At 29.8% G+C, this 72,089-nt stretch overlaps 1 protein-coding gene across 1 annotated transcript; it reads right to left on the reverse strand.

Moving 5' to 3' along the window:
* Positions 1 to 10,306: 10,306 nt before the first annotated feature.
* On the reverse strand, positions 10,307 to 56,736 carry MS3_00010433 (uncharacterized protein; the record flags this gene model as incomplete). The annotated part of the gene is made up of 15 exons (XM_035731763.2): positions 10,307 to 11,178; positions 13,420 to 13,789; positions 14,322 to 14,436; positions 15,657 to 15,843; positions 17,580 to 18,083; positions 20,202 to 20,426; positions 21,714 to 21,936; positions 22,443 to 22,499; positions 25,361 to 25,447; positions 26,777 to 27,040; positions 31,666 to 31,859; positions 33,344 to 33,722; positions 36,780 to 36,836; positions 38,134 to 38,226; positions 56,470 to 56,736. 15 exons carry the CDS (start codon positions 56,734 to 56,736, stop codon positions 11,087 to 11,089), a joined length of 3,114 nt encoding a protein of 1,037 aa, XP_035589729.1. The 3' UTR covers positions 10,307 to 11,086.
* Positions 56,737 to 72,089: the final 15,353 nt, after the last annotated feature.

Consider the following 72,089-nt stretch of genomic DNA (forward strand, 5'->3'; position numbering starts at 1 on the left):
ACAGGGTCATAACGAGAAGGTTAAATCGCTTAGATTATTTACTATTTGTAAAACGGAGTTAGATTAAATTTAATGCATTTTTCTTATTTATATTCTTGATGAAACAATCATATATAGGATGCTGATATACATTCGATTGCATAGAATAATGTTTAGTTTCTATGGCAATACTCAAATTGGTGTTAATACGTTTATATATACATTTGTTTAGATCAGTATTACCAATCAAATAGTGTTTATTTATGTATCATTATTATTTATCAAGTATAGACACTTTTCGGTGTATAACAATAAACATTGTAGTTTCTAACCCAACAAGTTTTATTTTCTATTTTCGCACATTTTTCACATTTCATCAATAACTATAAAAAAGTGTTATAAAAGAAAATAATTCTTATTCTCTAGTAAAACAGTCAGTTTTTATAACTAATATACTTGCCTATAAACTATTTCTTTGATCATTTAAAAATGACATTGACAACAAGTGAATTTATAGACAAAGATAAACTAAAACAATATAAGTTACCTACCATAATAGAAAATTACCGACATTTCAGTAACTTGTTATTCCTTTGTTTTGAAATCTACACAATAGTGTCTTTTCACTTAAATGAGATGTTTATTATATTCTCATTTACATACTATCATGGATTGTCATTTTCAACTGTTTCATTCTCTTCTTGCTTTCTTTCTTTCTTTGAGTTGTTTACGTTTACTAGTTCTTGTTTTATTCACTTGATACATAAATTGACTATAGGACATGTTCAATATGAAATGTATTCTAGTCTGTTTGTCTTTTGTTTTTCTTTAACGTCTTTGAAAACAATAGAATATATTGTATACAATTCATTAAAACAAACTAATTCTAATTATATACTTGGTAGTAGATATACTAACTATTTTTAATGAAAACAATCAATATAAAATCCACTATTCGTTAGATGATCAAAACTGGAAAAGAGATGAATGGAAATAATGAAAAAAGAACAGAAAAAAATTTATAACCATAGTAACAACAAGTGATAGAATAAAACTACATATTTGTATTTATTGCAGTAAATGAATAGAATAATTCAAGTGAGCATTGTTTTTATTAACCATTCTATTCAATTTTGTATCAGTTTTTGTCAGAATAACAAAACGAAAAAAAGAGAGATTAGAACATAATGAAGAGGTTGTAACACCAAATTTTATTTAATTTCAAGTTTTAGAGAAATTCATAACTATCTGCCTGTTAATCTTAAAGTATAACGCAGAATTTGACACAAATGTACATCGGCTCAAGTTAACATATCAAAATAATATGATAAAACAAAAGACAGGTATCAAAATAAATCCCAGGATAATGAAGGTAGTTACGGTGACAGTAGTAGTAGAAAAGATTGCGCATAGAAAGAAATTGTATGAGTTTCTAAAGCGAGAAGAGTGGATGCGGTTTTGTTGCTGTACACAATTCTGAGCTATGTATATAATAAATGTTTAAAATGATCAAGAGAAATCCATCCAGGACGTTCACAATTCATGATATAACTTGGTCAAATTTTCAGTGACTTTATAGAGTAGTGTTCTAATCTACTCTTACACCAGACAACATCTTTTATTCCTAATGGCCAAGTTTTGCATGCAAAGTAGGAAAGAGTTGTTTGCTGACCCGTAAACTCGACCTAAAATCCTGAATCTGTGCTGATATTAAATCACAAACCAACCTATCTGGTATGGTGAAACTTCCGAAGTGCTATATAACAATAATCAGTATAGTTTTTAGTTGATGTTAAATGAATAATACTTTGGAAATCTGTTTATTGAATTCCATGGATTAACAGTTTCTCATATTAAAACTAAAATTCCCCTTATGGATATATATTTCCTTATGCATTACATAAACTCATTTATTTAATTAGCAATAAGCTTTGAAGGATGTAAAAACCTCTACATATCTGGGCAGCATCATCGATGAACATAGTGGAACTGATGCAGATGTGATAGCGTGGATCGGCAAAAGAAGAACAGAATATTTATAGTTGAAGGACGTCTGGAAGTTAAAATAACTGTCACCCAACACTAAGGTCAGAATTTTCAATACAAATATCAAGACAGTTCTACTGTATGGGGCGGAAAACTGGAGAACTACGAAAGCCATCATCCAGAAGATATGCGTGTTTGTTAACAGTTGTCTACGCAAAAACACTATCAGCATCAACCTGTTGTGGGAGAGAACAAACCAGATCCTAGTGGAGGAAGAAATCAGGAAGAAACTCTAGAAGTGGATAGGACACACATCGAGGAAAGCACCCAACTGCATCACAAGTCAAACCCCCACATGGAATCCTTAAGGCCAAAAGAGGAGAGGAAGACCAAAGTACATATTACGTCGGGAAATGGAGACAGACATGAGAAGAATGAACAACGATTGGATAGAACTTGAAAGGAAGTTACAGGACAGAGTGAGTAGAAGTATGCTAGTTGGCGGCCTATGCTACATTGAGGATAATAGGCGTAAGTAAGCAAATAAGTAAGTATATCTATTTATCATTATTTAACTATCAACTTTCTAATAAATAGAAAGATGATAGACTTGTGATGTTTATTAAATTACAATAAGATTGATAGACTGTGTAATGTTTAGCTATTTATTATTTAACTAATGTGAAAAGCGGATATCATACAAGTAGGAACTTATTTAATTAAATATATAGAGGATATTAAAATAACCAGTCTAGTAGAAATTCACTTCTTATTCAATATATAGCAATAATGAATGATCAATTCAGTTCTTATCATTATCGTTTTATTGTACACAGTAGAGTGAATTCGATTATCTGTTTTGTCTTTGTTAATTGGTTGAATTATTCTTCATGAAATACCAGGTAGTTTTTAATTTCCTGAACACAATTATGAGTTATGTGATGTTTCTTTGTGTGTACTAATTGAACAAAATGTTTATAGCACTAATATCAAGAGAATTATGATAAATCAATCATATTTTGTTCCGTATGACACAATTAGTCAATAATTGTGTTGAACTTACTACGAGATAAATTTCATTTTCGAAATTAAGTTCTTCAGTGAAATATGTAAATCTATCGAAAAGTTTACGGAACGTTTTCCGAATTGAACTAACTGAAACGTGTATTTGATAAAGTACTTGGTGTCAAAGTGTTGTACCATTCAAACGAAAACCAGTTATTTGTCGACTGACGAATTTCAACAGAACGAATACAGTTGAATTTCAGAGTGGATGTAATCTAGACCACCATTGAAAATCTGGAAGCAGTGGATGAAGGGTTGTGTATGATTACAGATTAATTTAAGTTATACATTGATACCGTCAGATACCTGTTCAGTGGTCTAGAGATTAATAGTTCGCGCGCAATACCTAAGATCCATGGTTGAATTCCCACGTTCGATTTCCGCGGAGACACTGCTATACTGGGGCGAAACGGCCGTGTATTGCTTCTGCGTTTTCAGTGGTGATGTGTGGGTTAGATGGACTCGCGAATTGAACAGAAATGAATACCGATCTCACTCTTGATTAGAATGGTTGAACGAAGCAAAGTAATGTGACGGATATATTTTTACGTAATTGAGGATTAAGTTGTTAAATATATCGCAACTGTATTATTAGTGAGTGTGTTTGGCTGATTACCTAAATTAAAATGTTACGGTAATGCTGAATAACGAATGACAACTTAACAATCACATAATATAAATATATATACAATGTTAGGCACTACATGTAGATGCAAAGAAACCTAATCATTTTTAATACATAGGAGATGGAATGTGGTTAGGAGCGGAATTCAGAATGCACATTTTGATTCATTTAATACTCGTCAGCCAGATTTGTTGGATCCCAGAATCGGCGGCCTATGCTCCACTGGGATTAACTTGCGTAAGTAAATAGTTAAGTATATTTTATTTGTATGAACTTTCCTCGTTACATATTTTTTTTATCATTTTCAAAGATACGGTAGATCGGATTAGGTACAAATGAAGCAATTGATGATTTTACAAATTGTACAAATAAAACATGATTTGGTGTCATCTAATGCAGAATTATACTTACTGTTAATTTAAGACAAATTTTTTCCATAAAAAATTACTTTTAAATGTAATGCAGTTTTAGATAACAAAAGATTAGTGTCCTGTTAACTTTTTTTATCAATTATACTTCAGTGAATACAAACTAAGTCAAGTATGTAAAAGAAAATTACGACTTATATAGTCTGGATGTGATATTTCAATATATCATCTACGTGTTATTAAATACTCAACAAAGCATATTATTATCAAAATGAAAACTTGAAAATAGAGGAAGTTCCAAATATTTCAGCAGATTAGTCGACAAATCGTGATATATGACACATCAGTCAAGCGTTTGGTAACATTTTTCAAAAAAACATTTTCGCTTCAAAAATATATATCTGAAGTAGATAATATTGTGAAAGCAATCGTTATGTATCATATGGAAAAATGTAGTTTGTTTTCCATTTGTATTTAAGCCAAGCCATTCCAGCATATATGTATGAAAGACTACTATATGAATGAAGAAAATTCTTTCCATTAAATTTTCTTTAGATTCTACAATCTGAAAAACCACCAGGTTTAGGGCAAAGTGCATCGTTTAAAGCTATAGAATGTGGACGGCAAAAGGGGTGGCTATTCGGATTACGAAAGCGGGGTTATATGTACAGAAGAAATATCTTTAACCACTTCTCCTACCTTGACCTACCTCAGGGCCGATTAATCAATAATAATCTTAGCTAATGAATGAACTAATTTGATTAATGTACCTACAACGTTTATTAGTCAAATATAATTGTCTGTAGTATTTATTTACATATTTTTGTATTATTACTGTGATTATTACCAGTAAAGATGGATGGTGGCTAGCAGTGGAATCCAGGACGCGCGTTTCGTCCAATTATCGTTATTATTATTGGTTTAGCATTATTATTGTCTCGAGTACATGATTCATTACATTAGCATTCATCCCACATTACCATTTCTTAATAATTTCAAATAAAACTTTTTACATAATATAGTCTTCCACTAGACATTTGATCGAATTTGTGATTGCACTATTATTTCTCTCACCTTATCTGACCCATATTTATTCCGATCATGAACAATCTTATAATTTCGCTTAACGTATAAGACGATGTAAGTTAACATTTCATATGAGCTATCTCAACATTAACAATTTTATTTTACAATTGTACATTTACATGTTATTACTGTAAACGATGTACTTTGCCCTAAATCTGACCACTTTTCAGATTATTAATTTGGATATGCAATTTTGTAGAACCTGAAGAAGACTTATTGAAAAGAATATTCTTCATTCATATAGAATTATTTCAATATGATGGGGAGCTTTTATCGTTCAACTTCATAAATAACGATAATTTGATTAGAACAAAATAATTTTATTCTTCTACATTATTTATCGAGTACTTATTAAGATAAACTATTCAGCAGTTAACTGGTTAATTCAATTAACTAAAAGTGGATTGTTACAAACTACATATTAGACAGTTTTATAGGGATAACAAAAGTAGAAAAATTTATGAAAAATATTGGAAGTAAACTATCTTGATATCAATAATCTGGCGAGCGAGATCGTGGATGCTAACTACTGAGATATCCCACAATAGGACAAAACGGCCGTCCAGTGCTTCCGAGTTTCCAATGGTGATCAAACATCAATTGGTTCATGATCTCAATAAAAAAATTTAATAATCTCCACAACCCCATACTGAACATCATTTCATTTGTGGTTATTGGCATTTTAATATCTATCTATAGAACATCTTATGAATGCTTCAAAGTTTCAGCATTTAAAAAAGCGATTTTATATTTTATTATTATATTATATTTTTTGTAATATTTGTTTACTATGAAAGTGAACACTTTCTATTTTAATAGTGGAACATATTGCTGATAGAAAATTCAACAATTAGCATGCTAAGAAACTGAGGAAGCACTATAACAAAGATGGAATCTTAATTTTTGATTGCTTATTGGTAATTGGTGTTTGATACAAGAAGTATATTATATACGCTCTGAGATTTATTCTAACAAATAGACTAAGTTTAGACATTTTGGTTATTACTTCTTCATGTTTCATGAGATCACGAAGTTCAACTTTCGGAAAATGTTGATAACGATTGCTTTTAAATATTGAACATTTAAACCGATAGATCCTGGGGGTCAAATCTCGTGAGGCGGGATCGTGGATGCTCACTGCTGAGGAGTCTCATGCTAGGATGAAACAGTTGTTCAGTGCTTCCAGGTTTTCAACGGTGATCTAGCTTAGATCGACTCACTAATCCAACTATTAAAAAATTACTATAGTCTTCACGAATCCCCATTCTGATTATATATATATATATATATTCACCTCCACAAAAAAAACAGATTTGAACTACTTAAATCAGGGCAATCAATACCCATCAAAATTAGTTTACACATTTCTATATTAAAATGGAATTCTCTCATAAAACCGTTTAATAGAATTTTAAAAAGTCATTACCGATTCCCAGAATTGAATTGACATGTAACATTTAAATTAACAATTATCTTTTCTAATAATAGAAAATCTTAGCGAATAATATTATTTATAGAATAGAAATCGTGAGAAAAATGGCATTGAATCATGCTGAAATATATTTACCCTTGGACAATAATAGTCCATGATCTATTGGATACGACTGTAATTGTTATTTAATGGCAAATACTTTTAAGGAACAATGAATGATTCAATAATTCGTTATTTCATTGTGAGAAAAGTAAATATCATATTTCAGTAATTAAATTCATGAGTCGATGTAGGCTAAACCACTACTGAAAATTTGGAAGTACTGAACGGCCGTTTCATCCTGGATGGGTCAACTGACGTTAGACATTAACACCGTTGAATCCTGAACTAGTGATCTAAAGATTAGGCGTTCGCATGCGAATTTAATCATCCGACAACTAATTTCACCGTTTAAAATTTTAGAAAATTTCATCAATGTTTCGATTTTAGATGCCATTTGTTCTAAATTGACAAAATTCATTCACTTTTTAGTTGTTTAATCAAGTAAAACACAACTGCTTTTCATTTAATTAACTCTCACTATATCTTTTTTTAACCAGACTAGTTTTTTTATGTCTATGTCATGTTTTATACTTAGGTCAGTTTAAGAAATAAATTATCCATTGTGATGAGATACATTTGACAGTCATTTTAATTAGTTCCCATTGATTTATGATATAGAAATAATGTAAATGTATTCAATAAATGTTGTTCATATAGAAGTCTTTTAGAAGTGGTTTTTTTTAATAATTGATTTTCAAGTACCTAAAAATCTATAATGAACTAATTCTTTGTCTCATTTTTCACTGTGACAACAATATAGTTTAGAATTACTTCATAGTCCTATCCAATATCATTGTTTGAAAATCATTTGGGTTGGAATTTCAATAGTATATTACCTAAATGTAATAATTGAACAATGATATGAGTTCACCATGACCACGATATTGAAGGAGTTTCTGTTGAAGTTCTTGAATAAATGATCCTTATATAATGAAAAGCTAAGTATATTAATTAGTATTGCAAATCGATGTTCTGTTGAATGTTATGCTAATAATCTTCATAACAACTTTATGTTGCTACTAATCAAACAAACAAATTATATATAAATTCCACAACATGAAACAACTCTAAACATAATGGAATACTAAAAAGTGTGTACAATATATGCCGCGCATCAAATTTCTATACATGTATTTAAGCAGTACAAATTACTGAGATTGTCATTTCAACGAAATGCTTTGTGATCGCTTGAAATCCCGGATGTAATATTATTGTTATTCCTTTTGTATACCATTGAGCTACAAAATGTTAATCAGAATCTATTCATAGATAAAAAAAACACATGAATGTAACAATAATATAACTGACTTATATTCATGACAAGTTATACACAAAAATGAAGTTTACCAAACAAAATACATTCTTTTACTGAACAAACAGTCCATCATTAATCTTAATCACTTTTTTGGTTAATCTATTTTCCTACCTACTTTCATTTTGTTTGTTTTGGTTTTAGTATTTACAGATTCCATCCGATTCAATGAAGTAGTTTTTTTTGTCACTGAGTCATTCTATACAGAGACTTTTGTTTGTATTTTGTCGAAAATGAATTAATAGAAGTACAGTTTAATCCGATTTATCTAAAAAAAAGTTTTCAATGACAAATGAAGGAAGAATCTAATTATTCTAGATTAAAATCGAATTTAACATAAAAGATGATAAAGAAAGTGTTACTAGTTTGTTTGTTTGTTTGTTTCTTTTTGATTTAATTTTCAATAATTATCTTTTGTATAGTTAAATGTTTTCTAATACAAATGATTCTTCTGTCATATAATTAAGCAATATTTATGCTAATTCCAATGGCCAATATATCAACCTATTTATATTTAGAATTAATTCCTGTTTTTGGGAGTCACTTAAACTTATTGATAAACAGTACACAAATACAAATTATTTTATGCATTATTCATTCAAGTAAATAATTTGTTTGAAGTTAGACCTTAACACCATTGGATGCCGGCTCAGTGGTCCAGTAGGTTAAGCGTTCGCGCGCGAGACTGAAGGCTCTGGGTTTGAATCCCGCGAGTGGGATTGTGGATGTGCACTGCTAAGAAGTCCCACAATAGGACGAAACGGCCGTCCAGTGCTTCCAGGTTTTCAGTGGTGATCTAACATCAATCGGTTCATGGTCACAATCTAAATAATTCGATATGTTGAATAAGTGATAAAAATGATCGTTAAACTTAATGGGTTGATACTACTTTACGTAGTAGTCATGTTATCTTTATGATGTCTAGACAAGTTTTCTGGGTGAAACGTTGGGATTATTTGAATTTGAATTGCCGAAGTTATTTTAAATATAATTTTCACACATACTGTCTTCTTTAAACTTAGCGCTTAGTTTTTGTCAAATTATTCGTTCTAATATTGGCAAATACTAGTATAAAATCTGGATTGTTAAAAACGTTTTCAAAAGTGAATATTAACAAGATCTAAAAAAAATTGATGTGACTGTGGCTACTTCGTGGAGTCAAACGCTGATCACTTATTTATACAATTTGAGACGATAACACTGAGATTTTTGGTTCACGATCAACCACCTGTAAGACTGAGGTATTTATACTGAGTAATTACTGAGTAGTAGTCAGTGTTATATCTGTCTATTTCTTAGTGCTGGTCGAAATCAAATCGTAATGCGAACATTTATCAAATGTACTGGACTTCATCTAGATGACTTTGATGTGAGTAGGAACCGATGCGTACACTTTAGAATATGGTTAATATAAAAGATCACCGTAGTTTGACCATCAAAGACAAAATTCTCTCAATTATACGGAAATTTATAGAAGGTTTTCATTTTATAAAATCCAAACATATTCGTTGAATAAATACCCTTCTTGAAGTTCTTTAACGAAATGTGTGAAAATATTAAATTATAAATCAAACGATTCCTAGTTTTCGTGGTAACACCTTAATAATGTGCACGAACTTAATGTACATTTGTTAGTTTGGAAGGTTTTATGACATTACTCGATTTTTAGGAGTCAAACAGAGAGGCTTCAGGCCTTTAGTAAACATTTTGCCTGTAAACTAGTGAGTTGGCATCCAATTACTTAGATTTACAAGCATTCAGTTTGTGTTACTGCGCCTCTATCATGCACCAACATTATTTATGTTTGTCTCATTCCCGGTAGGGCTAGACTGCTTTGGTCATACAGGAACTTCCCTTCCAAGGTTAAACGGATTCTATTTCGTAACAGCTGTTAAGTGATTTTCAATTTTCAGTTTTTGTCTTTCTGAAGTCATTCTGCTATGTAAAGCATACAAAGTATGATTATTTACCTCCTTAGTTTATGTAATCATCATTGTCAGTTTCAAAGTTGATTTCATTTACATAAATTCGATATATATCTTCAGATAGCTATAACGCTGAGGTAATGAATGTACCTTGATTCAAGTAGAGTATTATCAGTCAGAAGTAAAGGAAACTACATCTAAAAAGTGGTAGATTACAAAGTTCTCCATCATATCATTCCTTTACTTGAGTGAATAAAACTTAAGCAGATTTGTTTCAATATACCTATTTTATACTAAAACTTTCCAAGTAATCATATTAGGCAATAAGTTGTTTTTATTACAATCATCAGAGAATAAGTTTAAATGACATGATGTTCAATATCAACAATAAAATTTGTATATAATGTAATAATTATTTATTTATTGCCTTTTATGCCTTTCAGTATAGATCTCAACTGAATGTTTACTGAAGATCTTTATACAAATAGATTTATACGAAAGGCAACATTTAACATCTGATAGATGTTAAATATTTGAAAACAGAAAGAACCAACCAAAAAAGAAAGATTAGGAATAGTAATATTCCGAAAGAACTGTCAACTATACAGAATAAATGCAATATCACAGATATGTTTGTAAGATAATGTAGATTAAGTGAATTAAAAGAAAATGAATCAATAAATTAAGATTTTTATATACAACTTAAAGTGAATAGTTTTATGAATTCATGGTTTGAATAGCATAATTTACATTCCATTAGAAAAGAGAAGAACAAAAGAATAAGAATTATCACATAGAATATTTATAGTATAGTTTGTATTCATGGTTAAACTTCAATAAATGAATGGTATACATACTTCATTCATTACGTAACAACTAGAAACTGAATAAACTCCACACTATTTGATTGACTTTAAAATGTAAGAGTGTTACTAAGGACGACCTATCAATTTTTGTCACATTTCTTGTATTCTCCTTACTCCAACTTTTAACATATATATATGGCTTGGCAATTCGGATATCAAACACAAAAGACATAAATAAAAAGTCATATTCCATTAACAAAAAGGAATACAGGTGAGTGATATCAAGAAATGCTGTAAGATAAGTGCCAAAAAAGCCTCAAAGAACATGTATATAGAAAATAAGTGAGATTTAGTTTGCAATTTACACAGTTGTATCTCTAAATTATTGTTTTATAATTGATCATACATTTAAAATTTGGTAATTTAATATAATTCTTAATAAAGCCAGATAGACTGCATAGTGGATTAACTCTTTGACTGTTTGGCGTACATCTACAAAATAAAAAAATGATAAACGTAATACATTGTCAGAAAATAAGGATCGTATCAGTGGGGAAGAATAAAGAATAACAATGATTCTTATACAACACATAACAAATGTTTTCATAGTTTCAAGAGCAATATACATTGAAAATAATCCCCTCAAATGTGAAATTAATAAATAAAATGTAATAGTTTAATTATTTAGTCAATTAAAGCTAGACGACCATGAAAAACTTAGAAGCACTGAACGGCCATTTTGGCCTAGTATGGGACTACTCAGCATTAAGCATCTACAATCTCGCTCGCAGCGTTCGAACCCAAAACCTATCGGTCTCTTGCGCAAATGCCTAATCTCTAAACTACTGAGCCAGAATCCAATGGTGTTAATGTCTATTTTCAACCAATCCACGAGCGGGATTGTAAATGCGCACTGACGAGAAGTCCCATACTGGGACAAAACGGCAGTGCAGTGCTTCCAGGTTTTCCATAATGGTCTAGCTTCAATTAATTCATGAATTCAAGCTTGAAAATTTGATTGACATTTAGTCAGTCTTAGATTTAATGAGTAATGACAGTTTGGATCATTATAATTTTTAACTTCAGATTAGTGACTGCGTTTAAAACTTTTTATTAATAATCTATACAATAATCCGCAAGCCGTCTAGTTTGCAAACAATTTTTTTGTTCCTCATTATTATATAAATGCACATTTAAGTCATTTTCATGTTATCTGACATTTTTTGAAGTTTTTTTATCGTCACCTATTTTGCTTCGTTTTTTACATTAGGTCTAATCTTTATCTCACTTGGTAACCTTTTTTTCACAACCTTCAATCTAGGTGATCAAAAAGTTGATTCCGAAACACAGTTATCAAATAAGTACGATGATGACAACATCATTGTTCTTTTGCACTGAAAAACTCAACGAAATAGATATTTCAGGAAAATCATGAAAAACAAATAACAACAAATGAGTCAACAACAACATAATATGCATATGTGCAAAGAGTAGATGCATTATCATATTTTTCGTGGACATATTTTATTCAGAAACATTTGGTAATGTTAAGCGGCAGGTCGATCAACCATCATATCTCAAATAGCATTACATACTAACTTCATTCTTAATACTCACATTATTAATTCCGGAAATCATCTTTCTTCGTTTGACCTTTATTGACTCAATACAATTTATGCTGAGAGGAGATCAAATATCATACTCTAGTCATGTCACCATTTACTGTATTCTCAAAATGATTATAAAAAGTAAAGTGAGGCTAAACGTGTTAACTCGAATCCAACGCAGATAATCAAAAATGGGATACTGGAAAATGCATTAAATTAATGTATTTTTACTGGTTAATGTAGTCAAAACAAGAACACCGATATTATATAATAGTACTGTATTTCTTTCTACTTCTAATAAAACTAACATATTAAAAAAGGACTTTTTCTAAGGATAATATGTGCAGGTAAATATAAACTAAATGTGATCTCTTGGTTTATAAAGACTGAAATCATAAAAAGTTTGAGAGAAAAACTTCAATAACAACAAATTCATCAGTATAAGGTTGTGGAGATTATTGAGTTTCTGATTGAGATCATGAACTGAATGATGTTAGATCACCACTGAAAACCCGGAAACACCGTTTTGTCCTATTGTGTGACTCCTCAGCAGTGCGTTCGCGTGCCAGATCGAAGGCATTGGCTTCGAATCTCGTAAGCGGGATCGTGGATGCACATTGCTAAGGAGATCGACAATAGTGCTTCCAAGTTTTTAATGGTGGCCTAACATCAATCGGTTCATGATCTCAATCAAAATAACAAATTTGTTTCAACAAACCACAGCTTTTTAGTACACAAAATACAAAAAAGCTTATTCCAATAATACTTAATATCCCCTTTTTCTAGTTTCATCTACTCAATTTATGTTAAATGACATACGGATGTATAATATCATGTCAGTGTTGAATAAGCGAATGCAAAGAAATTTAACAAACAGGTAATATGATTAATATGAATTGCATAGGATAATTCATTTCATACTAACTTCATCTAAAAGGCTGAATACAAATATCTGCTAAATACACAAACGAATTAGAAATTAAGGATAACATAACAAAACACAATTACAAATAAAAACTACATACAACACATTTGATCAGCTTCACTATATACTTTGAATAAAAATGTATGAATGTATAATTAGGTATTAGATATAATAATAAAATATAAATGTATTTTGCCTTACTTGATGAACCATTTTCTAATGAACTTCTGAATTCTTTTGAAGAATCAATTAATTTCCTATTTTCTTTGAATATATTTGAATCTTCAGGAGTTTCAAAAACCAGATAAACTTCTTTACTAGATCCTAAATATTGTGTTGATGGTTTCGATTGATGTAAATCTTTTGAATTCATTGATTGAAAAGAGAGAAGACTTTGCTTTATATCTATTTTCTGCATATGATCCACATTATTATTATTATTATTATTAATTTTAGACTTTATATATATTTTATCATTATTTGGCATATAATGCTCTCCAGTCATTGCTTGTAAACTAACCACATATAATGTATTTGGTAGAAGATTATCCAAAACTATAGATGTTTCACTCTGTTCAGAAGAAATAATTAAATTGAAATTATTCAATAACATTATACATTGGTTTATGAATATAAACAACTCTATGTTATGAATTATTTATTCATTTCTTCTCTTTGTTTTTGTTGTTACTGTTGAGAATTCTCCTATTTAAACATTAGATTTAATGAAATTTCACACCTACATGTCACTTATCACATACACTAGATCTGAAAAGAGAAATTAACTCGCTAGTTAACTTCAATTTCATAAATAATTCAATGATATTTTTCATAGATTTGATTCCCTTGATAATTTTTCAACAGAATATGAACAATATAAATTATAAAATGAAATGAAATGTATATTTCCATAACAATATCCTTGTAAACTATTCAAATAATTGTATTGGTTAAACTCCATTGAACTAATGTCCAAACATTTTGTTAATTTTAACATGTTAAATATGATATCTAGTAAATAGTAACCAGTGATAATGATCGAAATGTTATAATTAAACATCTTAATCATTCCTATTTGTTATAAAGAACAAAATCATACTTACGTTTCGTAATACTTTTGTTTCAGCTCTTGTATGATCAATTCGAGGTCGAAGATTTGGCCATGATTTCCATACAACTGATTTCATTGCAGTATCTCGGCTTGGTCCCCAGATAATTCTGAAAAATGAAAGTAGATCAATTAGAAATAAATCAGTTTTGTATTTATAATCTTTATGTTTAGTTAAATGTCGCTTATAATTGACTACACTATTAACGAGATAATGTAATCTGTTTTTTTTTTAAAAACTCGTTAGTTAAAGCTGACAATGCAAAAATAGTTGTCATACTTGAAACGGCCGATTTCACATTTATACATCATTTAATCAAATGTCTGTCATTAACAATCATTTATCTAATACATTATCAATTCATTTCAAGCCTAAAATAATGGATGTATAATCATGTCTCTATTTGATAATTGAGCAAACTGTCAAAAAAATGTTATCGTGAATTTATGTTTATTTTTTTGTCAGAACGTCTACAATGAAAAGTAACATATCATACAGCCTATCTTTATTGTGATAAGTCAGAAAACTGAATTAGTGTCTTAATATTATACTTATAGGTTGTAAGGGTTATGGCGCTTCCAGGTAACTATGATTAAATGAGATAACAAAAAATATTTATAACCAGGTGGTTTGTGAAAATCAGGTCCAGTTTTAAAATTCGTATCAAGGAATAACTTCAGATATAGAACTATTGTATACTAGATACCACTCCTTCAGTGCATGACCACACAGTACTACACACCTAATTCCCCACACGCTTCAGCTGGAGGATATATTCTATAAAATCAAAAGTGAGGCTAAATTATGTAGAAATTCTTAGATATATTTAAACACTTTAAGAGTATAACTGATCTGTCTCTTATTGGTATATATGCATCCTATGCGTAAGATTCAAACGAACAATACAAAATGACTTAAAACTTCACCCTATTTCACAAGCTAGCGACTATCAGTACTAAGTGGATAATGGGATGACGTTTGAAGCGAACGGTATTGAGTTGGAGTCACGAAGTGAACATCAACTGTTGGATGTATGCATATCCAGCTGATGAGTCCCGAATGAAACGAAACGCGCATTCTGGATTCCACTGTTCGCCTATAATGCTTTTGACTTAAATCAATATTGAGGCAGTCCAAACAGTAAGCACATATGCTAATAGAAGACTGATCAATGGCAATCCTGAACATCAATGGGAAGATTCAAACAAACAATACAAAATGAATTCTATGAGTATGTTGAAATTTGTTTTAGGTTAAGAATAATTTATGTGTTACGTAAATCAATGAAACCTAGGCGTTTTAGCTAAAAAAATGTCTCAAAAATCTCACCTGTGGTGCACTGGGAAAATAATTTTACTAGTCTTGTCACTGTAGATTTCTTGAGTAGTTAATTGTTGATAACTCCCAGATCTTGATACAAGAGCACCTGACTTCCAAGATATATTATAACTGATCGTTGGCGTTACCGATATTTGCTTATATGATAAATTTTTTGGTTCTGTTATAATATCTAAAACTGAGTTATAGAAATAGTAATTATGAGCAATCAAGCTAAATATTATCATATTTCTGGAACATTTACAAATGAACCACGATAAAAATATTAGGAGTGATGAGATATAGTATTTCTTACCCATTTGAGATTTTGTCATCTTCTGAAAGTCTAGATCTCAACAGTCAACATCTGAATGTTAGAAAAGTCTGTATCTTTCACTAAAGTTTTCATGCTAATTGATACTTATTTTGTTTTCCATACGTAACGTCCAGAAAAATAAATACTACTATGAAAAAAAAACTTTATTTGTCTAACTTCATTAACTTACACTCAGACAAAGACATATATTACCACAAATACTTTTTCTGAAGTTTATAAGATTTACATCACATGTGAATCATGCTGATGTACTTTTGAATCATAAACAGTAAATAGTTGTTTGTAGACTGCACACCTTTCATTAAACAAACTGATTTTATTTTATGGGTATAGTAAGATTTTAGGTGGAACATATCACATTCTATAGAAGAGTTTAGATAACTTGACCTATGACAAAATAAAAACGTCTTATTTTGTCCAGTGAACATATCACTTATTCACTGCCTTTTTATCTAACGTTCTCTACAAAATTTTATCATAATATAACTGTTTGCGCTAAGGAAAACAAGTTCAGCTGAACAAATGTTTAACCGGATCTTGCCTCAAGAATGTAACAATGTGAATTATATTTTTTTACAGTATCCCAATTAGTAGAAAAGTTGAAATTCAGATGAATAAAGCACTACTTAAGGTGTAATTAGCATTCTTTGAATTGATTCACTTCATCAGATTAATTATCTGTTACATACAAATAAGTCTAATTATGCTGATGTCACTATATCCAGGTTAAAGTTAATTCTCTTTAAAATATACATGTTTGTATTCAAGTTTATAGCGAATAAATGTGATGTTTTTATAGTAATCAAATAATATAGATTGGTTATGTGTTAAGAGCATGATCTTCAATAGATTAAATGTAACATTTTGGGATGTAATTTCCAAGTTAATCGTTTCATTTAGTACAGTGAATACATTTCACCTTCACTAGATACATAAGTTTTAATCATAATATTACTACTGCTTAGGTATTTAAGGTGTAAATCAATTTGTAGCGCATCATTCTCCTGAATTTCGCATGCTTTCTTTCTCGCTTCTAATTGCTTCGTTTTTGGCTTTTTCATCCATATTTTATTGTGTTATGAAAGTACTTTTTAGTTCATTTACTTTAAAACTTATTATAGATCTTGTAATTTAACATAATATCCTCTTTAGAGATTATTTAAGGCTGAATGCTAGAAAGAGTCAGTTGCTCTTACGCTAACTATTAAATGGTGTTCAAGACCATATTATAAGGGCTTCATACTGTATCATTCGTAAAGTAATGACTTTCCAACCAGTTATTCCAGTATAAATCCAAAATGATAACTGAATCTCTGTAGATGCGTACGCTGGCTAATTTTATCTAGACTGTACAATTAAAACAAGCAACGGAGCCTCAATGAAGAGATACTCTTTTTATGAATTACCAAGTGAATATTTTTCGCTCATTTAAGAAAATATAAGTCTTGCTAAAAGTTTGCTAAATATACAAGGCGTAAATGACCAACTTTAGGCAGACTACAGTAATTTACGCATTCAGCTGCTTTTGATATGTTCTGGACTCATTATAAGCTGAAAAGGTAGAAATGAATATAAAAGGTAACTCACTATCAACTAACCTTGTGTAGTACCTAAACACTTTGGTTTTTTAATCCATGAAGCTAATTTGACTGTGGAACATGCTGGTGTACACAACCATGCAGAAAGTTCAACATTATACCCAGATGTATAGACAGGGTGAATTTTTTTGTCCGATCGTTTAGATGATTCTTGTTTTTCAGACAATAATTCAATTAGATAACGACAATTAAAGTTAAGATTCGTTAATTGTAATGTTGCATGTCTTAAAATGGGCTTTTTGAATCTTTTACCGTCAACATGATTGTTGACTCCATGTTTTACTGGATTCAATAAAATATATTTTTCATTTGAATTCAGTGATTCTTTACGCCGTCCAGCATTTTCTATTTGAGAATATGAAGGTTTAGTAAATTGATCAATATTATTGGCTATTAAAGCTTCTGATTGAAAGGAATTTGTTTCATCTATATTATTACCAGTGACAATGACAGTTTCAATGCAAACTTGTGGCGTCCACCGAACAATTAATGGACGTGAACTCACTAAAATAAATAAGTTAACTTGAATTAAAACAGTAGTATGTGGTAATATTTAAAATGTCAGAACCATTTTCTTCTCTTAGATTCGGAAAACAACAATAGTGTACATTAGTATATCATGAATGGATAATTGAGAGTGGATGAAGAACATTGATTTTATGCTTTTCTGAATGAATAATAAATATCAACTTATTTTCAGAAAGGGGTTTTTTATGGATATTATAGTAATGTAATAGTTGGGTTCATGAGTCAACTGAAGCTAGACCACCATGGAAAACTTGGAAGCATTGAACGACCGTTACTTCCTAGTACGGGACTCCTGAGCAGTGCTCATTAATGGTCCTCCCGGCGGGATTCGAAACCAGTCTCGCGCGCGAGTTCTTAACCTTAAGACCACTGAGCCGGAATCCAATGGTGTTAATGTCTAACTTCAACAAATCCACGAAATTGCACCACCGTCTACTACTGTTTTCAATGAGTTATCATCTCAAAACAAACATGGTTGAAATCCACTGGTCACTGTTTCTCACTAGAATTATTTTCTCATATAGGCAAAAATGAACTTATAATACGTTTCTTTAAGCTAATACATCTATTAACATAGACATAAATCCACAGAAAACATATTTACACACTGAACCAGATCCTATTAGTACAGCAATATCATTAATAAACTAGTTTGAATATATCGACTAAATGATCTTGTTTGTTCTTTTCTTTATTTGATATTTTGAAAGCCTGAAGAATTTTATTTGTTTTCCAAAAAAACACTTATTTCGATATTACAAATATAACATTTATCATGATGAACTCTCCCCTTCTTAAGGATGATCTATAAGACATAGTAGTATAAGTTTATATTTCCAAAAATGTTAGTAAAGACTTTTAAATTATGGTAAAGACTCAATAATTTTAATGATTTTAACATAGTAAACTATCATTCATTTTTATTTTATCAAAGATAATTATGAACTGAGATTGATATCATGAATGAATCAATGTTGGATCATCATTGAAATCCTGGAATTTCTAATGAAAAGCCGTAACCAATGGAGTTCGTTCATGTCTATTATGAGTCAGTTACTCTCTGAAGAAAATGGTGGATGGTCGCGCAATATAAACGATATGTTGAGGTTAGACATTAACACTGTCGGATGTCGGCTCAGTGTGCAAAGCCAAAAGTTCTAGGTTCGAATCCTTTTTGCGCACTGCTGAGGAGTCTCATAATGGGACGAAGCGACCGTCCAGTGCTTCCAGGTTTTCAATGGTGATCTGACATTGATCCTTTTATGATAATAATCTAAGCTCATCAATCTCCACAATACTTTAATGATAATTATGAACCCATTTGGGTAACACAAACGTACAAAAGCGATGATAAATGGATATAAATGACTTACATTGAAATATAATTTAATTATTTTTTACACTATATCTTATCTGTACCAAAATCTTTAAGCAAAGTAAATAATAATTATTAACCATCAGAAGAAGGGAAATACACATATGGCATGATTAGGTAATCGGTGATAATAGAATAATTAATATTTCATATAACCATTAAATAAGCGTACTATATAGAAACATTGGTATAACCTTTAATGCAATCGTTTTAAAAATAAGCCTTAAATGTAGTTAATTGCTTAATTAATTAAACATGATTTTTGATTGATTATTTACATACAGTATCATAACTAAATGAAATATAACAGATAGATATTTCCAATGGAAATTAATAGAATGTATTAATACTGTCAAAGATTTATGTAAACATGAAGATAAATTGGATTGTCATATTAAAAGGATAGTTAGAATGTCCCAGTTCTAGTAGTTGAATTCATGAGTCGATCGAAGGTAGACCACCATTGAGAATTTGGAAGCATTGGACGGCCATGTCATCCTAATGTGAGACTCCTCAATAATTAATATCCATAATCCCACGCGTAGAACTCTAACCCAGTACCTTCGATCGTGAATGCTCACTAGTGATGAGTCCTATACTTGAAGGAAACGGCCGTACAGTGCATCTAGGTTTTTTTATAGTAATCTAACTATTAAAACATTATTACAATCTTTACAAATTTCCATTCTGATAATAATTATCTTAATAATTTTACTTACTTGTTTGTTGATTTAACTCTGTTTTAGATGTTTGTTTTAAATCATATTCATATATTTTGAGTTCAGTTATTAAACCATGTCCATCAAAGACAGCTACATCAGTTTCCACTGATAATTCTGCAGTTTTAATATTTATATGATTAATTGATGAATCAGATGGTAATGAACTTTTAAATACTAAACTTTTACTAGTTCCATTACAAACAAAAGAAACATCCGATTTACCTATACAATGATCAATAATAAAAGGTAATAATATTAAATAGAGTCCAAATATTTAAATTATGGTTTATTACATAAATCTATTGTTCGTTAAGTATACTATCTTTTTTATACAGTAAGCTATTCATTCAGACATGGTAACATTTAGAGTGTATGACTGTTATTAGGTGCAAAATTATAAACTTGAATCATATAAATTTAACTGAAGACAATAAAAGAAACAGTAGATTGATCTTCAAATTTTACATCTTTGTCTTCAATTAAATATATTACTGAAGTCAGTATATTAGATCTTAATAATTTTAGTAGTACAGTGTAAAAGGTCATTTTTCCAACTATTCATGGACTTAAATTTATTCCAGATTATCATTGAATATCTATGTGTTGTAGTCTTTTCATAAAATCACTTCATAGAAGTAATTTAATTAACAAGAAGCTAGTGGTTATATTTAAGATGGGATTATATTATGGACATGGTCACAAACTAAAGAAACCAATCTAATGGGTAACACAGTATTACTTCAACCTATATACTATTTACAAACAATTTAAGAAATACTCTACTTTTAGTAAGGACAGTGAACTACAAAGTACTCTTTTAAATGGAAAAACGAAAGAAAGAGTAACCGAATGGATATTTATAGGAATAATGAAATATTTAATAACAGTCAATTAATTAGAACCTTAGATAAGATGTAAAATGCAGTGGAAAGCTTGGAATTTCATTTACTTTTCCCGACTCCAACATGTACAAACGGGTATAACTAATTCAGCATTGTTGTCTGAATCCTAAACATGTAGTCCGTAAGTGTTTACTCAAAGTTTTTCAATTTTACGCATAACTCATATATTATAATACGTGACACGTTTGAACAAAAAAATGTACAAAACCCGTACATCATGAAATAAATCACTCATTTAAGAATGGCTAACAGGTTAATTGTATTTTTGTGTAGACGCTTTTAATGCAATCTTCAGTCAACATACTAAACAAAATGGTCTAAATAATGCAGCGGAATCCATGAATCTAGTAGCCCGCCACATATAGAATTCGGTTAATTATAAACATCACCTGAAAATAATATTTCAAACTTGTTGTCACAAAATATTGGTAAAACGTCTTGAAGAATGCTTCAAATCAACATTTCATCCTACAGTTTGTCAAGTTAATGAAAAAACAAAACATCTACTAGTGAATTTCTAATACTTTATAGGGTCAGACAACGATACATATATTATAAGACTAAAATTTTGATATGAATACCAATTTTCTGCGTTGCGAAGACCTACCTGAGTTGTGGGTAAGGTGGTCTTCAGAGTATGACTCATCATAATGGTTCAAATACTTCTTGTTTTTTAGATGTTGAACAGTGTTTGCATCAATTTTCTTTAAGTTGGCAATTAGGGAATCTTCTCTATGATCTTGGATTGAATCTACGTTTGGAGTATGAATAAACAAAGTATTTGGTTGTGATCTAAGTTGAGTTGAACCCCATTCACTCATTGCAATTACCTGAAAAATAATTTGAATTACACAAAATAAAAATCAATACATATTGGTTCCATATTAGAAATCCGTATGACTTGAAAAAAGGAAATCAAGCTATCTAATTAACACTAGATTTATGATCGTTAAACATTCAACATTCATGTAAACACCTTTTTTTCATATTTTTTTATAATCAGCTGATTGTGTATCCCATCATTAGTTATTAAATTTTGGAGACTAATTTCATATCCATTATACGGTTATGTTCAAAAAAGATCGTACATGATTACTTTAAAAACAGAGAATGTTTCATATATAAAGTGGAGTATAATTTCATAGAAGAATATATCAAGAGTATACTTTCTTCATAATTAGCTAATATTGATACAATATACCTCAAAATTTGTTTTATTTTAACTTCTTCAAAGATGTATTTTAAAATACCATGTTATAAAAACGTATACAATCTCTTCAATTTTAACTGTTCAAATGGTAGTTATAGCTAAATGTATGCTCTGAAAAGTTCTTACCTCAATTCGATACAGTACTCCAGGATAAAGATTTGTCAGCTGATAATTTGTTTGAGACTAAAGAAGAAGAATTTTTATTAAAAAAACTCAGCGATTATTCAAGAGAGTAATGAAGTCTATTTCAATATGATTAACAAAATATAAAGTGGGTAAATAGAGCATTATCTTTTCCACAGGATTCTATATTTCTCATGTATTGTATTTATTAAAGTTCAAGATTTTAGATATGATAATAAGATGAATGATTCTTAGGTGGTGGTTGGAGGTAGTCGACAGTAAACCCTGGACTCGAGTTTCGTGCTACTTTGCATTCGTCAGCAAGGTGTACCTGTAATCTTTAGGGAACTGGTGCTCCCTGGCGGATTCGATCCTGTGTCACTCAGCTTCACAGTCAGAGACGTTACCACTGAGCTATCCGGGCCGCGACTGACCTCCTGTAGGACTGAGATGTAATCACAATTGATTAATCACTGGGTGGTGACCAATGTCATGCGTGTCAAGTCCTTATTTAGTGCAGATCGAATGCTATCGACCATGTTGAAATGTGGCCAACAGTCTAGGTGTCTCGACATTGCGGGCACTATATATTGAGATTGGTGAGTGGTTGGAGGTAGTCGACAGGAAACCCTGGACCCTGATTCTATGAAATTAGTTACAAACATAATTTCACTTGCAAATTTATTATTTATTTTATCACATAAATCACATTAGTCAAATAGGTGGAAACAATCTCATCAGTTGGATAGATTATTCATATGTTTATTTATCAATAAAATATTTATTCATTTAGAAATACTGTGTGCCATTGATTTTATAGTGGTGTGTGCTACTGATTTCTATAGATATAAGTAGTATGTATCATCAATCAAAAGTCGAGTACTTGGAAGCAGAAGGTTAAGAAGACCGAAGAAAAGAGAATGAGAATAGTGAATGATTATTGTGGAAATGAAGGAACAATGAAGTCTGGGACAATTAATGAATATTTTGCAAATGAAGTATTAGAGTATGGTTTTTCTATTTAATCAGGTAACTCTGTAATTCTGTACCAAATATATGATCAACTGTGTTCTACGTCACTACAGTGTGTTTCCTATGATTCCGGTAAAGTCACCTAAATGTTTAATATTTGACTTCTATGGATCAATTTTTGCTTATAAAATGATTGTGGATAAACTTATCTAAAATGTGGTTTTGATTACTGATTCATCACGGCATTCATGATTCCTAGTGCACGCCTATTTAGGAATGTCAAACAGCTGTACATAATACTTATCGCCTGTTACTTTTTCCAAGTAATAACTATTATTCAAGTGATACACAGATTAGTATTTTCTTATTTCGATAACCTTAAAGTAACCGCATTATTCAAAATAACTATAAAATGTGATATGTAGTAAACAAATTTGGGGTGAAAGTAAACTTTACAACAGTCAATTCATTTACTTGTCTTTCATCTCTATAGTTTTTGAGAAAAATGATTCTGGTGTATTTTATCGGACATGCAGTAACTTTTTTTCTTATGTAGATGTAATTTCAAGAAAATCAATGTTCCCGTTGTCGTGCAATGAATATATCAGTTACTCTGATGTTAATTGAATCACTCGGAGAATTAAAAGGCTAAAAAGCCTGTATAAGTTCAACAGATTTGTTGTTAATCATTTAGCAATACTGTGACAGAAAAAATTGAAAATCGGAGCCATATATCTATTCTACCATCAACGAAAAACTACATTTATAAATGTCTATACAACCCCTTAATATAAAACTTTAAATAACGATTAGTTATTTCTGCAAGTCATTATATATGGTCTAACAAGAAAACTAGTTCTCATGTATCATACTACACCAAAACTATGTAGATCTAACTAGCACACATCAAATTTTGTATACACAGCTTGATATGATTCTAATTTCAATAAAGTAGATATTAAATTAATAGTTTGGGGCTTATTTACCGATCACAGATCGATTTTAATTAGGTTGTTTTAACTACGATTATTTACTTGGTTTAACCGATATCTTAGAATTTATGGTAATATACTAAGTGTAAGGACAATTTGTTTATGAACATATAAAGGGGGTTTCAATTTTCGTATAGCCAAAGCTTCAATAAACCTTAGTATACGTTCTTGAAGGCTTTTGTATAACACTACAAATGCTGATTTGATATCAACCTTATGACCTGTCTCAATCAAATGTTTCGCAATGGAGGATGATGTCTGTCTATCCTGTGAACTTATTTGGCCATTGGAATTCATTTGTTTCTGCAACCATTTTGGTATGTGTTCACCCACCCTTAATTGCAAATCACGATTGCTTCTTCCTATGTACGTGTTTCCACACATACACGTAAACAGGTACATATATATATTAATATATTACATCACTATTTTTGTTGATTCTTAATGAATTACATTAACCAACCAAAGTTTATACAATAATGTTAACCTTATTGGTGAATACTATATTATCCTAATAAATTTTCTACATTATAGCAATTAATTTGTTGTGTTTTTCCTATAATCTGTTTGATTCTTGTTTATCAAATGAATATTTTAACACATTTAACCAAAAATCTTGTCAATAGTGAACTGTCATGAAATAATCTAATACAATGGTGTGTATATGTGTGTCCGTTAAAAGTTTCATTTTACATTTATCTACACTAAATACGTAATTTGTAGTTGGGATATATCTATATGAAATAAAACAACACGTTAGTCTGGTGAGCAAAAAAAAATGGATAAAAGTATCCAAGTGGTCATCATACTGAATTATTAGTATTAAGTAACTAATTTTAGTTTAAAAAAATTTTTTTTGTTTTACTCTGTCTAATAATTTTGATATGAACTTCACTCTCACCTATCAACATCAATAATTTATATGAATCAATAATGAAATTCGTAATGTTAACTTACCGATGGAACAGTATGTACAAATTGAGTAGGATATTCAGTGAATTTATGATTATTATCTATATTTGCAGAATCAGGACCCCAAGAGATCTATTGAATAATGATAAATAATATATATAAATAAATTATATTGAAATCTATTTCTATATGACGTAAAATTTCATATCAGAAATACTTTAAAGTTAAATAATCTTGTATATTCAAAATAAAACAACAATAACTTCATGAATGATGGAGGGCTAGGCTGAAGAGTTGTTAATTGTACAGGTGTAGATGGAGTGTCAAAACCAAGAGAACCTCATTGATTTACTGCTGCCACTTGAAATTGATACCACCAAAATATTTCATTGAGATAAATGAATAGTTTGTTGTATGATCAAATATAAAATAACAATAAATGGATAATCCATAGAACTACATTACTTGTATCCATTTGTCATGAATTAAACGTAGGATTGATGTAATGTTTGGAAGGAATTTTAAGAAAAACATTATCTCTTATGATTGACAAAACAGTAATATTCTTAAATCATAACAATTTGCAAGCAAATTTATTCATGTTAGAAAAAACAAGTTATCATGAACATTTCTATGAAAGAATCTTCTTGAATAATCGGTTTACTCAAAGTTTACATTATGTGGACTGTTGTAAAATGTAAATATTGATTTTTGGAAGATTTAGAAATAGAATATAAGAGTCATATTTAAAGTATGATAACGGTAAAGAATAAGCTTAAATATGATAAAACTATAGTTTTATTTTGCTAAGGAAAAATTGAAAGCTAATGGATATTGTGAACTCTCTTATGAATTACTATTACCTTTTTTTAAACAATAATGTGCTTGATACAAACTTTAGATAATAACGGAACGATTATATTATTTGAAGCTTTCTCATTTTCAAAAATTTCAAATGCAGTTTCTGGAACAGATTGTGGAAAATTAAGTTTCTTTTATTAATCTTAATGTCTAAAAATGAAAATCATGAAACCCTATGAAATTACTCAGGTAAATTTTGGTGAATATATGACTCAGTATTTTATAATGTTTAGGGATTAGTTAATTCAAACAACATTAATAATGGTTATTAAGAGCATAAACCTAAGAGCTCTAGACAGTTTTTACGTCCTAATGTTGAGCTCCTGAACAGCTTTCCAGCACTTCTAGGTCTTGAATAGTTATTTGACTTAGGCTAGTTTATACTCTCAATTATATCCAATAACCTCTCCAAACCACCAAACTGACAATATTGGTAATGTTAATCGCTCAAAATATTAGCCTCAGTAAACTCTGTTACCATATATTTTAATCATAAAACTAATCTGTCAACAATTGTTGATTAATTATTTCTGTTATTTGTTGTTTAGTAACATAACTTTAAAACTTAATTGTGTTGAATGATTCAGTAAAAGCACTTACCCTATACTCAGTAACTGGTAATACGGTAGTTGCTGGACTGTTCCACTGAATCTGAACTCTTATTTTTCCATTAGCTTGTAGTGTTAACAATTCGTCGGCCAAGTCTCTTGGAGGTGATGGAGGGCTAGGTTGAAGAGTTGTTAATTGTACAGGTGGAGATGGAGTGTCAAAACCAAGAGAACCCCACTGATTTACTGCTGCCACTTGAAACTGGTACCACCAACCAACAGCAGGATCACTTAGTTGGGCACCTTTTAATGTAGACTAACACAAAGAAATGTTTACATTATAATGATACTAAACTTATTATCAAAATCCTACGCATTCAAGCATTATTCAAAGATTCATGAAATATAAGGAAATATTTGCCATAAACGGTGATACTACTTTTCATTTATGTTGGCTTACCAAACTCTTTATCGCACCACAATTTTCATCAGGTTTTCATTAAATTGGATTCATTTATTAAGGAATACTTCCAGTGTATCAATAACGAACAAACCAAGTAAAAATTTCAAAGCTCATAATATTTAGAATGGAGTTTATTCCTCTAATTGCATTTTTCATGAATTTAATTACTTTTGTAGGTAAGCAACCGTTTATTAAATAATCTAATAGCTTAAATAATTGGCTAACTAATTATTTCTAGGATGAAAAAAATAGGTAAATTTAGAGACTGCTTTGTTCAAATCACAATCTTTTACACATAGAAAAAAGGCTTATTTCCTCAACAACAACAAAAAAACGTAGACTAATGAATACTTGAAAATTTTAGTGTTGATAATTCTGAAGCGCTATTCTTTATTAGTAGCCTTGAAAAAAAATGCAAAAAAATATCTATAGCAATTATCAGGATTAAATTACATTATATACAAAAATAGATAGTGGTTAGCAATGGAATCCAAGATGCGCGTTTCATCCTATTTGGTGATTTGTCATCTGGATGTACTTGCATATCAGAGTTGATGTTCACTCTGAAACTCGAAATCAGTAATATTCACTTCAAATGTCTTCACGTTATTCACTTAGCTGTTTGTGAACTAAGACAATATCGAGGTAAGACGCATAGGATGTACATATGATAATAAGAGACAGATCAATTGCAGTCCTAAACATCCATGGGAAGATTCAAGTAAACAATACCAAGGGAATTAAATCACATTGTTAAAAATTATGTCTTTCATAAATACTGGTAAGTTGTCTGACGAATTTTAATTTCATGACCATCATGATGGTTTAACTTAATCAGTCCCTAAATATGGACTACTTTTTATGGTTCATTAAAATAAACTAAAGTTAGTAGCGAAGAACTATTAGAAATATAAAATATTATGAAAGTATCATGATACCATATTACATTATAGTCCTTTAGTGTGATCGTATATTTAATAACAAACACGTTTTTCTCCAGGAGTTTATGAATATATAATAAAATTTAAACGTTGGTCATTAATTAAAAGATCACAAGCAGTTTCCCAGACGGTATCATAATACATCTGACAATCGTGTTTCAAGGTAATTGGTATTCTTCAAGATTGCTATGTGAGCATATGTGAGAATTAATTAGTCAATCATGACGTTGATTCTTAGCAAGGATGTTAAAACAAAACTTTTATTAAACTTCTTAACTATGGTATTCTTTATAGCCCGAAAACCAACCTACTTAGTATATATATATATAATATCACATGTTTACACTCGTAACTCATGTAGGGAATATATTTATTGAATCAAATCTTTCAACAGTAATAAATTCTTGGCTTATCTTACAAGATCCTGGTTAAGATGAAAAAAAGGCAGTGTTCATATAGATCACATTGGGAAGAACTGTAACATATATTTTCTCCTCTATACAATTAATTACCAATCCACTGATTTACTTTGAAATAAACTAATACATTTATTTCAAGATATCACAATCATTTGACATATATCAAACGAAAATGGGGTAGGTGTGGAGGGGGGGGAGGGAATAATTTCATAAGAAAACATGTTCGAAGATAAAAATAAAAAACTATTGTTTTTTGCATCATAAGTCATTATGGATGTTTATTTCTACTAATTTTTTTTCGAAAAAAAACAGTTTTACATCAAAACAAGTTTGACAGTTGAATAAAACAAACAAACAAACAAAAGTTAAGATCATGAAATAGATAACTTTTAAGAAAAGGTGAAAAAGATCAAGGTAGATTAGATACAAATGACATTTCAAACAATCTGACACTGATGATAAATTTTTATTGTATACGGGAAAACAATTTTAATGCAAAGAAAAAAAAGGAAAGAAGAGAAAAAAAAGATAATATTGTACATCTCAAGTACATTGACAATGATTGCTGCTTTAAATATAATGAAACGTAATGAATCGAAAAGTTGCTTTTCTTCGCTGTTTTCATATAAAATTATCAATTGTGATTTATTACCTATAAATTGATCTTATTATTTATTCTAATTAAATATTTTTGTATCTTGGCAAAATATATAAATGATAGGAGATGATACTGTTTATTATTGCTAATATTTTTTTGTTTGCAAATCTATTGATAAAAAATCTACGTAAAATTTATCCTAATTCTTGTGAGTTGGGAGACTGTTTATGAATATAGTGATCTTGATTAGTGCTGTTCGAGATAGGAGGGTGGTTTTTACTTCCCGGTTGCCTACAATGTGGAAGGGTTTTTCTGGAGGTACATGAAAAGGAAAATGGGTTAGGGGTGGTTTTAGTAAATTGACAGCGTGGCCGCAGTGCCCAAGGGACAACTGTTTGAGGTTGGTCATGCACAAACGTTTTGTGAGTAATTTTCGTGTTAGCTTCGTACTAATTGGAAGCTTACTGATGGAGATGGAAATTCGTGGGATAAGGCGAGATGTGCATTTTTAGGGTCGACTTTTTCTAACTCCACCCCTCCTTTTAGGAGGGCAGCACCGCTCTTATGCTGGTTGTCTGAAGGATACACCTTACTGCCGTTACACCTCTGTACAGTCAGGAGTACGACTTCGCCTACGGACTTTAGGTTTGCTGCTTTTAAACTTACCGCTTTTCAACGTGACAATTGTTTTAACCAGTATAGCTCGATTGGTTCACGATAGGCAGACCCGACCACCACGTCAAGGTAGCAACAACGGTGAGGTCTCTTAATTCAACGTGTATAAATGTCAATTTAAGTAAAATTTTCTAGAAGTTTTCGTGGCATCTGCTGATTAAATGTGATGCTTTCAGACGTTTTATGGCTTCTAAAGAACTTGTTGTGGATTCCTCGAGGCATCACAACAAGAAATTTAGGATAACGTGACTTATTTTCAAACAACACTACTCTGTTAAACAGATGATCGTAATAAAAAATAAAGCGTCAAGAAGTATTTTAATGAATTGTTCTCTTTCAAATTTATCAACTAAAAAAATTGTTGTTCCAAGTTTTTGATAGGTTCGCTAATCAATCAATTTTAATCATATTCACATCAACATAGGTAACAAACATGAGAAGATTCTATTGACCACTTATCAGACTTATGCTTTTATGTAAATTTATACAGTTCTTTACTTAAATATGATTTTTGATTGTTCAAATGTTAAGAAATATGATAGGATAGCTTGCTGCATAAACAATAGGATACCAGCAAAACTATAGTTTACGTAGTAATAAAATTGTAAATGCTCATTTACGTTTCACTTTCTAAATCTTTCCAATTAAATAACTTTCATTCAACTGAATACCTATTGTTTTAAATGGTTATTTGTTTCTTCTCTATTTCATTAGATTGTCTTCCTTATTTTACATCGTTAATCATCGTCATCACTATCAAAACAAATAAAATTCTGAAACCATCCGTAAAGTTATATGCAAATCAATGAAATGCCAAAAAAAATGTAAATTCACTAAAATCATTGACAGAAACATTTGCATATAAGTAGAACAGTTGATTTCATAGAAAAATATTCTCATAAATAATTTTACTAGAGTTTTAATATAAACTGATTTCACAAACCAGTATGATTAAAAAGGAAACAAAACGTTACAAAAGGAAATCAATTCTAGTCAAATCCAATATACAGAACTGTTAGGGGTTTTTGTTTACGATAGTAGGTTCGTAAACAACTTATGATATGGATTTTATTTTGTTTTGGATTATCATTACAAAAATTTACTACTGACTAGAGAAAACTATGTATTAAATCCAGATGTTGAAATGGACTGTTTACAACTTGAAAAAAAGTACTTCAGAACTTCAGCATTTTAGTCGTTATGTTTAAACTGATGAAATCATTAAGTGTATCAAGTATTTTTATTTACTTAAATATATTGTGAGTTATTAATGTCTTTATCTATTACTAAACAAATGATCATAGATCGTTCGAAGTTAAACATCAATGCCGTTGGATGACGGACGGCTCAGTGGTATAGAGGTTAAGCGCTCAATTACGAGACGGAACGTTCTGGGTTCAAATCCCATGAGCGAGTTCGTAGATGCGCACTATTGAGGAATCCCATACTAGGACGAAACGGCCGTCCAGTGTTTCCAGGTTTTCTATAATGGTCTAGCTTTAATTGACTCATGAATTCAACTACAATTGTTATTATTTAAGAATATTTAATTAAAGGTACTATATGATGTGAAATAATGTTAAAAATCTCTTGCTAAATATTTTCAAACGTCTAAGACTTAAGCTTTATCGACAATAATTAGAAACTTGGTTTTAAAGGAAAATGGATGTTTAGTCGTTAGTCTACCTGTCATAGAATGCCTAAAGTTGTAAGTACTTGTTCCTATAATTATGAGGCAACTATCATGAAGATAGGTCAAGTTAACTCTGTAATCATATGATATGAGTGAATTTAACCGCTAACACGTTTCAAAAGCATTCAATTTTAAAAAATACATTCACTCACTACAACTAATGTTTTCCAGGGACTTGACATACGGTTATCATATTCTGGGCCAAAATAGGATTTGACTTGTAGTACGTACACGGTTGGTAAGCTGAGATTACTGACTTCTATTTCGTTATTATTCCAAGAAACAAGAAACGATGGCGGATGTTTTTCTTCCAAAATACGTACTGTTGGAATCGGGGGCAAGATTGCTGTCAAATTCAAGCATAAAACAGAAAATAAGTGATGTACTCAAATTACAACTGTGATGTACCAAAACTTTCAAGATTTTTTAGTCACTAAATACGAAGTATCATCGAGATTCCTGGTTCCCTTTTAGACTAACGTATTTACAAGTATTGATGTTGGTTATGTTAAATGTCGTTTGTTTTAAACTGAGCTGAATAAAATTTTTATGAATCTCTTAAAAATGTGTAGCTTTGTTAAGGTGGGAAACATGATGAGAAAGTTACGCTCATCAGCTTCAGTCATCCGACTAATCCTTAAAATATAAAACAGAAAAATATTCAAGTTTCATTTTTCATTTTTCTACGATTGTGCCTAATCGAAGTGTCCCTATATCAACTGTTATCATTCATCTATCTAAATTCTATGCTCACTTGTATTTATACCGATTTGGATTTAATGCATAAACGTTATACAGATCGTTTTTAGACGATAAACGTCATAATGCCAACGCTGATTTTGCAAATTACTCTCATCTAAATAATTATTGATTGAATTCAATCACAGTCCAGGTCAAACAAATACAAACTCTGTTCTATTACGTTCATGTAGTCACTTCTAGACCAATGAGTTGTCTATATTATAAAAGCGAATATAGGTTAGTTGGTTTTAATTAGACTTATTTCTGTTTCTAATACTGCGTTTAGATAGAATTTCAGATATAATCTTAAGGTAATATTAATTTATTTTAGAATAAATCTGTCAACTCTCTCATAGTTAAGTGGCAAAATATCATAACTGTCAAACAAAAGGGAGAATATTCTTTGTTTAAATATTATTATGGGCGTACAATAGTAAAATTTCATGACAATTACTTCAACAAACATTTTGAAAGCAATCCATTGTTTTGAGTTATATTGAAACATGCACGAGACCTTATGGCCTCCATATTATAGTTCTCATTATTCCTGATGAAGTTTTGTTCTGTGAGCTTTCATAGTTCTTCTGAACGACATTGTCAGCACAAACTTCAGGTAGAAGTGAAGCGGACGATGTCGTTCAGAAGAACAATGAAAGCTCCACAACCAAACAATCCAGATAAGAGAACAAAACTCCATCAAAATAATCTTTAAGAGCTACAAATCTTTTCTATTACCTCATTATTTCTAGTAAGGAAAATGGGGTGCCTTTCTTAGATAAAGTTTAACCCCTTTTATTATTAATCTTTATTTTTCCACTCAGTTTTAGACGGTTATCTTTTCCTAGATTTGAAAAATGTAAACGTGTGATAAGATTAACTGTTCTGGAAGATATTTCTCATCGATTTCATTACTAAGGTTGTGATTCAATTTGAAAATGAAAACATATGCAGTGACATTTGTTTTAGCAACTTTTGATATAGCAGTGGAATCTGGAAACACGAAGATTCAAACTCTTAAGGATAAAATTTAATTACAACGGCTTTTAAATTATTTTCATGTTATTATTTTAACCTTCTATATGAAATTACCTTTATTAAATAAGGCTTGTTTGCATTGTGATTGACAGCATTTATCTTGCTTTTGTGGACATTCAGCATCAACTGTGCAGCTGGTTATTTCATTAATTGCACTGCTATGATGTGTAAACCAAGAATTCTCCAGCATATTGGTTTTTAATCCGTTGTCGCTCTCAGGTAAAGAGATGGGTTTGTCCAAATTAAACTGTGAAGATTCGGAAGACTCATGTGATGGATAATTCTGAACATCATTTTTGACAGATACTAAATTTGGTATGCGGTGAATTGCAAGGCCAATCTGTTCGGGGCAATCACCAGAGCGTCTCTTCAATGCTGCGTCTAAGGATCGGCAACCAGTAAGACATGACCATCCACTAGGTGAATCACCAGACTAAACAATAAAGAAATCATTTAATCTAAGTGTATTGAACTGATTATTAAATTACACAGTTTATGAAACCGTCTACTTATGTTCATCGTTTTAAATTAGTCATTGGAATAATTAGCATTTGCAACCTTTGTGTTAGCACTAGATGGCATGTATTCACTGTGTAATAAGATAATGATTAGTGTAGCGAACGAGAACACAAGTGGAGACAATCGAATGCATTTGAACACAAATAACAGAACATCTTAGTAAAATCTGAAAATTATACGATAAATACTTCATTTGCGAAATGTTAATCAACCGTCTCAAATCTCACTATTCCTTTTGCAAATATCAGTCAATCGTTTCGGAATTCATTGTTCTTTCGTTTCCACATCAATCATTCTTTGTTCTCGTTCTCTTTCCTTTGAACTTTTTAATCTTCTGCCTCCAGACATTTCTCTTTCGATTTATGATACTACTTATATCTGTCGGAATCAGTAGTACACACCACATTAGTATCACACAAATAACTACATAAGTGCTTCAACATCTATGCTCATTTTCAGTATTCCGATCAGAAAGTGAGCAAAATGAAATTGAGTCCATATTCAATAAGGTTAAATCTACTTCTGAAATTATTTGACACATTTGGATAGAAAATGAATTTTATTCATATTATCGTGAAAGTAACTAAAAAACACACTAAACCACTTATATTTGACATTACAACTCACCCTTCTAATATCAGATCTAATGAATATATACACAACGACAAAAAAACTGTTTAAGTTAACTTTCTCACACTGTACTACATAGTTCTTTATATTGTTCACTATAATTAATGGTCCTTATCTTGTAAAGTTTTAATAATAAGTTACAAATAAGTACTATCTTATACTTTTGTTCATTTTATGTTCATAATTAAGATATTTATGGTATTATGAACTTATCAGATTACATTTTCTCCCTATGACTATGTGATTAGGTTATTATTATTTTATTGAGATCATGAATCGATTGATGTTAGACCGCCATTAAAAACCTGGGAGCAGTGAACGGTCGTTTTGTCCTAAAATATGCGACTCCTCACCATTGCGCATCCGCGATCTTGCTCGCGAACGCCTAACCTCTAGACCACTGAGCCGGTATCCAACGGTGTTAATGTCTAACTTCCATCGATCCATGTACAGATACGCAAATATTCATCCAATGTCTGAGGTAGATACCCTTCTCTACCTATCTATTCATTATCTAATTATTCATTTGGAAATTTATTTGACTAAAACTGCTTCATGTAAATTTACCTAGAAAATGTTATTTTAGTATTAAAAAAACGAAAGAACATAATGTGAGATTGGTTATTTAGTATCTGCGATACTACACTCTGACAGTTTTGCAAGTTTGTTTCATGTTGTTTATGTTTGTTTGGTTTTTCTAATATTTTCAATCTTCTATTTTGTAAATAGTATTGAATATCGTGTGTAGTTTGTAAAAAATAATACTTTCGATATTACTTATGACAAATTTGTTATTCATCATAATTCAAATCTAAGAACCATTGGATACTTGATAGCAAATGTTCCATCGTAAGTTTAGATAATTCATACGTTCAAACTTAACAATAACCACATGGATATAAGTATAACTCATTCATTGAATTGGCTGGATTTTAAATATTCGAATAATATTATTACTTCCACAAAAGCATGTAATGTTAGGTGTAATATTACACAAAATCCACACCAATCCACAGTTTTCATGAACAGTTTACTGGACAAAAACTCGTCAATTTGACTGTTTCTGACATTTACACAATCGAAAAAAAGAAAAAAACAGTGTAAGCTCCAGTTTTATCAACCTAGATTTATTCTTTGTAAATCTGTGGTATAAGTTTAAAATCAGCCTTTTCAGTTATTACAATCATATCGAAATTCACATTGACAAAGTGAAGTGATTGTTCAGAATGAACATATAAAGATTTATATCTATTGTCATCTCATTGTAGAATTTGTCAAGTAGTTTTTGAAAGACAATAAGAAAAGTATGACAATGAGCTTAATATTGAATTTTGTCTACCGATAATGGTTACATTTGTAACGAAATATGGCAGTAAAAATCTTATGCTTTACATAACAGCACAGAAACGTCAGATGAAACTTGAAGATACACATTTTTAGATAGAGATTTTCTTTAGTAAGCTTGAACGTTTGTGAAGGGAAAGTTATTAGGTCATCTGTTCATATTAGAGCTCTGGTCATTGATAGTTTACTAGGTGTTACATAATCAATATAAGGTTTCACAAAGTATCGTTTGTAATGAATCTTGTGTTGAATATAATTTTACATTTATCTGTTAACACTTACCATGATTATAAGGAGTTTAGTAAAATCAACGTTTTAATAGTTGTGTACTGAGCATTCCAGTATTAGTATTCTTTGTTTTAACAGTGGTAATTCCTTAGTAACTTATTTAGTCTAATTTATAACAAGTTGATGCTTGTTGTGATGAAGTTACTCGATTAGAATGAAATCTTTACATAAATTTTAAGATGCTACCAGTTCATAAGTAATCAAAAAAGTCAGATGATTTTCTATACATACAACTGACCTCAGAGCATACTGGTACAACTGAGGTTACAATTTGTATCAAAACATTTTCACGACTTTGCTAATCGCAAAACTATCGTGGTAAGTAGTATAAAATGTGATAACGACTTCAGAGTCACTTTGTATATATATACATTATTCTTCATAAAAGGAAAGAGGAGATATGTGAGTGTAAATGATAATTACAGTAATTAACAAAATTAACTGTTCTCTTTGTAATTGTAAGTGAAGTAAGCTAGTTTTAAATAGAATATGGGAAAAACAAAAAATTTATCAGCATTCACTCATTGATGAAAAAACTTTCTGAATGGAATATTCTATTGACGAATTGAATAGTGAAGAAATCATAAGTTACAGATGTTTAGTGAATATAGTTGGAAATGATACTCAAAGAAATGAAGAAAATAAAGCACAATTTTAAAAAATAGCATAATGCAAACATGTATATTACATTATAATTAAAGAAACATACCTCGCACATCTTTATGCAGTCACTATAAAAGCGATCTGAATCGCAAGCTTGTTCACACTATCAAAAATAAATGACAAAATGGGTTTCTATTTGACAACTTGCAAAAGTAATACTTACATATTTTAGATAACTTTAATAAAAAGAAATACATACAGCTTGATTTGAATTAGCCCATCATTCCTGAACCCTTATCCTTAAAATGGGGAAGTATTTAATATTTTCTGAGTTGTAGAATGACATATTTTAATCGTTTCTGTCTATGACTAGGTACAAGAAAAAGTTGTTGCTGATATCATTTAGTCAGACATTTATGTTGGAATTCAATCGTTTACAATTAAAAATCTACACTCTCCTTAGTATATACTGACCAACATTAAATGACGTCGCTGTTACCTGATACACTTTTTAGATGAATGAATGTCATTAGTCAAGATTTGCTTTTATTCGCTTTATTGTTACCACGTGATTAATACAAAAGTAACTTGTAGGACTAAAATCCTTTTCTGAATTTCCTAATTTCAAAATATTCTTCATTTGATGTTAGCTTTTGTAGACTGAATAATCGTCATCAATTGTTACCTAATACGTCCTTCATCTTCCTCAAACTTTGTTTTAGTTTACTAAATGCTCACACTATTTACATCTAAATATTTGAAATCATTGAAACTAAAGTAATAAATCGATGGTGCAGAGGCTAGTTTATCACTTAAACACTAGAGAGATTTTGATCGTTTTTTTAATGATTAATTTACATGGTTTTTGTTTTGTAAATCAATTTAAGCTAGTTGCTATTCAACACGTTAAGTTGATATTCACATTTTCAAAGTTCAGTTTCAACTTAATCTACAAGCTGAGCTTCTCGAATATTGTATCTTTAAGTTTGTTGGCATTATTTAAACAATAAGCATCAATCAAGAGTTAAGTTGATAATGAAAGTCACCAAGTTTAAACAATTTATCCATCTATTAACCTCGAATCTATAAAGTTAAAAACAATTGACTATGATCTATAACTACTGTTTTAAAAATCAATTAATTTAAGAACAAATTTTAACAGTCATCTTTCATGAATCCTGCACAGCAATCACCGCTCAAATAGTTATTCTGTCATTAAATTACTGACTTCGATAATATTCACATTTACGGTCATTTTACTTGAATACTGAATTCATACATAATAAAACGAAATCAGCTGACTACTCATTTGTCTTTTTGAGAAAGGGTTCACCTTTGAAGATAATATTGCTCACCATTAAGTTCAATTTAACCATAAAGTACTATCTGATAATATACAAATTCATATTTTAAAACGTCTACAAAAACTGCATTTTATTACATGCATTATATAAGCTTACTTCATCATAGTACAAAAATCCAGGAGACAATTGACTGCATTTATCACGAAGTTGAACTGGAAATTTCATTAAGTTATTCACAATCTCTTCGATCTGATTTTTCGTCGAAACAAAAGTAAAAAAAAGAAAGAAGATAAAACCATAAGAAAATGAATAAAAACAATATGATTCATTAATCTTAACTGACCTTAAGGTGTGCCAAAGTGTTTGCTCATCTAGTTTAGATTTAGAAAACAAACTTTATATTGATTAATATAACCTTTAACCCCAAAGTTACTAAAGAAGAATGACTATTTTTTTTTAAGCAAAAATGAAAAAGAAAATAATTTCACTGAGCAAACAATTTGAGATAATTACGTTTATTTAAATTTATTCATTTTGGTTCTGACCTTAAAAAAAAAGAAAAGAAAACTGAGAAAATATAATAAAGGAAGATGAATTGTGTAGGAAACATGAAATAAGAGTCTAATGAAATCTTATATATCTATCTATCTATCTTACAGTAAACGGTTTATTTTGTAAAAAAATAAATGGGATAGAAGAATATCTAGTGATTACGCCTTTTCATTGCCTTTCTCATGAAGTAAAATACACAACTTAATTTTATTGCTACGTCTAATAGCAAATAAGTTGTAAAGTGATTAAGGTGAATAGTAGACCTCCTACTGTGCATTAACAAAACAACAACAAAAATGAGTTAAAACTTAGTTCATATCGAATATTTTTTTAGAATGATAATTAAATAGAGAAGGTAAATGTAGATTACTGTGCAAAATCAACAAAAAGAATAAATAAATAAAATATCCAAAATATTCAAAAAATCTACTGAAAAAAGAAAAGTTTTTTGCGGGGGGGGGAAAGTAGCTAGTTGATTTTCAACTGATTTTTTTTCTGGTATCTTGTAGATTTAAAATGAGTTTAAACAAATATAACATGCAAGGAGTTACTGATATAAATGATATAAAGAAAAGTCAATTTAAGTTTAAGTTTATTAAGCAAAGACGGATAATGGCTAGCAGTGGAATCCAGGATGCACGTTTCGTCCTATTTGAGACTCTTCACTTGGATGTACCTGCATCTCACAGGTGATGGTCACTCTGGGACTCGAACCCGGAGTTGAATCCTTTGGGCAAGATCGTGGATGCGCACTGTTGTGGTGTGTGTTATTGATGTCGATTCATATAAGTATTATGTATCATCAATCGAAAGTGAAATGTTTGGAGGCATAAGGTTAAGAAGATCAAAGAAAAGAGAACGAGAACAAAAAACGAATGATCTGGAAACGAAAAAACAGTAAAGTCTAAAACGATTGACTGACATTTTGTTCTGTAATTTTGTGTTCAAATACATTCGATTGCCCCAGCTTGTGTTCACGGTCACTATATTAGTATTCTCCAATTGAACCTGTGGATTATCACTCCACTTCTTATCCATTTCCCATTATATGTTAGAGTTTCTTATCTTATGTTTAAGATTATGATATGTTTGAATAGTACTGGGAAATTATTTCAGATAAATGAAATTCACTCATAAACTAATACCAGGTGATAATGAAATCAAATCAAATTGATTGTATATTTAATTATAAAAATACTAAGGCAACTTTGTTCTTCATCATAAACTTATCAAACAACAGTTGAGATGAAAGTTTGAAATTTCACATATCAAAGACAAAAGAAAAAAATTATCAAGACTTTGAAAGTTAAGGTATCTTTTAGAAATATTAGACACATGAAACCTATGAAGTTTATTATGCTGCCTTATTTAAAATAGATTATATCAAGTTGTGGATTATTCTGATTATTAGGATTGGATTTAACAAAATATATATTTCTCAGAGTATTTAAATGTTATATTCTCATGATTTAACAGTCAGATATTTAACCGTATCTAGTACATAGATCGTATATCTAAGTAAATTATTTCGGCGAGATTATAATTTATGGACGAACCAATTAGGTATTAGATAACAGGTATTGGATTTTGGCTCGAAATTTACTCGTCCATTTGGTTAAATAAAGTTTCGGCATTATAGTTGATGTTAGTTCATGACGAAAACCGTAAATCTAATTCCTAACCTTAACCATCAACTGTAAACCATAATTCGAATTCCTCACACTAATTTATTGCCCTCACGCGGTCCTAGTTATCAGGTAGACACTCTCAAGGTCAGTCTAGCGTCGCTCATAAATTATAGTCTTACCATTATTTCTCTTAATCTAATACATATACATTATTGACTGGACCATTAGTTTTTAATAATTATTCACAAAAAAACATTTTGACTTAAGGTTATAAAATCAGCTAGTGCAGAACTCAAGAAAAAAGTATGTTCAATTGGTAATTACTAACCGTTGTAATCAATCTTACTTCCTACCGAACTACCTAACATGATATCAAATTCTCTATTTTGACTTATGTATAATCATTATTTAAAATAACCTCTTAATAACTAACATATAAATGAATCCATCTCATGAACTAAAGGTAATGAAAAAAATGTGAATGCAAGCATTCGATCCAACTACCATCTTTGTGTTTTCTTTCATAGGAATATTCATTGGTAATAAAAAGTAATTTACATTGAAACTAATCAGTTAATTGATTTTAAATGTACGTTTTATTCTTTTACTCAAAATTTATACATTTTTCTATTTAGCTTAGTTCTGAAATGTAAATATTAATGTTCTTGCATAAAGATGACTTTACAATTCTTTTTTGGCCCTTTCCGAGTTTACCACATTGAAGCAGAGTATATAGTTACTGTGTAACAAAAAAATATGACATAGAAACTTGATTTTATTACAAGATTGATAATCATAGTGATATGAATCCCTTTTAAATTGAAAACAAAAAAATCAAATAAATTGGATAGATTTTTTTATTAGATAAATTTCTGAAGGGGTTTTGTGGAGATTTTAGAAATTTCACTGATTGAAATCAGTGGTCTAGTTGGTTAAGCGCCCTGCGCGAGACTGATAGATCGTGAGTCCGAATCTCGCAGGGTGCGGTATCATGGATGCGCACTTCTGAGGAGTCCCATACTAGGACGAAACGGCTGTCCAGTGCTTCCAGATTTTCCATGGTGGTCTAACTTCAATTGACTCATGATTTCAATCAGTGAGATAAATTTCTCTTAAATGGTTCAAAATGTCTATCCTGTTCAAATATGATATTAAATGTTCATTGAATGTCATAACAATAATAATAATGAAAAACACTATATAAATAACATGAACTTAGTCGAGAAGATGTAGAATTGTTTTGTATTGAAGTATCAATTCGAAGTTCAATGACATTATTTATCGATCAGGAAATAATGTGAAATAGAAAACCCTGGAGATTATGAGATAGATCTATATATGTAAAAGTTTAACAGAACATCAGGATCAAAGGTAAAAGATATGACAAATGGAAAGGTTGACAACAACATTAACTGTAATGCTTAAGATTTCAGTATATTAAATGACTAATTTCAACTTTATTCTCATCATATTCATTTTTTCATCTACTTGAAAATCGTTGGATTATAAGTTGAATATTGTATAAATTGATCTGATGATAATACAGACTGTGGAGATTTGTTTTTACTAGAGAAACTTTCATGACAGTGTCTTATATACAGATTGATATTGTAATACGCAATACTATAAGCTCAGGATTTATTATCATATCAAATGATTAAACACATATAATCTCATAATACTTTGAAATTAGTCATATTTTGTTTCATTATAAAGATTGACTTGATCTCAACATAAAATGTACATCAAAGTAAACATGTCATACAAAGAGCGGCTTGAAAAGTTGAACCTCTTTACTCTGTCCTATCGCAGACTAAGGGGAGATCTAATTTTGGTGTACAGAATATTGAGAAATGATTTCGGACCTAACTTATCCTCTCATTTTCTTCCCACTAGATCGAGACATTTCAGAGGACATAGCATGCGAGTAGAAAAGCCAAGAATGAACAAAATACCCGCGGCATACAGGTTTTCACACTGAGTCATCAGTACTTGGAACCTGCTGCCTGAAGTTGTGGTGTCCGCACCTTCAATTGTCTCTTTCAAGAGAAGACTGGACACTCACAGAAGCATACTAGAAAAGGAATAGCATAGGCCGTAGGCCTTCTGTCCTTACTACATAAATTTGAATCATGTCGTACGATTACTTATAATTTACTCATTAAATATGATTATAAAACAGCTGAATGTGTAACCTGTAAAATGAGTAGCCTGTTAAAATGTTAATTGTAAGGATATAAAGAAATCGATATGTATTTATATATATAACAGTTTTAAACTTGATCAACTGCAACTTTGAGAACTGATTTATGGAAAAAAATTTATCAAGATGCACTTAACAAAATATGAAATCATAATGATAATAGTTGACCTCTATATAAAAACACATAGACAATTATTGAAAAATGCATTTCACATGAATCAATAACACAATGTATAGATGATTCTTATAATTGTCATTATGCATATTCTTGTTGTTGAAGCATAGAGTACGTTTAAGAACTTGGTTTGGCTTTTTTTTAATTTGTATCTTGTTATCTATTATTGAAATACTTGAAATTTACTTGATGTGTACATTTTAAGGTCAGAATAATTCTCACAGCTGTCAATATTATTATTGATATTTTGACATAAAAATTTATTGTTTATGGGTTATAACTAAATGACAGTACAAGTGTTCAAATTAATTAGTTTCATGGTTATTGTGGTATCGATATTATTATCGCTATTATTTTCTCAGTTAAAGGTATCTATGATGTGCCTAGTTTCTTTATAAACAATGATTGGTAAGGTTCGATAAACAGATTAGTGCCCATCACTCGACATCAAATAATCATTAAATATATTTTCTATTCAACTCACTATGTTCATACTAAATAACAATAAATATAACAAGATTTACTTATTTACAAGTTGGACTTCGAGGCTATGTGTTTTACTTCTATAAATTCACTTATAACATAGTAAAACCAAGTACTTGCTCTCTAATTTAATAATATAAGTATTTACTATTTATTATGTTTTAAATAGACCCTTGAATTAAAATCCATAACGCTCGTTTTGTTTCATTCGACACTCATGAGCCAGATGTTTTTCATAGAAATACTAATGTACACAGTGAAACTATGCTTCGTTATACATAGAACAATTTGTTGGGTATCATGACACAATAGCAATCCCCACATGGGACATGAACACGATATATCTAGTTAACGAGTCCCAAGTTAAAAGAACTATGCGTCCTATTATATACCATTAACAAGAATTCAGCATACAATCACCTCGTAGATACAAATAAGATCAAGGTGTTAGTTTAAAAAGGTCATATTCCTACACTGAGACGTCAAGAATATCAATAATAACCAAGGTCAAAACACTCAGAAACAAACTTCAGTTCTAATATTGTTTAGAATAAAATCTGATCTACAGTTCATTAAATAATCCACAGTGTATAAACTTTCATTACTTGTTAAAAGTTTTGCAATATTTCTAACTAAAACGTATTTACATAGGAGTGCAGCCAAACATTTCTGTCAGTATATTTAATGTTTTAATTTGCTGTTTCTGTAGAACTTATGGTTCTCTAATCTGTTTATTGCTTTCAATGTGAATTTACTGTAAATGAAATAGTCATCGTACAAAAAAGACTTGCGCACAAATTTAAATTACATTTCGAAATTGTGAGGCGTTTTTATGTTATTTTGAATAAATCAATAATATCTGAATTTTTCCTAAGACTTTTTAACATTCACAGTAAACTATTTACTCTCTAAATAGTATACAAATGATTGCAAAAACATCTAAACCCTGTTCGTAACAGTTTTATTGGATTTGAATGCCAACTTCTATCAAAAAAATGCCCTGAAATCATTCCAAATGTATTATAACTATTCTGAATTTTAAGCAAAGATGGAAAATGTCTGGTCCTGGAATCCAGTGTGCGCGTTTCGTCCTGTTTGGGACTCGTCATTCGGATGAATCTACATCTCACAGTTGATAGTCACTCTGGGATTCGAACACAGTACCGATCGCTTAAAACGCCATCACGCAATCCACTTAGTTACTGAGTCCTGATAGCTGCTTGCTTGTGCAATGGGGTAAAGTTTAAATTCAATTGATGTTGTTTTATTTGCACCTTCCCATTGTTATTTTGAACTGCAATTGATTAATCTCTTATTGGCATATGTGCATACTGTGTGTGTTGCCTCAATATTGCATGAATTCACAAGTATTATGAGCAAAAAAATGAATAGGACGCGTATCCGAGATTCCACTGATAGCCAGAAGCAAAATTACTTCTTTTTAAGTTCATTAACTGATAGATTTATTTCATTTAAACTTCAGTCTACGTAAATGAACAAAATCAAAAAAACTTATTCGACGCCTTTTATATATGTATTATTCAACTAAATTATAAATAAAACATTATTATTAATTGGGAACAGAGGATAAAAGTAAACCTTTAAAAAAGAATAAAAAAGAATATCCATTAAAAGACTTGTTGATTTTGTCGTTGTTGTTGTTGTCGTTGTAGAAAATGTCATTTGAATACTCTTCTTATCCTTTATATTTTTCTTTCTCTTTTTTTGTTTTGTTTTACTTTTTGAAATGTAATAGACATATGCCTAAAATGAAATTCATTTTGTAAAATGATTCTTTTATCTGTATTTTATAAAATATACATTTAATTATTGAATTGAAGGCGACTATGAATTCCCAAGTGATCATTTAATGATACTAATAGTAGTTTTCTTTTCTTTATGTCAATATCCTTGTAAAATATTGACAATTAGGGCAATTTAAATGAATAATGATAAATAAATTAAACAAAATTTTCAATGGTTTAGAAATGTATCATATAGAATTTTACAAAAATTGTCAATCTCAATGTATTTCTTTTAGTTTATGTTATAACTCTAATGACAACTTATCAAAAACAATAGACAACTGAGTTAAAGATAGATGATAACAATAGTTCTCATGAGTATTATTCTATAAAAGTATAACAATGTATAGTCAAACTATCACTACTGCTGTAGTGAACAGAACACGAGTAGGGATAGCTCAGTGGTAACGTCTATGACTGTGAAGCTAGATGACACGGGACCGAATCCGCCAGGGAGCACCAGTTCCCTCAAGATTACAGGTACACTTTGCTGACGAGTGCCAAGTACCACGAAACCCGGGTCCAGGGTTTCCTGTCGACTACTTCCAACCACCATATAACAATCAAATGTATTTAACATAAAATTACAGGACTTGTTAATAAAATCTAACAATCATAAAGTAAATGCTTCATTTGCAAAATGTCCACCAATTGTCTCAAAAAAACTTAGACTACATTGTTCTTGCATTTTCATACAAATTGCATCCTGTTTCCAGTCTATACTGTTCGATCCTTTTGCCTCTTTGCTGCCAGACCTTCTCTTCACGAGAAACACCATATACTACTTATCTCAATATAAGTAGCACACACCACACTACTACTACTAATACTTGATAAAAAAGCCTGTCATTTGATAAAAATTTCAACTGAAAACTAATATATAATCAAACTTAAGATTTCCTAGAAAATCTTCTTTTAAGATCTTTACATTAGTCTAATGAGCACTTTGTAAGAACAATGACAGATATGACCCTACGGAACATAAGTATATTTACTAATAATTGAAAGTTTTCACAAAATATCAGTCATTCCAGTTCAGTTAGTTTATCATTGGTTGTTATCATTAAATGATTAGTACTGAAGTAGTTTTCTTTTTCAATTTCCATGACAATTTGTACACTGTATCTCACAGAGATCTTGAAATAATAATTTGTTTTAAAAAATATTTCATACTTGACAATTTCTAGTTCATGTACTGACGCTTTCAACAATTAAATGAAATCCCTTCTTAAGTTTTGTTTACATATCTTTAAAACAAATAGATTATTTCAGCTGTAAAATTACTCATAGGTGTCAAACAAATCAGATTTCACCACTTAAAATCATTGTATCTCTTGTAATGACATATAATGGTTGGTTTAGGAATTAAAGTCTTGAGATCTGTATAACTCATACATATCATACGTATTATCGGTTAATATTTATTTTCACTATGCAGTTTCTTCTACTTCATCAAACAAATTTTACTAAACAGTTTGACTATATATATATATATATATACATTAATTTAACTTAAACTAATCACCTTGTGAAGTATGATAAATAAATCAGTATTATTTATATAGTTATCAACATTGACTAATCGTACTATTGTGAATTATGTTTGTCTATCTTTTCATTCATTTATACAGTAAGATAAGTGAAGGTGAATGGATATAAATGTATACTGAAATATATAATTTATACTTTGTATTCATTTTGTCCACTTTATCTAATTAGATTTTCAAACTAAGTGTGAAATTATTTAATTTATTACCAAAATAATGAGAGAAATAAATAATAATAATAATAATACGATAAACTAATGGAAAACTCTTAACTTACCATTCTCTTTAATATATGCAAATAAGATGGATCAACCATAACAATGTTATATAAAAGAGTAGATATGACGGTAAAAGGAAAAGAAAAGTCGGCGTATAACCACTATATATATATATATATATATATATATATATGTATTTATATAGTTGAGACTAGTTTATATCTTCAATGGTAGTTAATCAAACATACAGATAATGAAAAATCTATTGAATGCAATAATGATTATAATCTATTTTCATCAGTCTTAGGTTTTTATAATTTTTTATAAGTTAATCATTTTAGGGTGGTTTATTTATCTTCATAAAGTTATTCTGTAAGTAATTGGTGATTAATAGGAACAATATCAATAGTGATTAATTAATTATAATCAGAGAGGGATTTTGTGGATATTATAGTAATTTATTGGTTGAATTCATGAGTCAGTTGAAGCTATATCACCATGGAAAAACTGGAAGCACTGGACATTATCATCGTTGGACACCGGATCAGTGGTCTAGAGATTAAACGGTCGCGCGGGAGACAGAACATCCTGGGTTCGAATCTCGCGAGACAGGACCGTAGATACACACTCTGAACAGTCCCATACGAAAGCGAGACGGCCGTCCAGTGCTTCCAGGCTTTCAGTGGTGTTCTAGCTTAAACTGACCCACGAATTCAACCATTTAATTAATTAATTCACGAGTTTCTTTATGACTGTAGTGGACAAGAACACAATTAGAGACAATCGAATGTAATTGAATACAGAACATCTTCGTAAAATCAGAGAATCAAACAGTAAATACTTCGTTTGCAAAATATCAATCAATCATCTGAGAATTTGTTGTTCTTTAGTTTCTACACCAATCATTCTTTGTTCTCGTTCACTTTTCTTTGATTTTCTTAACCTTCCGCCTTCATACATTTCACTTTCGACTGATGGATAATTCATGTTACTTATATGAATCGATATCAGTAGCACACATAACATGACTATGTCTTATAATCATTGAATGAAATGTCAAAACAGTTAATTGAACCAAATTTTACAGCTATTTGACTTTTTTTGAATTTACATTCAATTATTCAGTGACTGCTTTGATTAAATCTAATCCAAAAAATTACAAACTGTTTGAATTCATGCCAATTTCTGAAAATTCCTGCACTATTATTAATTGCCAGACATTTACATGTATTAAGTTACTGAAGATAATGAACGTTTTGTGTAGTTAATAGTCGTAAAAAGAATTTTCTATCGGTACCTCTCAATGGTGTGCATTAGAAACTATTATTAAATACGGTTTAACAATTCAACTTCTATGTGTTTTTTTCGAAGTTAAAGTGGGCTCTTCATTACTTTTGACAGGTTAGGTATTCTAAAGAATGAAAGTATACTTGTGAAATGATTTATTTCACAGAATATATAAAGAATTAGATCAGATCTTTGATCGATCAAATAATGGAAAATTTCTTAAATTTCTGTAAAATATTCTATTTGCTAAAATACACTTGATAGTATGGTGATAGTAAATGCAAATAAAACTACAGACTATCACAGTATCACCTAGTCACTTATTAATTAGATCTGTGATAATTAAAGTAGATATGTCCTAAAACGTTGTTAATCACTTAACAAATCTTTTTGAAAGAGTGAAATATTTTAAAAGATTTAAAATTAGAAAATATCGTTAACATCAATTACTAATCATAATTAATTGATCACTGAGTGGTGATCGATGTCATGCGTGTCAAGTCCTTATTTAGTGCAGATCGAATGCTATCGTTTCCTGTTGACTACCTCCGACAACTATCTAATATCAATTACTAAGCCATAATAATGCACCAACCTTAAACTGATATCTGAACTTCTAATGGTAATTATGCATAATATCCACTATTACATTATATCAATATTCTTTGTATTTAATTTAAAGCTGTTTGTTTTACTTTACATTATTCATAATTAATTTCAATATAAACCTGAGAATTAAAACTACATTTTATAGTTTCTATATATAAGCTTGTTTAGATTAATTAAACGGAATAAATATTTCAAACACGCAAACATTCCCAATTACCATGACAACAATTGTGAAAAAAATTTTTTTGAAGGAAAAACTAAAATCATGCCGTGAATTATCAAATAATACACTTATGAACGGTTATTATTGAATATCCAATCGATTTTACGTTAGCATAAAATTAAAAACATGATAATTTTGAAATACAAGGTAGATATGTATGATCTAAACAACTTGATAAGGAATAAATTATGAAGTATTGGTTAAAAAGGTATTATATGTAACTAAACCTGGATTAATGATAAATATACGCCCTTGATATAAGAAGATAAACGCTATATTTTCAAATGAATGAAACTAATATAAACAATGATTATTGGATCATAATTTATGTACTCAAAATGATTTGCTTTCATTTGCATTGAAAGTTTCCTAGTTCAAATTTGTATAAGATTTAGAATGATATCTGATAAAAACTAAAGTTATAGAAGGTGAAGGACTTTATGACGCCCTCTAATTTTTCACTTAATTCTAGTTTGTCAAAAGTTAGTCTTGAATAACAATAATTGAAGTTAATGTAGACGAAGAATTACTTGATGACAAGTAAAATACTCTTGGCACGTTAGATAATGTTTACTAATTATTAGTTTAAGAGAATCTCTGTATAAAATACTAAGGGGATTATCAAAGTCTTTTTAAAACAATTACCAAGTTAAACATCAAAAAAGAAACGAAATTTTACTAAACAAATCCCATTAACGTACTTACTCCTATACCTTTTTTAATAAGTTCACACTTAGTTTATTATAAATTAAGGTCAAAGTTTAATATGTTTTGTTTGTTTCATTCTATTTTCAAAAATGAAGTTCTGTGAAGTTTGTAAGTGAATTCATGAGTCGATCTAAGCTAGATCACCATTGAAAAGGTGTTAACTAACAGATGCAAAATATAGATCATTCATCAATAGTTCTACTTTATTCACAGTGATCTTAATTTATACATAGTTTCGATCAGCTTTTTTTTAAGATCAAATAGATATAGTGAATGGATGAAGTAGACAACTTGATCAAGAGTGATAACAATAGTTAACAATTAACAATAATTCATACAAAGCATTTTATGCTTAATATGAAAAATACAAGATCATAATATTATGATAATATGAATACATGAACATTGTATAAATGGATATTTAAATAACTGATTTTTTAAAACATGCTCATTGATCATTCTAGATCTAGATTCTAGAACATCAATACATAAAATCCGGTATAAAACAGTAATCAAGTTGATTGTCGAAACATTTATCATTATGAAGAACTAATGGAAACTTGATTGTTCAGTCTGTATGACGGGGGGAACATTTCTGCCATGAGTCCTGTATATAATTATATGTTTGACTGTATGCATATTCACAACTAATCAGTTTGAAACGGTTGTCCGGTATAGTTTGGGCTTTTAGCACTTATTAGATAGTCTATTAGCGATTTCTTTTTTAATGTTGCTTAAATTAACTATGATTCCAATACTTTTGGAAACTATTCAGTTTAGTTTTACTTTTGAGGATAAGAACATTTGTACTTAGATTTTAAGCAAATAATGTCGTTTAATAATGACTGATGTTCAATAAAACTATTTAGTCATGTTTATATTTTTAAATAGAATAAGAATAATATTAAATTATTGACAGTGTTGATAGAATTAAGGATCATAAATTAACCGGTCACTTGAATAGTAACTAATAAAATCTTATATTACTTATTATCATTGATGTAATCCTATCCATTACGTTTGTAATACTCACTATAGGAGATTGACTCAAAATTTTTAAAACAGTAGTCAGTTTTATTCAATTCAAAGCAACCCTTTTCAAATCGTAAACCTTATTTATATACATTTGACTTTTGTAATTGCAATATCCAATATGTACTTTCTTGGAATCCATCATTATCTCACACATTCTATATATGGATATTCACTGTAAATGCTTTTATAAACATAGACAGTCCTTTCAAAAAGAACTCTTCACTGAGATCACTGATTTTACATATCTTGTAAATTATTTTTAACGGGTGAAGCAGCTTATTTAAGACAAACCAACTTATTATACTTTATCTAAGTATTAAATTACTTCTCAAAATAAATTTTAATCATTCATCTAAAGTAAAAGTAACATAACACTTTTTGTAAGCAATGATGGATAGTGGCTAGTAGTGGAGTCCAGGACGCGCGTTTCGTCCTATTTGGGACTCGTCTGATCAATCGCAGTCCTAAACCTCAATAGGAAGATGCAAGCCAAACAATACCAAGTGAATTTAGCATAGCACTTGTTTAAGAAACATCTATATTATTTATAAACTGTAAATGATAAGATTATTGTTAGACTTCACAATACAAATTATTTGTCTTTAATTACATGGAAATATAAGTTGAGTTTAAGGAGAAGAGTAGAACAGTTGACTACTGTGTTTAATGAAAGACTATTTTTTTAATGAAGGAATCACAATATAATAGAAGGTTTATAGGTTGTTTTTTTCAAACATTTTAAGGATTACACCATAATTTAAAGGAATTAAGAAAGAAAGATTCATTTAATCCTATCGTCTAGTAATTATTATGTATTAAATAAGATATTTTTCAAAAATAAAGAGATTAGTTCTGGCAAGTTGTTCAATAAAACCATGTTTGTTTGAATCGTAGTATGGAGAAATCAACCTGTTGTGAGATATTAATTCACTGGAAACAATGATAGATGGTGGTACAATTTCGTGGATTGGTCGGAGTTAGATCTTAACACTGTTGGATTCCGACTCAGTGGTGTAGAGGTTAAACGATCGTGCGCGAGACAAAACATCTTGGGTTCAAATCTTGCAGGGGTTGGGATCGTTGATGTGCACTGCTGAGAAGTTCCATGCTAGGACGAAACGGCCGTCCAGTGCTTCCTGGTTTTCCATGTTGGTCTAGCTTCAATTGACTCATGAACTCAATTATTTAATGTGTAAGTGATCACAATAGGTTTGTGTGACCAAAGTTTATGGTATTTAAGAATTTCTATTGCATATTATGTGGATAAGGGGTGTAATAAAAACGATGACAAGAGTTTAATAAATCATTATTTATATATAACAACACTATACTCAGTAATCGTTAGCATTTGAGGTGGAAAATTCAAGATGATTACGCTTGTAGAGTTAACAACGGTGGTACGTACTCATGATTAAACTACATGAAAATTAGGCTCTATAGCGAGTTGGATAAAAATGGCATGAACGTTTGGTCTTACCGCATCACTGTGAAGTGAACAACACCTGTAAATAAATAATTCCAAGGAATCGATTGAACAAATATCAATCATTATCATCGTTAGGCATGTTGGTAGTAACTTTTCTTAAGACAGAGATATAAAGATAATTAATTTCTTAGAATTTGATTCCTAATGAAATTGATTTGACATTGATGCCAACTTTGTTTAGTGTTTGGTGATCAGTAAATTGACCTAGAAATAATCAGTTTCCACAAGTTTATGGATATCCTCCACGCTGATGATATCTTAATGTTAATTTATCATAAAACATTAACGGCAACGCTTAGCTCGCACATATAATTAATAGCAAGCAAACGTTTTAAACGCTGTAGCATGTTATATAAACATTTGGATTATTTATGCTTATCACTTATTCATGTCAGTTTATAGCATTTAGTGATTAATAAGTACACTATATTCATTTGTTTCAAAGCTTTTTAGGCCTCTGTAGTGAAGACGAGTAGTGTTATACTTATTACTTAAATTATTTTATGTATTTAATATTGTAACCATTATTGTGGTTGAAAAACATGCTACTAAGTATCTATTTCAATCACTGAAGACAGATTCTACTAGAATTATTTTGATTAGATCATCAAAATAACAAGGGTGAATTCGTAAGGTGATATTAGACGTTAAAAATAAACTGAAATTTCAAATGTATTACATTCTTACAGTTGAATTTAAGGAATCATTTAAACAGTTAATAAAACCATTATGATTAGTGGCAGCCTGCTTGAATATCTGGGCTACCTGTTTTTCCGATCTAGATATTTCTTCAAGTTATCTGTTTTGTTGTTTGTTTTAGCACATCATTATGTCTATTGTGCTCACAATGTATTCAGGCGCGTTTATGAAACGTTTATAACCTTTGGCTATACGGGATACAAAAAGATTCAATCAGCGACATCATGGTGGCTGGCAATATGCATTGAAACAAATGAACATTAACCAAATGTGGATTACCGAACTTCTAACATCTAACTGGTCATCATTCAGAATTTATCGTCACAATCGATCAAGATATAAGAAAAGGAAACTTGTTGAAATACTTTATGCTGAGAATTCTATGTTGTACCAAAAATATAATGTTGAATAAAGCTTCTAATAATAATAATTATTATTATTATTCCAATTTAACTTTGATATTAAGTCTAGAACTATACTTTGTTTGAATTCTGAATCTTTGATGATTAATCAAGAGGGAACTGTCTTAATTATTTTATGAAGGAAAACAATATTAAACTTGATCTAGTGAAACCACTATATATCTTAGAAATTATCGACATTTTCATTTAGTAAAATATTGCGATTAACTAATTATGTTGCTGATAATTGTATAGAGTCTCAAATTCAATTCAAGAACACTTTGTATTATTCTAATCAGTTCAAAGCATTTGTTTTACTTATCAATTTGTATATAAATATGTATGACATTATGTGTTTAGAAAGAAAATATCATACTTAGAGGTATCATGATCGAATTTCACCATAAGACTTATCTAAAAAGATTAGGCGAAATTGAAATCCAAATGAAATCTAACTCAAGAACTAAGAAATGAAAATATTGATGATCATGAATCTTACTTGAAGTCAAGCACATGCTCAAAAAGAGCTGATAGAGAATACGCTGCTTCACTAATTTTGGAGTTGAACAACTGAACTTATGTTTAGTTGAATGGTACACACCGTGAATTGAGTATATTGAGTCTATAAGTAAGTTTATTTGTTTATTACCTAAACCAGCAGTTTAATAAAAAGGAAACTGAAAATTTGATTATCCACTAAACAGATCACTGTCTAGAATATGTTACGACATTCAGCCTGAAATTATGAAACATTATAGAAAATCAGTACAGGAACTGTATTTACTTGTCATTGAATATTCATACACATGTAAATGCATATATTCGCTGACAACGAAATATAATTATAAGGTTTTCAAAGCAAGCACTTGTTTGTTAGAGCATCATGTTTCATGATCAATCTATTCAATTAAATATTCTTTTATCTTATATTCAAGCTACGATTCTCCACAACGGTTACAATTAATTATACATCTGGTAACTGTGCTATATTTTACAAATTATTATCTGTTCCGGATCCTATTTAGAAATAGTTTTAATATATTTGAACCTTGAGCACCATAAAATGACCAAATCGGAATGTCAAGTATTTCATAACATAAGTTTTTTTGCTCTTTAGACTGATCTGAAAAAAGCAGCATTATAAATATTCGTGTATCCTTGACTATAATAAAATACTATGATACGTGTACACAGTGTAACGGTTGTATTGTTGTACATCTAACTTCTTCAGTAATTAGATGAACAATGTTTAACCGTTTATACGCTACGTAATGTTTATTACAGATAAACACTACCAAATTACGTAAGTGTATGAAACTTGTTCAAACATTTCTCAATCAACTAACATAAGATTACATCGGGATATCATTGGACTACGGTTAAAAGTTCCTAATAAATTCATTACGTAAAACCAAGTGATTCAGTAGACAATTTATAAAGATATCGGTCATTTATCGTTGTCATTGATCAACGTAACTAGAGTTTCTCAAAGCACTACTCAGAAATTAATGTGAAAGCATAAGTAAGCATATGTTGGCTGAGATATAACTATGAAACTGAATGTGTAAAATGAAAATTAAGCTGATAGTTACTCAAAGAAAACTAGGTATGTCCTGTCAATGTATCTTAGTTAAGTTATGTATAATAACATATTTAGTCAAAAACTTGATATAAATGTTTATATATATTGGCAATCTTGCCTCTTTTTTATTATGCTGGCGATTGTGCATGATAATGTTTTGACTAAAATTTAAAATATCAGTTGAATTAGTCAGTTATTTTCAAACGTATATATTACACTCGAAACAGAAGCACCTTTAATTTTTTATATCCACCTAAAAGTTTTAAATTCAATTTTATCAGTATAGGCTTATGTCAGTTGTTTAGTTTTTATTGAACTCATGAATTAATCAATATTATACATGACCATTGAAAATCTGGAAGCACTGAACAGTCGTTTCGTCCTAATATGGGACTCCTTAGCAGTATACATACACAATCCTGCGTGCGGGGCTCGAATCCAGGACCTCCAGTCTCGGTCGCAAACGTTTAACCTGCAGATCACTGAGTTGATTTCATTTAATAACCAATTTGCATTGCCAGAAATAGTGTGAAAATTGTATAAAAACTTATTTTACTCCATGTATTACATATTATGATGAAATCATTTTATCAAATTTGTTGTTTCAAATACTGTAAACATTGGATGTAGATTGTATGTTTTCATAAATATAATAATCTAACGATGGTGTATCAAAAAATCAGTTTTACAATGTCAATTAATTCATTATTAAACTAGACGAAATAAACAACCGTTAAACTGAAACATTGTAATAATCAAGTTTAGTGAAGTGAACTAATATCTCAATATATTATCGTTTCCAGATCTCTTGTATTCGATCATAACATCGCATCAGTCTTTTCTGTTTGTAATTTTTTATTTAAATACAGAACATTTTTTATAACTGATTGAGCTTAATTCAATTGCAACTCAGTTTTCATTATTGTCCCATCACTCCGTTATGTAGTCACTTACTTTCGAATCAATGATATTTTGGCACATCAGAAATTGATATTTTGAAACCAACTTTTAGATTTTATAAATATTTACATTTTATTTAACCTTCTTCTAATTTGTCTGAACATTCGCTACATCATGGTGATATGTCTTCAACCTGAATCATAAACCTATTTCACTTCCATAAATATTTTCAACTTTATTCAAAACGAGTTTGAAACACAATAGGTTGGAAGATATTAATGATAAACCAATAAAATGAAAAAAATTCACAATATTCTGTTAAAAACGTTATACTTGTTCAACATAAACACATAAAGAGGAGATAGATGGTGTCTGAAAGTGGAATCCAGGCCGCTCATGTCGTCCCATATGATGCTTATCAACTTAATGTACCTGCCGTTTTCTTCAAACGCAATCGCATTATCCACTTAGCTACTGAGTTCAGATAGCCATTGTCTTTTGCAAACAATCAATATAAATAAATTAAACCAGACCTTACGTATGAAACATGAATTTATAAGAAATAGACTACAGACTAGATTAGTTGGAAATATAAGTACATCAAGAATAAATCTAATCAAGTTTCATACCTTATATAAATAAATTTTCAGTTGTTCAAATTATATCATATTGTTCTGATAAACATCTTATTTTCACCACCCTACCCTAATTTACAGAGAGGTACTAATTATTACATAAGAAAATATCAATGTTTATAGGATTTCTAAAGGATTTACTATATACTTTGTAGATTTAAGCTTCTGTATATCGTCGAAAAAAGTTTATATCTAGTTCAAAAAGTAGTTTTATATTAAAATAATTAACTTTAAACTTTTCAACTAAACTAACACACTCATACAAACAAAAACGTCTATAATCAAGAAATATATATATTACAATTTATCTACTCACCATATTGTCTTTCACTGAATCTTTTATTAATTTCTCTGAACATCTTTGTAAACAATGTGATTTACATACAGCACTAGCAATTATTCTTAATTCAGTTGAATAAATTAAATTATTCGATGTTACAATTGGTATAGATGGATCAATATGACGTTTACTTCTAGAATTAGAATGTTTTATTTTATCATTAATTTTTAATAATGAAATGTTTACATAATTATTTATATCCAATAAATTTTGATTAGATTCATTCGAATTAATTATAAACATACAGAATAATAGTAAAGTAAGAATTTTATTTAAATATTTGGTTAAATAAATTAAAATGAACATAATATCATGATATAGGATAACAAGAATTAAATAGTAAACATTTTTTAAAAGTATTGAATATGTAATAAATAAACAATTATGAAACTATTATTTATATATATAAATATGAAATAATAAATAAATCTATGAAATTTATTTAAAATTATTTCTAGTTATTTGATTGGTTGATTGTGGTTGAAAAAATATTAACCAATCAGAATGATAGATTTTTTAAAAAAAAATAGAAAATAAACCTTTTCATTAATCTTTACAAGAAAAGTTCTTGATCATGAATAAATATATTTTGAAGATAGGTAAACCAATCAAACATGTAAAATAATTTGTTCATTAGATAATGAATAGTAATTGTGTATATATTGTTAATATTAAAACTTATCATTTAGATATTTGGATATACATGATGATAGATTGAAGAATAAATTCATAGATAGCAATGTAAAATCGTATTCATTAGTAATATATTTAAGTAAGAAATAAGTTTAAATAAAACTTTTAAACAAGAAAATAAACGTTTACTACAATGGATTATTAGATCAATGAAAAGTATTCATAAAATGTTGTCAATATTTTTAAATGAAGCTCAGAAGATATAAAATGTGCTTTTGTAACACATAATTCTATCTGAAGTTTGTTCTGATGATGTCATTCAGGAGAACGATGAAAGCTTCACGATTAAACCATCCAGCTTAGAGAAGAAAACTCAAAATCAACATCATCTCTCTAAGCTAAAAAATCACTATTATCTTCAATTTTCAAAAGATTATCTTTTGAAGAAATATATTGTTTCCAGATTTGCAATAAAAAGCTCGAGATTTTATGCCTAAAATAAAACGACATTTAAAAATCTGTCGGAAATGTAAAATATTATTCGCATTATCCAAAATTTTTAATTGTTCTCTGAATATACTTCATTTGATATCGCGAATGGATGAATGCTAGACCACTATTGAAAACCTGGAAGCACTGGACGCCCTTTTCGTCTTAGTATGGAACTCCGCAGCAGAGGGCATCCACGATCCAGCACGAGGGACTCGAACTCAGAGCCTTCGGTCTTGCGGGAGATTACTAGACATTAATACCGTTGAATGCCAGCTCAGCGGTTTAGAGGTTACATGGTCACATGAGAGACGGAAGGCCTTTTGTTCGAATCTCGCATCCGGAGTCGCGGATGTGCATTGCTGAGGAGTCCTATACTAGGATAAAGCGACCATCTAGTGCTTCCAGGTCTTTGATGGTGAACTAATATTCATCTATTCATGATATCAATTGAAACTTAACAATCTCCGCAACCCTATACTGAAAAATAAATATATTTCACAGTTTTTATTCAAAATCTACTTTCCTTGTAAACTATATAAATTTAAGGAATCTATCCATATTCCTGCTGATCGTTTAATAAATTTCTTAATTACTAATATATCATCTTTGATGTCTGTCAGTTAAGTAATTTTTAATAGAGTGGTGAGTTATTTTGTTAGTGCTCTCAAAATAATCACTTAACACTTTTTTTAAAGAAAGATTAGATTTTACATGATATTTACTTGTAACAACAAAAAATTTGATAGATAATGCTAAAAATATTTTTTTGGTCATCTGACCTCATAAGATCTATTCATCAGAAGAAAGTTCCAGTTATTTCTACAAATCCTAGGGACTTAAATAGAATAGTTTATACTACTTCAGCTGTCAGAGATAAAAATGAATAAAGGATTAAAGAACAGTTGATTATATCTCTGAATAGTTATTTACTAAAATTATGAAGTCTATAAACGTTTTAATGTAAATAGTAAATCATATTCCTACTATGAGCCGTCAATTCATGAGCTTTCAGTGTGAACATAGAATGAAACGAGTAGGTCGATCAAGTCTTGAGCGTTCAGTTTCAGCATTTCGCTTGAATATTTGGTATATTATCAAGACGAACTATGAGTTAAGCATATGGCTTTCTCAATTGATATTTTTAACTTATTTTCTTATTTTCTTTAGAATTAGACAGAAGTAATAAACTCGTTTACTGATTTCAATATAATGGATACTTTAATTGCTATGCATGGATTATTTAACACTGACGTTACTTTCTGTTTGTTTTCATACTTCGTTCTTATGTCATAAACATGCAGTGAAACACCTTGAATATGTTTCATATTTAAGTAAGATTTCAGTTGAATTACGCCCTAATATTTCCAACTTCTGTCTGATTGAACTAAAAATTAATAAGTATCAAGTCTTTAAGTATGTAATTTATTATCACACGCCTTAAGTACATGATTGATAGCTGATGTTCCATTAATTTGAGTTCATCAATACTTAAATATGATAAAAACGTCTATCAAATCTTGTATATGTGTTAATAGTTTTATGTAAAATGAAGTAATTCCCATTTGTTCTGTTCCCTGAAGATCATTCAATAATGAGTCACATGTATTTGTCAATTATTAGTCTTCTTAAATGTTTAACATTCGATAACTACTGTTTCCATTCGTATATCACAGATTTCTAATTATATCAACCATGGATTTAATCTCAGTTAATTAAGTTTTATAACAAGATGTGAATTCATTAAATCCAACCAATTTCCCTTTTTTGTTGTAGTCATAGCTGAAAGTAGTTTACTTTCAAATATTCAGTGGTATATTAAGCTTCACTAAAAATGGTTTTGCATAGTATTTCCACAAACATAATTTCATCATATAGACACACTTGTATATATGTTTAACATTTGACATTCATAAGTACATTATATTAGATAAAAATTTAAGCACTATTGTAACAAATAAAAACATAGTAGAATATGTGAAAAGCGTTTTATTTCAATGTAATTTCAGCATAAAAGGTTACCATATACGATATCTTTCATAAACACTTTTATTTATGTTTTAGACAAGTTATTTGAAGAGCATTTTAAGTGAATCATCATCGATTCGAATAAAAAGATATTACTAAACTGACTGACGAACCATAAGATCTGAAGCATGAACTAGATATTACTTTTTTTTCTCCCAAATTGTACGAGCATTCCATGTACCTAAATTAATGGTTGCTATGGTTGTCAGAAAGGGGTATCAGCCTCGTGACTTCCTAAGAATCTCGGCTTTCATCATGAGGCGTCATAAATTTTCTAAATGAAGACCTTCTAACTCACAGGGCAGAGTTTAAATAGTTTGAATAATTTTTTTTCTGGTTAGCATTCTTTTAGCGAGTTAATAGGGTCACTAACCCTATGCCCAACCCTCGTCTTTTATCTGTGCTTGAGATCGGCAGAAACCCCAGAAGGGCTCCAGGTGGAGTTGTGAACTATATATACCCATTCTTAATAACTGGTCGAGTAATAATGGTAATCCACTTAATTTATTACATTACAAATATAGGCATTTTTTGAAAAGCAGTATCCTAATCCTTGTTCATAAAATACAGCAAAAGATCATAGCAAAACTATTAATACTATTCGAATAACTTTAAAAATCTGTATCGTAAGCAAGTAATTATGTACCTTCTTGGCATAATCTTAAATTGTAAATACCCTTATAAGAATGAGAAGTGTATCATCATAAAACAACGAAGAAAATCTAATAAACTCCTTGGATGATTAAACATGATTAAACATGATAACCCACTCTCAGAATATTATTTGTTTAAATTACTCCTGTTTATATAATAAGTCACATTTATAGTCAAATAATAATAATAATAATATATTAAATCTATGATTCTCTCTTCAATGTCAACAATGATTCATCTAATACAAATCTTTTTATATCACCTTATATCTTATCACAATAAAAAAAAGGTAGCAAGATGTATAACTTCTGTTTATTTGTCCTTTTATTAGTTATCAATTTGATTATCTTTTCTCCTAAATTACAATAGATGCACATGATTCATCAACAATGAATTCTGATTAGAATCTTCACATTTCATATGATTTTCGAAATCGTTTTTTGTTTTGTTTTATTTTTCTTGTTAGAAATTAATTACGAGTATATGCATGTGTACGATACTGTTATATAATAAGTGTTATGTAATCACAGAGTATAAAAAAAAACTGTAACCAAATATATGATGAGAAATCTTTTCGTAATGTGATGCACGTAACGATTTGACAAAAAATATGTGATAACTATAATATACTATCTATTTATTCCTAATGATACTAAATATGGATACGGAGAAAACGACATATCTGTATGCTTGTGTAATCGGAGAAATAGATTAGTTATTTGGTTTATTAGAATGAGCCTAAATAACACGAAAATAATTTAGGATAGACCAGAAAAAATAATGAACTGTGAAATATCTTCAAAGAGACCGACCATGTAAATTTTATTGCTTTTAAATTTATAGCATATTTTATATATATACAGTAAATTTTCATTTCAGCTTACCGCTATATTTTAGAGAAAAAATGTGGCAGTTTTGAAAATGTTCGATCATGTTGCAAAATAAGTTATCATTATACTCATTTTATAGGGTAAGCGAAGATCATGAAATATAAATAGAACTAAATACTCAGTGGTCTAGAGGTTAGAAGTTTTTGCGCGAGACCAGAGGTCGTGAGTTCGAATTCCATGAGCGGGATCTTAGATGAACACTTCTGAGGAGTCTCATACTAGAATGAAATAACCGTCCAATGATTTCATGTTTTCAATGATGGTCTAACGTCAATAGGTTCATGATCTCAATCAAAACACAACCATATGCATTTATGTAGCATTCGTAGAATATTCGTGGAAATGTACCCGCACAATTAACTAAAATCTTTAATCCGTGAAATGGATATAATATACATAAAACAATAGACGCTGACCTCATAGATTATAGGTACATTTATCGCGCCTTTTATTCACAACATACTTCTCTTAATAAGTCATTCCTTTATAGTGACAGTTGAATATTTGTATATTTTTGCATAATTTGATCAAAGTATATATGTTTATATTTCTATTTGTTTTATACATAAACATAAGTGATTTTGATCTTTCCTTCTTGTTACGTTTCAGTCATTATGAAGTACTTTAATTGCCTAATACAAAGATGAATAATAAATTTCTTTAACTATCGGATTGGGAAAAAAAGTAATTTTATAAGTTGCATAAAATAACATTTATATGCAGTACGTATCATAGACGTCATAGTATAAGTAATATTTCATTGCTTACCTTTTGATTATTTACAAATTTATAGCAACAAATTAAAAAATAAAAAAAAGTTTCTAGAAGGAATTCCAAAAACGTATTTTTATCAGTAATAGAAACATTTCAGTTAAACTCTCGGGTTTACTATGTAAGCCAAAGAATACAATTCAGTTAATTGTCAAAATTAATAAAAGTCTTACGCACTTGTAATGTAGTTTTGAAATAATAAATTTGTGTTTGATGTTAAATAATCAATCCTGACGGTTTAAGTCATTTGTCAAAATAACTTAATTCGCTAGATAATAAAATAAGCTCAGCTGAGTATTGGATAGTGTTCAGTTCAAATAAGAAGTGAATTATATTTGTGTACTTATTACTTTAATCTAAAACTTTCATGATCTTTCTAGCTATTCAGTTGGTACCTCACAATGCACAACTTTACTTTCGATTGACTGATACAATAAAACTATTATTTCATTCATATTTCGTTGAGAATATATCAGAAATCGAATATTCATTGAACAAACAATATTCGTTAGAAATTTTGTTCACATTTATGAATGGTAACCGTAATCAAGCTGGAAGCTAAATAAACATTTATAGCCTCTGTCTATAAATATGTATGATAATTAAATTCAAACAAGCTAAGAGGCTTTCAACCAAATTCATAATTTTAGTCATTGTTTTGAGAAAGCTTACATATTTACAGAAAATGGCCCATACTATTAATTAAGAAATACCCCTGTTTACAACTAAACTGATGCTTATACCAAACTGCTCAAGAGTTCGTTATTAGGACACTAGAACACAATGGAATTCCATAGATTTGTTTAAACTCGGCAAATTTATTCACCACCTCCATTTATTGAACTAGCCTTATATGAAATCCGACTCGGTTTCTTAATACTGATTTTCCGATACTATCATTCTAAATAAAACTATAGTTCAGAAAAATTAAATATGTCTAACATAATATAATGAGATATAACAAGATACAGACAGACGCGTTCAGTCAGAATTTTTCCAGTAATATATATATGTTCTATTTACAATTGATTGATCAGTGTATGGTGATCAATCTCATGTATGTCAAATCCTTCTTAGTGCAGAACGAATTCTATCGACCGATTTGCAATGTGGCCACCAGTCAGGGTGACTCAACATTGGGTTCACTATGTTGAGGTAAGATGGTGGTTGGAGACAGTCAACAGGAAACATGAAATCGAATCTGTCATGGAGCATCAGTTCCCTCGAAATTACAGGTATACCTTGTTGACGAGTGCCAAGTAGCACGAAACCTAGGTCCAGGCTTTCCTGTTGACTACCTCCGACCACCATCTGATATGTTCTGTTACATAACTTCAAGACCATTGTTTTTTATATATTTTTCGTAAACTCGTCATTTGTTTTTAAAGGCAACTGTTTCAATAATCATCAGTGTATGCATAACGTTACAAATGAAAAGTTTGCTTAAAAGTTAGCTAAGAGTTAAGTCATATCTTGATAGATAAATGTTTTTAGGAAAACTATTTGAAATTATATGAATAGATGATTGCTTACAATGAATGAACGTTAAAAATAATTACTGGCTTTCAATGTGATATCTAGAATAGATATCTTTAAAAATGCGATACCTATAACTAACTATTTGTTTAGAAATACAATAAAATACAGAAATTAGAAACCAATTTTTGATGAAAAGACAAAAACAATTCGCATTATTCATTCTGCGTTACATTAAAAACAGAATAGACAGTATACGGTCGTGGAGATTAAGTTTTTGGTTGAGATCACGAATCGATTAATTAAGGTTAGGCGTTTGTGCGCGAGACCAAAGTACCTTGGTTCGTCTCTTGCCAGCGGGATCGTAGATGTACATTGATGAGTAGTCCCAAACTAGGAAGAATCGGTCATCCAGTGCTTCCAGGTTTTTAATGACGGTCTAACACCAATCGATTCATGATTTCAATAATAAGGAATATGTTATATTGATAATAATACTGTTAAAATTGTAATAGAAGAGAATTTGTGTTAAGAGAAAAAAAGAGAGTTTATTACAAGTCTAACCGTTAAAACTTTCCTACTTTTCTTATTGTTTGGTTATGAATGGTTGTGAATCATAAGATTATGAGTTGTCACTGTTTTCACTATTATGTTTTTTTTGCCTCAGAAATAAAAAACAACCGGATATCTCTCTCGTATAACACTTGTTCAAAATGAAAGAAAAACTTTAATAACAATAATAGTACATTTACATCCGATTCTATGTCAGTCAATCATCATAACCGATTTCTTTCTTTCTAATATTCCTATCACTACAACCAAAATATTAAAAAAAATAGTAATAATAACAATAACTCTATAATAATATAAATATATTTTCAAAAATGTGTGAATAAAGTAATTCTAAGTGATTGTTTTCTCTTTACATTGTTTGACAGACATCGGGAAATGAGTCAAGCTACCCAGTTGACTAACTAACTAACTAACCAAAGAATCACCAATTCTGACTTGATAATTTCTCACTATTTAAACTAGATAATTGTAAATTATATAAGTGGAAAAACGATGAATGTTTTATTTTCTTCCTTAGAAACGTGTAGTCAAATCGGCATCCTTGAATACCTTTTTTTCTGATAGAAAACGAAAAAAAAGGTGATATTAATTTTAGTGAAAGATTTCTTTTTAAACGAAGTACTCAATTAATATTGCTCACTGTTATCGATTTAAAGTTACATTAATATTTTATGTGTTGAATAAAACAGTTTGCTTCATTATAGGTGTGGGTACTACAATGAAAACTTTATCATTTGTGAGACACCTATTATGTTTTGTTTATGTTCATATAATTAAGATGTTGAGATGGTGGAGAAGATTTGTAGCTCAGGTGGATGATTTTGATGGAGTTTTGTTCTCTGTTCTCTCCCGCTCAAAGAACAAAACACCATTATGAAGATGTTACTAATTGAGGTTTATTAAGTGAGTGAATAAAATCTGTATTGAATGAAATGTATTCAGAAGAATGATTCCTTTTTTCTTTGATTTTTCATTATTATCTCAGAAACTTTGATATATTTCTTCAGTCTTGTTAATGGCATTAGCTCGTTATGTATCATATCAATGAACCTTTAGGTTCCAAAAATTCACATTATGTTATCAAGTAACATGTGCAACTATCAAGTTGTACCAGTTTTAGTGATTAAAATCACATTGAAGATTGTTTAGAGTTTAACGATTCACTTCATTTCGGTTTCTTTATCACACAATATTAAACAGAACTTTTCTTCCGAAACATTTATAATAGTTTACTCTACTCACAAAAAAAACAACATTAAACTGAGCAATGTCAGTTACATAAGGTAAACTATTCATCAAATTTCTCCGTTTGTGTTGTAAAATTTATTGGCTTTAGTTTTTAGACTAAACAATTCAGGAGTGTCAACTTACAAGCACATTTGCAATCAGGTACGTTAGGTTTGATCACAGAATTTGACCAAGTAACTTCACTATAGACAACACGTTTAAATTGTGATTCATAGTATAAAACACATGTGACTGTACTGTCAGTATGCCTGGTCACTTTTGTATTCAATGTTAGTTGTGCGCTTGTATATTGTTAAATAAATTAGACATTATCATTTCTCTGTGCACTCCTTCATAATTAATGAGTACATTTTTAATGGCATAATCTAATTCTTCATAGTGGTGGCAATCAGGATAGGATATTGACAGAGACTGATCAACTTTTAATCCTACATATCGATGGAAAGATTCAAAGAACCAATATATATATATGAACTAATTCTTCATGTATAGTATTCATAAAACCATGAATTTATACGTTTTCTTTCTCAACGCCAAAAATCCTGATTCTCGACATCTGATCTGTAATTTCCTTTCACAGAAAAATGTCTCTAACATACTTTAGTCCTTTAAAATTGCTTATCAATAAAATTATACAAAACAGTAAGATCAAACAAAAGTAATTAATCAAATAGCTCAATTTATAAGAATTTCTGGATATAAAGCAATAGTTAAATACTGTTTCAAGCTTTAAAAGTTTGATGGATATCTTAATTAATTTCCACAATGCAAAATAATTTATAACCGTCTTTCAGCCAAGTACCTTACTAGCTCCAAATCTTACTAAAGAAATTGACTTTCCTTTCCTTATTTACCCATTTTTAAATAAAACCTTTTAGGCATAAAAATAAGTCATGTATAAATCAATCTCTAGCATAAAATAAAGGTCGAATAAACTTTATTTTCGCTTTTCAATCAATTAATTGGGAACGGACAATAAAGGACACTATTTTTTTATTAGGTAGGACAATAATGCAATATTTTAAGAGATACCTTGTAATAAGATGGTGGTTAGAGGTAGTCAATGGGAACCCCCGTACCAAGGTTTCGTGCTACTTAGCACTCATCAGCAAGATATGAACATACTCTTGAAGGAACTGATGCTCCATGACGGATTCAATCCTGTGTCACCCAGCTTCACAGTCAGAAACGTTACCACTGAGCTGTTCAGGCTGCAACTTACCTCCTACAGGACTGAGGTGTATTTACAATTAATTGATCACTTGGTCGATAGGATTTGATCTACACCAAAAAGGACCTGAGATACATGACATTGGTCACCACCCAGTGATCAATCAATTGTAAATACTTCGTAATCTAACCAACACTCTTTCATCTTGTGTTTTGAAAAGTTTATTATTTTTGGCTACATAAGTAACCAAAAAGGTTTCCACCTTAAATGTTTTGTTATCAATTGTATCTAAAAACAATTTGAAGAATATTTGTTCTGATTCAACTTAGAACATGGCATCTAAATTCAAGATGCTTTTTTATGAGTTTTATCATTCAAATAAATCAGGTACAAACTATGTAAACTTCGTTGTTTATACGTTTGTTTGATAAGGTATTGTGACCCTATATCTGACTTCAGGTCGATCTTATGAATGATTGTTATTGAAATACATATGTTGGCTATCCTCGTATATATTCATCGACTTAACTCGTGTTAGTGTGTAACGGGATCAAAATAAGTCGATTACGAGAATAGGTTTTAAATACGCATATTTTGTACAATCATTGATCCAAGCAGATAATCAAAGTAACAGAGCGTAACGAAATGATACGCAGTGGAGAAGGCATGAGAGCCAACCCCATTTAATCACACAAAAATTAGTTACAGATATGTAATGAGTGGAATAAGAAATGCACACATATACGCTCATATTAAAACGGTTAGGGTTGTTAAGCAAATAATCAAGAAGATCGAAATTCAGCTTGAGAAGAATGGATAAATTGGTCCATCATCCAGAAGCTAAAATAAGTTATATGGGTTTAACATAGCAACCGGCACTACAGTTCCATTGACAGAACATTTTTATAAAACCTCTGAGAATGCTAATTTTCTTGGGAGGGGGGATAAATCAAGTCATATTTATCAAAAAGTATTCATAACTTGGATCAGAATTTATTTAGCTTTGATTAGTGAAACTTGTTTGATGTAGTTTTAAGCTAACAATCAGAGAATTAATTTTATTCATCAAGTTATTATCTGTAGTAAGACAGAATTTTCTATATAAATGATAATAATGCAAATCATTAAAGATAAACAAATAGTTTCCCTTACTGACGTATATCAGTTAGAGAACATTTTACTATTCATTAATGACATTATTATAAATTAAGTATCCATAATGGAGAATATTCTTTAGGTAACATGAAAATCATATTAGAATGAACTTATCCGCGATATACCTTAAGATATGAATAATAGAAAAAGATTTTATAACTAAGATCATAATACCCTTCCATTGAACTAGTTTGTAAATAGTTTAACACGTATATTATCTCATAATTTCTTTTAGAATATCTTGCAGTGGAAATCAATACTGTATTGTTTAGTATTTTAATGTCAAAGGAATTCCGGTATTGTGGAAGTTAATCTATTTGTTTTGAGATCTTGGCGCATTTTGTTAAAATGTAAGTAATTCATATGAATTCCAGTCCTCATATTTCGTGTTGCTTACCAATCAACGATAAAATTCATTTGAATTCATGAGCAAAATTATACTTTATAATGGACTGGGATCTGTAAATTGGAGTGTTCAATCTAGACATAATACCACCAAGTTAATGGTTATTAGTCTCTTATCAACACGTTTGTTGTCTAATAAAAGGTCAATTCAGTTTCAGTGGTAATTGTGCCGAGTGTGACATTAGTTTCATATCCCACATGAAGAATCAGTTTCTTCCAATAACTGAAAGCCAAAAATTAGCACATAAGCTAGGTTTACTGGTACTTGCTGATTGCTTCTTGTAACACTAAATATCAAACTATTGATTTCTTTAAAAAAAGATAGTTGAATTATTTCTCCAAAGAACATATTAGAATCGTTGTCAATAAATTTAAAGGCTGTTAGTAGTACATAACTGTAACTGGAAACTTCCCTAACCGACGGAAGTATATATGACATCTAATAGCACTAAATGAAATCAACCATTCATATGTTTAGTCAAATAAGAAAGTATTGTGAATTAGTGAATTAAGTGGTCTGTCACGTTTTTTTCGGTAAAAATCTCGGTTTCTCTTTTTCCGCTAGAAAACTTGTAAGAGATTATAACCAGTAACTAAAACTAACTTAATCATTACAACATAATTACTATGGTAACAAACAATTATAAACACTTAAAGTATTTAGAAGTTTATATGAGAATTTTGTATCACATGAAAAATAATAATTAATCTAAAACTATTTACATTTTCTCAACTACAAAATGCCGACTTTTCTAAATTTACATTTCTTAAATTACATTTAAATTTGTACTTTCAACCAATAATGTTATGTTTTTAAAAGAAAAAAATAGGAGATTTTACATAGGTACTTGAATTAAAGGTAAATTTAAAATCGTTGCTAACTTATAATTAAAAACTAGTTTATGTTTCTCAACCTCACTAATTCGTTTTATCATCCTTTCTAAATTAGTTTCTTTGCTAGGTTTGAAGCTATCACGAGTTCATTTAATCGGCGAATGAGAACAAGACTCGGTGACCAAAGACCAATAAGCTAGCTATTGATGCGTCCTAGCTCCGCTAACTAGAGGTAGAAGTCCAAGCTTGGAATGGAAAGTATATTCTACAAAACAGCCAGAAACGAACGATAACAACAAAACACAATTCAAAACGTATATATACAGTGCAAAACCGCCCTTGGGGAGAGTTACCAAATAGCATACTAAAAGAAGCAACGGACCAATAGCATTTAAGATATTTCTCAATGGGAAATACGACATAAAGGTGACAAGGGCGCTATCGGCGCGAAAACAAAGAAATTCAAATTTTCTAAATAAATTACAAAATTAGGTCCTTTTTCAAGTGAGTTCTCGGGATCTAAAGCTTTTATAGAACCATAAATACGATGATTTCATATAGATCTTAATTCCAGCATACACAAAAGATGATGGAAATCATACTACACTAAATTACATTGTATAATCATTCAAACAAAAGTGTACATAGAATTTTGAGTTTTAAATAGCATGTGCTAAAGTGATTTTTTTAAATTGGAAATGAACCAAATTAGTTGACTGAAAAACCTAAGACATCCTGATCAGTGTAAACAAATACGTATTACCAACTCAAAAAGTAGTAATAAGATTAAAATAAATTTCAAGTTTTAGTCTTTGCCTGAACAATTCATAGACGGCCTACAGACAGTATGAGTTCTGCTAGGATTGAAGGATTTTATGATAAAGCAATTCTCTAGATGCTTGACAACAGAATAACGATATCATGAAAAGCTGATCAGCTTCAACGTCGAAGTAAACTTTGTTTCGTTTGTGATGATCAAAAACATTAGTTTTTATTCTATTTTGATATGTGTTTGGTGCTCACAAGTAATGCATATTTATCTTAGGTTTAGATCTCCGAGGAAGTATCAATTCAAAGGGACTGTCTAAAATGAGCATAATAATTTTCCATGACATTATCTTCATAAGTTGGAACCAGTTTATAACACATTTACTCCCTTTCAATAGTATTTTTCTTATTTCAAACACTAAATCTTTTACATGCTACTTTTTGCCATCTACGACAGAAGATCAGATCGTTCAAGTAAGTTCTAAACTGACACTTGTGGCAAAGTACTACTATCTAACAAGAGTTTTAATCTTTTCTTCGTAATGTGCAAACAATCGTATGTGAGCGTACAACTCATGTCAAATAAAAACACTAGACCTATTTTACACAGAGGTCAGAAAAGAAGACTTTCTGTAATAAATATTACCTCACATTTTAGAGGAGTTTATCTTAAACAAGAAGACATAACTATATAAACGTTTTAATATCTATGAATTAACAAGTAAATCAGGGAATTTCTTTTCTGACACGAACATTGCAATCAATGAGACGTGAATAAAAAGTTTAAGAAAAAAAGAATACTTAAATGCGACCTATACACTTATTGAATACTTTAGAAAGTAAACTTCACCATGATATATATATATATATAGTCTGCTTAAAAGGTAAACACTTGAAAGTTTCAAATTTGATAGCACTTAAGGAATTTATGTTATTCTATGAATTATGCATCATTTACCCTGGTTTTAATTGTAGTAAACTTTGATTAATCTTGAGTAACTATATAATCAATAGCAATGAAATTTCTCATTATGGACACTTAGTTTACTCTATTTCTTATGTAATAATATATTAGCTCATACGATCTTATGGGTTTTTTATAAGCTTATTTTAATTACTATACATTGAAATGAAAGATTTCAACATAAAATATGTGACAAGTACAGTGGGAATTCGCGGTGAGAATATAATTTACGGATGACCGTTGAACGGCACTGAAATGACCTTGATAGTGTTCACTTGATAAATAAGACCAAATGAGGATTATAAACCTGTGCGAAAACTTCGAATTGTGATTTACAGTTGACAGTTAAAGTTAGAAATTATATTTAAGGTTTTCATTACAAGCTGACATCAGCTATAATGCCAAAACTTTATTTTGCCAAAATCCAACACCCGATATCTTATACTTGATTGGTTCGTCCATAAATTATAATCTGGCCAAATTTGCTGATACTTTCGTAGAGAAAAAAATAATTTTTCTTCGAAATACCTGAAATGATTTTATGTACCATCATGTTTCTTTCAGCTTATTGTTTAAATATTTACTATTCTAGATAAACTAAGTTATCTAAAAATATACTAAAATCAAAAGTAGCCTAACGGTTTTTTTTTATTTACAAGAGAACTGAATGATAATTACTTCTGGTTACCGTTTTTTGGCGAGTTAGTTTTCTACGGGATGGGGTCGGTAATCTCATACCCAACCCTCTTCCTTTACCCGGGCTTGAGACCGGTAGTAACTCTAGAAAGGCTACAGGCGGAGTTAACGGTACAAACAACTTAATAATTGGATTTAAATAAATTCATAAAATAACTTATTAACGCTACTGAAATAATCATAAATTCTCTTTATTGCTAATATCTTCAGTAAACCGTTTGAATAGATTTGTATTTTTCGTTCTTGATATTAAAGATTGAAATCTGAATTCTGAAAGGATTGCCGCAATATCATTTTTTTTGTCACAAGTTTTCATAGAAGTTGAACAGTGGTCAAAAGTAAAATACAAGACAAGTGTTTCATTATATTTAGGACTCATCAAATGAATATAGAGGCATCCGAATGCTGATGTTTACAATGCGACTTGTAACCGGTACCTTAAATGTAAGTACACTGTATATTTGTCATATGATATGTCTCCTATAATATTTTGCTAAACTATAAAGATATTAGCAAGAATTAATTAAATAATTTTCATTGTTGAATTTATAAGTCAATTAAAGCTAGACCATCATGGAAAACCTGTAACTCCTCAGCATTGCGCATCCACGATCTCGGGACCTATCAGTCTCGCACGCGTTTGCTTAAGTTCTAGAGCACTGAGCCAGTAATAATTAGAAAATGAATTTCTCAACAGATATACTTTCTAATCAACCCAGTGAAAGTAATACAACGATCTCAAACTAGATTTCAACTTTATCAATCATAATAATTAACTTGTCGATAATCATAATTGAACGTCTGTCTTATTTCATTATGGATATTCTATTAAAATATACCT

The sequence above is a fragment of the Schistosoma haematobium genome, chromosome ZW (genome assembly GCF_000699445.3).
Source record: "Schistosoma haematobium chromosome ZW, whole genome shotgun sequence".
Lineage (NCBI taxonomy): Eukaryota > Metazoa > Platyhelminthes > Trematoda > Strigeidida > Schistosomatidae > Schistosoma > Schistosoma haematobium.